Source organism: Poecile atricapillus, chromosome 1, assembly GCF_030490865.1.
Source record: "Poecile atricapillus isolate bPoeAtr1 chromosome 1, bPoeAtr1.hap1, whole genome shotgun sequence".
In the NCBI taxonomy this organism is placed as follows: Eukaryota; Metazoa; Chordata; class Aves; order Passeriformes; family Paridae; genus Poecile; species Poecile atricapillus.
This window is the reverse complement of record NC_081249.1, coordinates 86,171,178-86,235,412: the sequence shown is the minus strand read 5'-3', so window position 1 is coordinate 86,235,412 and position 64,235 is coordinate 86,171,178. Positions and strand designations below refer to the sequence as shown.

Sequence of the window (64,235 nt, the reverse complement as noted above, 5' to 3'; positions counted from 1 at the left end):
AGGGCACATCAGCAGCCCCTTGTCAGGTTTCTACAACCATGAGAGCAACAACCCCAGGTGAAACTCATGATGATCAGGCTTTAGGGGATATCAGTGTTTAAACATATTAAGGGCAGAATTCTAAATCAAAATAAAAACCTGGCCATTCTTGCCTTAATTAGATTCAACATTGCTGAACACAGTGCTGGAGGCAATTACCTCCAGCAAGGGTGGTGATTTTTATCTGGAGTGGAAACATTCCCATGTAGGGAGGCTCTAGGTAAAGAACATCTCTTTACAACCTCTGATTTCAAATGAAACCCTGGTGCTATTCTGCCTGAATCCATGCCCAGCTTGGCCGTCTCTGCTTAGAGAGCCATATTTTAATTGTATATATATACTGTCTGGTAATACCAATATATGAGAAGGCAGCTTGAAGCTTCAAGCTCCCGAAGCTTGAAGCTGGAAGTCAGCAAATTAGAGAGAGCAGGAAGAGTCTTGTTTTATTCATTAAGGTGTGACAGTAGTTTTAAGTCTCATACATGGATCCTGGAAAGGAACATATATGCATATGAACTGTGAAGGTAGGGTTCATGTCCATGTGAAGACTAAAACTCTACTGCTCTTGCATTAAATACATTTTTCCTTGGCTTGGCGAATGAGGAGTGACTGATGTGATTCCTGCAATCGCTTGCACTCGCCCAGATATGAGGCTGTGGGACCTCTCCTGATAGAGACCTCAGGCTGACAGCTCTAATCTGTGGCTGTGACTGGAGCAATGCCTCTTCAGTTAAGGTCCCCAGAGGAAGGGACAAGGGCTGAAGTATCTCACTGGCCAACTCACCCAGAGTGGCAGTCCCAGATCACCAAGGTCAAAACTGTCACACAGACACACTGTGGCAGTGGGAGCTGTACCAAAAGCACAGGGGTGTTTGTGCCTGTTTCCCTCTGGGGAGTGAGATGAGCCAGTGAGGGCTGGCATGTTGCTCCCTCCCTACAGCTGCCTTGCGCTAGCACAGCTCAACTCCTTTGAAACCTCTGATGACAGGGATCCTACAGCCTCCTCTGCCTGCCCACTCCAAAGCTAGGCTTGGAAAGTATTTCCCAATAGCTCAATTAGATACAAGCCTTGTCCATCCTTTGGGTTTTTTACCTTGTAAGAAGCTGAATGTGAAGAGGAATTTCTTCATCCTTTTTTTTCTAAATTATTGATGACACTAAACTGGATTTTTTTTTTCTCAGTCTTCACAGTTGAAATAGAAACTTTTTCCTCTATCTCTTTTTCCTCTATCTCTTTTTGGCTTTAATGTCTTCTTTTTGGCAAAGAAATCTAACAATGAAAAGACATTCAATGGCTGTGTGTATCATCAGCCATTAAAACACCATATGCAAAGATGAAGTAATCTGGATGCTTTAAGATGGATTTATATCCTTGGGCAGTATGATTTCCCAGCCTCATACATGGTGATTGGTCTTCCTGTGCTCTATGACTACTGCTGGGTCACTTTTTTCTCTCTTTTTCCCTTTTAAAATAGAGATGTGCATGTGAGACAGTGTTGTCCCCCAAGGAAACCTTTGAGCAAGATCAGGGGCTCTCAAAAGATGCAACACCTGGTTCAGGCATCCCAAACCCTTCCCAACGACCCCATGCAGCAGAAATTATCTCCTTCCACAGCCCAGATTCCCTGAGGTCCACTATAAGCACTGTGGCAAGTCCTGGGCATTTAGGTTGCAAATACTTGCCCAGGTGAAACAAGAGCCTCCATTGAGAATAAAAGGTAAAGCTAATAATTTTGTCTTTGCTCTTCCTCACCAAACACCTTACAGAATTGTTTGCTAATTAACACAACTGGAAAGTAAGAAAAATGAGCTGAGTTGCTGAAAAATAAGGAGGATTTCAGATTGTAAGGAGGACTGCTGGCTGTTGTCTCCAATTGCTAGCCTGTATATTAATTATTTTCCTGCTGATTCAGAGGGAAGATAGCCAAGCTGTGAATCAGCCCTACCTCTTCTTGGAACACCTATCATTTCCCTAGATCTCCTCTCCAAATCCCAGCCAGGTCTGGCAGTGCTTTGTAAATGAGATCAGTAATTGCAGCACAAAACATAGAGTTGCAGAGTCAGGAGAGAATTGAGTAACTCTGCTTTCTTCCACATTGCAAGGAAAATGCTAACTGTGAGCTGGATATAATTTTGTCCAGAAGATGGATTGATATTTACTTTTTTGCAGGATCAGAGGGCTCCTGATTTCTTTGCCATTTCATTCAATAGACTGTGCAACACTGACTCCTTTAAAAAAAAACCACTGAGAATCCAAAACATAAAAAAAGACCAAATTCCCAGCTCCTGACCACTGTCCAGCAGCCAAGACATGCCTCCTTGTGTGAAAGTAGATATGACACAGATTTAATGAGGCAACCGTTTCTTGGCAGCACCATAGCTCTCCTCAGAAACTGTACTGTTATTCTTTTACTTGACTAATGCAGTGGTGTTGTGAAAAAAAAAATGGGAGAAAGCTATTTGGTAGACAAGTAAATAAGGTTTGAAAAAAAAAAAACAAACCAAAACCCATAGGTAAATCAGCAGGGTTTGCTGAAGTTTAGGCAGGCCTTGGACATATCATAGTTTTGGGGGTTGTGGAGGAGCGTTTCTGGGAACGCTCTGAAAACTTAGGGTACATTGTCACCATGTCTGCAATGCCTGAGGCTCCACTGGTGATACAGAGCATCTAAAATTAGAATCACAGAATGGTTTGGCTGTAAGGGACCTTCAAGATCATCTAGTTCCAACCTTGCTGCCATGGGCAGGGATACCTCCCATCACAGCAGGCTGCTCAGAGGCCCGTCCAACCTGCCTTGAACACTTCCAGGGATGGGATATCCACTGCTTCTCTGGGCAAATATTATTATCATATTCTCCTCAAGCCTGAAACATTCCCATTCTATAAAACTTTGTAAAAGAAGGAAATCAATGTATATAAGATGCCATTGGTTTAATTAGCATCCAGATTACTTGTGTCTGAGGGGACTGTCTGCTGGTAAGCACCAGTCTCATCAGCTGTGCTGGATAATTGCTGCTTTTCCCAGTGCATTTTAAGAAAGCATATCCGGAGCTTTTAAAATTATGCTTGAGTTCGTTTCTCAGACTGGCAGCAGTGAAAAACTACTGGTGTCAAAGACCTCTGAAAAAAGTACATTTGGGAACATCTCCTTCTCCTACACAGTCTTTTTGGCTACAGTACAATATTTTTCCCCTAAAACATAAAGCTTGGAGGAGACGAAGCGGCAGAAGTCAATCACCAGACACTGCAAGAAGTGAGGATGATTTCTGTGCAAACATTGAGTACCCAAGTCAAGGCTCTTGTGAACTCCCAAGCACAGCATCTCAGTTACAGTTCAGGGCTTAGATGAGGATGTTAAGAAGTGCCTTGCTTCTGGGGTACTCACAAAGAATTACATCACTATTGTTTTTCCCCCCACAGCCTATCTTTCCAGCCTGTCTGTACTGCAGCAAATAAATCTTGACTTGCTGGTGGTTTTATGCTTGCCTTGTGTTTGAGGCTCAGCCCGGATGAAGGTGAGGTGTGGAGGTGACCTCTCCAATTAATACCCAAGCAATTTCCCCTGAGCTCTGTAATCAGAGACACCTGGGAGCAGATTTTGGAGCTGGTTTCCTCCCCAACTGCAGGAGTCAGCACAAGTGCTAGTGTTGGCTGCACACTGATGTTAGGTCAAGGTTAGGCTGATAAACAATACAGAGAAGGAAGTACCCTACAAGCCTCCAGGACATGTCCTAGAGGTGCTCCTTGCTGAAGAAGAAAAGGTGGTAGAATGGAAATATCTGCCTTGGAAGTGGTGGGTGCCAAGGTGTCACAGGTGTCAAGTTCCCATGGGGTGATAGTGATGAAAACATGAGGGCATGGTTCCTGGTGCAGGGGAAAAAAGGGGCTGTTGGAGCACATGGCCACTGTGGCAAAGTATCCTCTGCCCCTCCAAAATATCCATTTCCTTGAGAAGCAGTGGGTGTGAGTGGCCAGTCCGTGGGTCCTGGAGTATGTTGGAGGCAGCTTGATGCCTTAAGTTTCAGCTTTCATATTTTTCAGAATCTGTGCTGCCTAGGTGTGTAGTTTTGAGCTTCATACTAAGTGCCAGTGAGCTCTCTTCACAGAGTAGGTAGACAAAAACAATTCCTTTTCCAGCTTGATACCAAGGACAATCATTACAAGTTTCAGGTGCCAAAGCATAAACAGTGGTGGACTTCAGAGAGAAAACAAGAAAGATGGGATTTCATAACCTGAAGCTGTGATTGGACAATTAACCCAAATATGCAGATGGACCAAAACTTATAAAAATGTGAGACCTCGTGACTGGTCTTCCATTTTGTGACTATTTTAGGTCCATCCTGGGTGTAGCCCTGGCCAGGCTTTTGTACTGCCCAAGGGGAAATGAATAGAATAGAATTAGAATTAGAATTAGAATTAGAATAGAATAGAATAGAATAGAATAGAATAGAATAGAATAGAATAGAATAGAATAGAATAGAATAGAATAGAATAGAATAGAATAGAATATTTGTATTTATGCTTATGCTTTAAGGCCTTTCAATAAATACTTACTTTATTCTTAACTCTGTCTAGCCTCTGTTCTAGGTCAGCCTTCTCAAGGCATCAGGCTCAGTAAGAAATACATTGCACAAAATTAATAAATTCCTGGGGAAATTTGTCCTTTCAGATCCACTGCCTACTCATCTTACTGTCTTGTCTTGCAGGGAATCATCTGAGTCATATTTGTCTTCTTCTGGGAGTTTTGCTCTACATTAGTGATAGCAAGGACTTGGTCAAGGTGTTCCCATGAGGTCCAACGTTTGCCTGCCCCTCCTCCCCAGGTGTGGCCACTCCAAAAGCCAAGAAGGGCAGTTCAAAAGTAACATCTGAGGATCACTGCCTGGAAGAACATAGTCTTCTGCCACAGGAACCAGGCAGTGCTTTGATGTATCTACACCTTATAAATGGGCAATATTGCTAGACAACTGGGAAACAAGGAGAAACTCAAAACACAGCAGGGTTTTCCAAAATTTCCTTAGGAAAAGCAAATTCTGCCTTTCTATGAGTCCTTCAGAAACAAGCCACTGGTTTTGCACAGAGAACATGTCTGGTAGGACAGGGAAGTTTTATCAAGCAAAACTAGGTCTCGGTTATATCAGTGTAAATCTGAAGTAATTCAAGTGATCCCAGGGATGATTAAGGCTTGTGAAGCCAAGATCTTATTTGATCTTATATCACAACAAGGTACTTATTTACAAAAAGAGTTTTGTGGCAGAGCCTTGATATGCAGCTCTGCCTTGCCCAACTCAGGAGCTGCTGGAATTTGGAGTTTCTATGTCTCTCTGCTGGGAGGTGAAGGCAGAGATGCTGGCAGAAGGGGAAAAAAACCTTCCTTTTCTTTTTTTTTCTTTTTTTTTTTTTTATTTTAAGAATAAGATCAGCAGGAAAATTGCCTGAAAAATGCTTGTCAGGACTGTTTGGTGTCAGCATTTGTTAGGGTGGCTTCTGACCTGTCATAAACAAAGAAGAGTTGAGAGGACAGCAGTGCCATTTGCTCCTTTCATTCCTGTCCACTCTAGGGAATGTAGAATTGCTGGCAACCTGCTTGTTTTCCAAACAATCTTGCTTCTCATTGTGGAAAACCCTGTGTAAAAACCAAGGTCATTGACTGAACTTCTGTAATGCTGTCAGGCAGAAGTGCACTCCTGCCAAAGCAGCTGAGCCCTGGTCCCCTCCAGCAGGGTGGTCACAGCTGAATGATGACCAAAGTCCTGGAGGATTTGTGGCCAGGAATTGTAAAATGGTTTGTGTTGGCAGGGAACTAAATGGCCATTTAGTTCCAAACCCCCTTCCATGGACAGAACACTTGCCACTAGACCAGGCTGCTCCAGACCCTCAACCAGCCTGGCTTTGAACACTTCCAGCGATAGGGCAGCCTCAGCTTCTCTGGGAAACCCATGCCAGTGCCTCAACATCCTCACAGGAATTAATTTCTTTCTAATATCTAAACCTTCCCTGTCACTTTGAAGCCATTTCCCCTTGCCCTATCACTCCATGCCCTTGTCAAACTTCCCTCTCCAGCTGTCTTGTAGCTGCTTTAGGCACTGGAAGGTGCTCTAAGGTCTCCCTGGAGCCTTTTCTTCTCCAGGCTGAACAACCCTTCCTCTCTCAGCCTGTCTCTGTAACAGAGGTCCTACCCATCCCGGGGTGTGTTCAAGGGCAGGTTGGATGGGGCTTGGAGTAATCTGGTCTAGCAAAAGATGTTCCTATCCTTGTCAGGAGGGCTGTTATTAGGTGATCTTTAAGGTCCCTTCCAACCCAAACCATTCTGTGGTTCTGTGAGAACTCATGTAGGAGACCGGAGTAAGAAAGTTGTTAGAGTAAGTCCAGCTCTCTTCTGATTATGCAGAGCTGAGCAAAAGGCTGCTCACATGGCCATGGGACTGGGGACCTCAGCCCCATTTCCCATGCTTGTGTCACCTGGTGTCACCCCTATGGAGAAGGATTCAAAGAGGATTCAGGATAGAGAAGACTAAATGCTTAAGCAGCCAGGTGCTGCCAGAGTTTGGTTTGTGATACCTGAGTTATCTTCTATAGATACAATCCCAGATAACCTTTTCTCTCCTGATTTACTGTGCTAGATTTTCAGGGAAAGGCCAGTCTCAGCATCTCTCAGGGCCACAGCTCCCACCCTGATCTCAGGTGCAGCATCAACCCTTTCCTCCAGTACAAACCCCACTGCCATGATTTCATCCCTCTAATCAAGGACCTTCTTGCTGTTTGCCTTCCATGTTGCTTTACTAGCAGACAGCCCATTAGAGAGCTGCTTGATTTGTCACTGTGCAGAAGTGAGAGCTGATAAAGACAATTAATTAATGGTATGGATTTCCCAGAAGAGCTCTCAATTAGCGCGAGCTGTTTGCCAACCGGCCGGGGTGCAGATCACAGTGTGTGTGCACCCCGAACCACACCCGATGTATTCAGGGAGGCAGAGGGTGGGTTCCATCAGGCCTTATGGTTTCCACCTTGCATTATATGCAGAAACTGGGGAAAAAGGGGTCTCTTCATGATGAACAGTTACAATACGGATCTTTGGGTAGAGATGTCGTTGCTGCCAATAAAGACTTGGCTGCCGTGTACATGCTGCTCTCCTGGAGATGGTCATGTAACAAACTACAAAGTGAGGATCTTCTGGCTGCCAGAGACCTCAGGTTATTCCTACCCAGTTTATGAGCTGAATTTCCTACTTAAACTGGTCATAGACTTACTTGAGTTGGAAAAGTGCTCTAAGGTCATTGAGCCCAGCCACTAATCCAGCATTGCCAGTACACCACTAAATCATGTCCCTGGCAGTGCATGGCAGAGGAGAATGGAAAGGGAGGAGAGGCCTGACCCTAGGCAGTCTTAAACTAGGAGGGAAAGGGTATTACAAGGTCTCATAGTAGCAAGAAGATGCTGATGAAGTTCAAATGGGAAATGAAATACAAGTATTAGCAGAACAGATATGCAGCTTCTGAACTGTCTGCCAAGAGAGGTGGCAAAGTCTCAGGCCTGTCTGCATGAATGACCAGAGTTATCCCCAGGTATCTCAGGTGCCCTCTGAGACCTGCCCCCCGCTAAGCACCTCCCCAGCCTCTGGCAAAGGTTTTTGTAGAAAGAACATTGCTGAGTTCAGCCCTGAGACAGGCTTTGAAAGGGGAAAGTCCCCCACCCATGCTTTGTGGGGCTCCACAGGGTCATGCTGTACATCACAACATTGCCTTTCAATAGCCTCAGCTTCTCCATCGTGGTCAAGGGCAGCAATTTGGCTTCTCATCCAAGAGCTGCTTTGGCTAAAAATACGAGGAGTTGCTACAGTTGCCTTTTGGTTACAACTGCTGGTCCTTTGGTCACTATGACCCCCATAAATGAAAGAGCTAATTAAGGCCCATCTCCTCCCTCTGATGATTGACTATGACCTTGAGTGACCTTGCTGAATTTAACTTTCTCCACCAGCTATTTTCGACAGCGAATAATTTAACATCCTTGTGACCCCAGCCTTGCGTCTCTCCTGCCAACTGGCTCTGCAGTTTAAATGAACAGCAATAAATAAATACATATCTGCAGAGGGACCTAAATGACTCCCATTACTGGAGCATCTGAAGGCCTGCTTAAATAAATCAAGTGAGTAGGAGATTATGCTGCAATCATGTGGAGAGGGAAAGGAGAGAATACATTACTGGTATTCCAGAGCCTGCAACTCAGGGGTGAAAAACTTTGCAGGATTCAGAACAATGAGGTTTAATTCAAGTGCAGGTGGACAACCAGAGGCTCATTCTGTGATATCTTCAAAGAGGAGCAGCAGATTGCAATCTGCTGGGATCACCAGTGCTCAGAACTCCCACTAGGCAGCTCCTGCCTTGGGGATGGGGCTGTTGGAGGTCACTCCCTGTATATCCATGGCATGAAAGTGAGGATGCAGGCACTAACCACCCACCTGCAGTCATCCTCTCCCTGTTCTCACCCAAACATGCCCTCAGGAGGGGAAAGCTGTCCTTGTAGGAGCTGGGATGGCAGGATTGAGCAGTTCTTCAACTCCCACTACTTTGGGCAGGTAGATACTTCTAACCATTTTGGGATTAAATCTCACCTTGGGGATCCCCTGCATGAGAAGGAATAACAAATATTCCTGGGAGGAAGGAAAACCCCTCTAAGTCATCTGCTTTGCAATCCCAGAGTGAACCATGATATTCTATTTGTTGGAGGAATCACTGGCTGCAGCTTTCCTCATCCATTTTGCCATTTACCTTATTCCTACTTATTTTTGGGGCCTAGTTTTAAAACATTGTTGTTTCTTCGTTTCTTCCTTTCCCCTGCCCAGCCTTCATGTCAGCCCTGTCAGTGTGGCTTCATTTGCATGACACTGAGGAGACGTGAAGTGTTGTTATAAATCATATTTACATAATTTTCCTTCCCCCATTGAGGCTAAAATCGAAAATGCAACTAAGTTAATCTGGAAGATCTGGGCCTGCCACGAGTGCAGGCTGGGGCTCTACATCCCTGTGGGGCAAAGGAATGTCTGGGGACCCAGTTGCTGCTTAAATGTAGTGGAAGAGCTTTTCCCTAATGTTTTACAGCTTTTCCCTAGCGTTCCAGCCTGCTAACAAAATGAAAGCCAGGCTCCTGCTGTTGATTTGTCTCAAGGGTGAGTCCTTTTTCTCTTCTCATTTTTCCTCTTTTTAATCCTTTCATCCAGCTGTGCACAGCATCACTCATCACCCCTGTGGGTGACAAACTCCACCCTGTGTCCCTCTGTCCCCATGTCCCCAGCAGTGAGATCCTCCCCCTCAGCAGCTTTGGGGTCAAATTGGTGGAACAGCTCAGGAAATTACTTTTTATTAAAGGAAGACCACAGTAGCTAACTGGGTAAGAGGTGCCTCTACTGGTGAGAGGAAGGATGGATGATCACATTAATTAATTTATATCGATGGAGCGTCTCTCAATTAAAACACATCACAAACCAAAAGAGGCTCTATGCTCTCCCTGTCCTCCCAGGGGGCAGCAGCAGCACCATCCATCCCTGCCCTACTCTGCCTGGCAGCTGGCTTTAAGGCTGTTTAGGGGATTCTGGGCTTGGAGACCTTTTTGGGGTCTACTCTTCCCCCTTAAAAATCTTCAGAGACTGAGGGTTTGTCTTTTATTTTGGTCTTTGCCTTTTGCTGCCGGAGTTTCCCACCGTGGAGGGGTGACAGTTCAGCACTGCACATAGACAGGCTTGAGACCTAAATATAGCAAGGGTTAGGGTTATTTTCTTGCGTGATTTTGATGAGGGGAGAGAAAAGAGGTGTATGAAACATCTGGTTTTGAGCAGCCCTGAGATCTGTGGAGGAGAGGGGAAAACAAGCAAAGAGAAGGAAAATGTTAAAAAACAGCTTTTGCTGCCAAACAAAGCCTTCGTGGAACTACAGATTTTTGGCTTTCCTATTCATTTAACTAATAAATGAATTAAAATAATTGTAGCACAAATATTGCATGAATTGAATAAGTAATGAAGTTACAAAACTAACAGGAAAATACCTTAACATGGAAAGTTCAGGAGGGTTTCAGGTAATGAGAAACTGGAAGAAGGTCTGGTCCTAGAGGAGGTGAATCACTCATGTGATTCGTGGTGACCACGTACAGCTGCAGGTGACACCTCGATGGGAACAGAAGCCTGTGCCAGGCCAATGCTGCTCTGGGCACAGCCTCCTTTCTAATTTTATCACCAAAATTTCACTGCATTACCGCTAATGTGGCAAGCAGATGTCCTCAAGCATTCACGATGTCGCTGGCAGGCAGCAGCTAACCCTCAGCCCTGCTTTTTGTTGTTCAGAAGAGTCTGATCACCCATGATTTTAAATGTGAGAAGTTTATTCTTGTAGCTTCCGAATGTTTTCTTTAATTGTTCTTCCCTTGCCATCTATTTTTGGCTGAAATTATGATCAACCATGAACACTACCAATTAAACTTGTGTGTCAAGTCAGCACATCGGATCAGAGCTGCCCTGACAGAAGGTCTGTAAAACCTCACTGGTTCCTTCCCACTGGTGCTTTTGTGTGGCTCTTCTTTGGTATTCCCCTCTTAAATGTCTTTTTGTAAGCTGGGACAGCTTTCCACCAGTCTGGACACCTTGGCCCCATCACCAGCCCCCCGATGCCTGTTGCACCTCGACCTCCATGGATGTGCAGGCGGGCCAAGTGCATGCCCAGCCTTTGATCCCCCCCTTCCCAGTGCCTCAGCTTCCCTCTAACAAAAGAGAAAAGGGGATTCACTTTGGTCTTGGGCTGGAAAACACATCTCCTCAACCTCTGTGATCATGCCTTGTGCTATTCCTTACGGGGGATGTGTCCTTTGCACTCAAATCCTGCAACCTCTGATGACTCTTCCCTGTAACCTGTTGGGTTACATCCCAACACCTCCCAGTTCCCTAGAGTCTAGGTGGCCCAGCTGGTGGTGGTGCATGGTGCTCCAGTTCCCAGTGCCAGGGGAAGGTCCCAGGCAGTGACAGTGGCACCTTGTCCTATTATTCAGTGCCAGAGCAATGCTGGGCCAAGTGCCAGTGCCTGGAAGGTCCCAGTGGCTAGCGCCAGTGTCCAGGGATGTGGGTGCTGCTGGTGTCAGGGTAGCCCCATTTCCCCATTCCTGTTCCCTACCCGGATCGGTGCCAGGTGCTGTTCCCACTGATGGGCCCATTTTCTGGGTGATCCCAGGTCTTGGTGCCCGTGCATGATGGACCTGGATCCCGGTTCCCAGCAGGGCTCCCAATACACCAGACTGGTCCCCAGCTCCTGGACCAGCGCCAGCTGGCGCCGTTCCCATTTCCCACTACCGGCTGGTGCCGGTCCCCATTCCCAGTAGTGACCACAGTTCCCAGCAGTGGGGAGTGCCGGTTTCCGGCGCCGGTTCCCATTCCTTGTGAGAGCTCCCGGTGCCGGTTCGCTGTCCAGTCCCCGATCCCATTATCCGATCCCAGTGCCGGTTCCCATTCCCGCTCCTCGTTGCCGGTGCCGTTCGCGGCAGCGGAGGCCGGTTCCGCCGCGCGTCCCGGCTGCCGGTGCCGGTTCGGTGCCGGTTCGGACCCGGCGCGGTGCCGGGCGCAGGCGCGCTCCCGGCCCGCCCGTCGGGGCGGTGCTTGCGGGAGGCGAAGCGCTGCGGGCAGCGGCGCGCCCGGAGCGGCGGCACCGGCACCGGGCAGCGGCACCAGCCCCGGGCAGGTAAGGCGAGCGCCGGCCCCGGGAGAGGGTGGCTCGTCCCTGCAGCCCCGCCGCTGCTCCCTCCGCGGGGGGACGGCTCCGCGCCCCGCCCGGGGGTCCCGCCGCGTCCTCGGGGGATGCTCGGCGGCACCTGTGGCTTTGGGAACCGGGTAGCGGCTGCATTCCGGGGTGGGGGGCTGTGTGTGTTTGTATGTGAGCGCGGAGGTGCGTCAAGGGTTCCTGGGGAGAAAAAGCCCGAAGAAGGCACCCTCCTCCTCCTCCCCCCCTGCGCGGAGCAAGCTGCTGCCCTTGCCTTCAACAAGCGCTGGTGTGAGCGCTGGTGTTTGCGGGTGCTGGAAGTCGGGGTACTCGGCGTGGTGCATAGGAAAGTTGCATCCCGGGTGGTTAAAACCCCACAGCTGGCCCGGTTCAGCTTGTGGAACCAGGCTGGACAGAAACTTTAAGCACCGAGGCCTCGGCGCTGGCTAGAGAGCAGGATTTCTGCGCTGAGAAAAAATCCTGAGGTTTCAGTATTGTTCTTTGTTCCGTTTTTTTATTTTTTTGAGACAAACGCAGGGGCTCTTAGAAAGTCTCCTGGAAAGTTAAGGCGAGAGAGAGCTCCTGCTCTAAAGAAGGGCTGATTTGCTGCTGGGCTGCAGGAGACTTATGGCTTTTGGGGTTTTTAAGCAGAGCTTGAATCTGTATTTCCCAAATCCCATCCTGTTCTCCCTTCCCTGAAAAATGTTATTTTGAGCTTAAGACACCAGCTTGGTGCTTTCTAGCAGAGGGTGTCCCATTGGCTATGGCTCTGGTCTTCTATCCCTCACCTCCCACACTGGTAGCTGCAGGTGAGCGTGGGCTGCACGCCTGGCTCTGCAGATCCACCCTGTGTCATGCTTGGGTATATTACCAGTTATTTATCACCAGTTACCATTTCTGCCTGGATGCTGTGGTGGGGAGCACAGCCACGGCAAATGGAGCTGGAAGCAGAGCAGCAAGCTCAGCGTGTCGAGGAGAATGCTCTTAAATCCTCAGCTGCTTCCTTCTGCATCCAGCAAGGACCATGCTGCAGGCTGTCCCCAGGGCACCTCTTATCTCCATCTCATCTCATATCTTTGAGGATCCTCCTGCCAGGGTCAGCCTGGGTTCCAAGCATGCTGAACTGGTGTTATACTGGAGGGAAGGCAGTGTGGGGTCCCTGGAGCTGCATCTCTCACCCACATGGGTAGTGGGTAGCCCAAGGTGCAGGGAGCCTGGCTGGCCCTGCTGCTCAGGGCAGCAGTGGATTGAGGAGGAACAAATCTTGGGTTACAGGTGAGAGCAGCTATCACCTGTTGGCAGCATCCTTGGGGCAGCAAGGACTAGGACAGGGGAAAAGCAGCAGAGTTAGGCATGGATGGAAGTGCAGAGCCTGATCCAAGTGCTCACCACTTAGCTCCTGCTCGGTGCAACATATTGCTACAGGCACATGTGTCCTGATGGGATCTATTTCCCCTACCCTTCCCAGGAACATCAGCTGCCTCCTACTTATTTAAGTAGTTCTTTCATATGAATCACCTGGGGCTCAGCTCCATCCCATGACCCAGGCAGTGGGGTTGCAAAACCCAAGAGGGGAGTGAGAAGGGATGCTCTTTCAGAAACCCTTTCTCTACTCTTGGGGTAGAGTAGTGGGGTGTGAGGTCTAAGCCCCTCCTGCAATGGGTGTGTGTGCACAGGTGCTGCTGTGTGCAAGGGGGCTGGCTCGCTCAGTGGCTGGTGCTTGCCAGCAGCCATGTGCCAGAACTGGTTGGGAAAAACTTTCTACTTGGCACCAGAATTAAGGATCAAGTCAAAAAAGAAAAGTGAGCGAAAGGAAAAGCAGGTTTTGAGGAAGCCAGCAGGGCCTGCTCTAGCAGGCCCTGCTAAGAGTAGAAGTCAAGTGCCTTTTTCACGTTGTTAGAACATCACGGTGACATGCAGAAGGAATAATGCCATCTGCAAAGCAGTGACACATGAAATAGGGGCAAAGTGACATGACCAAGGCACTCAGGAGGTTTGTGGCAGACTCAAGTCCACCCTGCTCCCTGACATCAGCACCCCAGTCCTTGTATAAAATGACTCAGGTGTGGCTTTGATATGGCCACAAGCCCAGGAAAATCCCTGCCCAGCTGCTGTGCCCACCATGAATGGCATTTTCTGTTCAAGGGAGCTTTCACCTGGTGATGGACAGCTACTGTGGGTATTCTCAAGCCTCTGAGGTGGAGGGAGATAGAAACCCAGAACTGTTACTGAAGAGGACTGACCTGTAGCTGTGCTCTCATTTTTAGGGAAAGGAGATGCTCCAGGTCTCCTTTTCCTGGATGTGCCAGCAGTTTACATGGCGCATATGGGAGTTTGTCAGTGGAGAGGATTTCTGCAGAGGGGGGCTGGGGGAGATGACACTGCTGGACAGATTAAGCCCACACAGCACAGCTTAAATCTGCTTAAAGCCTTTAAGGGAGGATCTGAGCTCATTCTCATTTTTCATGCTGAGATTCGCCTGCGATACCAAGCTGAGAGGTGGATGAGGTGCTCAGCCAGAGGGGAACACCTGAGCTCGAGGAGGGGCTCCAGGCTATGGGGATGTCCCCTAAGTTGTATACCAGCTTGTGCAGTGGGGCACACTATGTCTGGACTTTGTGCTGTGTTCAGAGATTGAATCATATTGGGGTAGCTGAGGCTGGGGGTTCAGGGCTGTTTTGGTCCTGGATGCCCCTGGGAGCATTGCAAAAAGGCAAAGGGAAACAGGCAAAGGGTGTTTGTGGGACATGGGTATGGAAGAGTTAACGTGGAGGGACCAGGCTCTTCGATCTGGTGCTTGAGAGGGATTAACTCAGCCGGGAGCAGGTGCAGGGAAAAGGGCTCTGAAGCTGCTCAGAGGGATGGAGAGCTATTATACGAGGCTATAAAAGCCCAGCGAAACAAAGGCAGAGAGGGGATGTGCTTGCTGACTCCAAATACATCCGAGGGGTGAGCTCCAGACAGGCAGAGGAGCGATTTAAACTGGGGGCAGTGTTGGTGCTGGGGTGTGAATTCATTCAGTTTAGCTTAGGAGGCTTATCTAGAGGCTCTGCAACTGTGCCCCATCAGAGGAGAGTGGGAGAGTGTGAATTAGAGCACATCACCTCTCTTGCAAGGTGCTTGGCTGTGATATAAGGAGGTCTTAGCATTTGTCAGTGTAGGAGGCCGGGACCCTGTGGTCCAGACACCCTGTCCTGTTGTCTCCTTTGGGAAGGGCTGTGGTAGCCAAGCAGGTCTCACCATCTTCCTGATGTGTGGGACCAGAGCAGAGCAGCCATGTAGCAGATGAAGCCCAGCTGAGATAATTTTTTGTCTTTGATTATGCCTCAAAAAAATGAATCCATCTCTCCCTTTCCTGCGCGGATTAATAACAAAGCATCCATGCTATAAAGAAGGCTTTGGCTCTGATTCCAAGAGGAGATTTAGACAGCATTCGTGCTGGGGTATGATGATACGAAGAACGGGTGCATCCTCTAAATCTGCTCACGCTTGTGCATTAATTATTGGATATTTTTGGCTGTCCAGAGATGCCAAGATTCTTCTCCTAATGCTTTCTCCAAGCAGGGCAGCATCAGGTTAATACAGAGAGGAGAAGGATGCAGCTGTGCCTTGAAGGCTGGGATCAGGCGCTCTCTCTCTCTCCCCTCACTAATCTCCAGAGGTGTCAAGTCCTTTCTCTGCAGATGTCCAGAGGTGATGCCCCTTCCAGAGAAGCCTCCTCAGCCCACGCAGAGGTGTTTGCTGTCCTCTGCTCATGCTGGCATGGTGCAGGGCACACTTGGGCACCATTTATGTACCTATGTCTCCATGCCTTCGCCTTCAGTGCTCTTCTGAGGTGCTGTGGGGCACAAAGCCTTGACAGTGGGCTTGTGCTGTCCTGCTCCGGGCCAGACAGTGCTCCTGCATCTCCCAGCCCCGAGGGCAGTGTCATGGGTGGGGAATGGGGGGCGGTGATTACTCTGGCTCTGCTCACTTCCAGTTGATTACCCAGGGAGAAAGGGTCAGGCTCTGGGCACTGCAGAAAATGGACACAGATCCAGTGGCTTCATGAAAGCTATGTTTTTCACCAGTCAAGCATCTGTCTGGCTGCATTAACCCTTTACCTGCTCTCAGCTCTCCCTTTCACACCATGGAGACTTTTCATCTGTACCTTATTCCTACCAAATTGGCTTATACTGTAGGAGGCACCCCTTTGACAGAGGGGTGACTTCTTTAGGTCATGGAAGGAAATAGGAATGGTTGCCATTGAGTTTTTCACCTGCTCTGGGAGCAAATCCTTTCTGCTCCACGCTCTGTGGACAAGGAGACTTCACCGTTTTTGCTTTTCTGCATGATACATTGGTTTTTCAGCCAATATTGCAGATTCTCATGCTTTGGGGATCTTCCTGGACTGGAGATGTGACAGATGATACCCCTGCAAAGCCGTGCTGGGAGCCCGCGGGGTTTGCAGCATCTAGGTCAGAGACTGGCTCCTTTGGGCCTGGTCCAGCCCTTCAGAGGGGCTGGACTGAACTCCTCAGCCCCTGCCTGCAGCTTTTGTGTCCCAATTCAATAACACTTTGATGCATTTTGCCTTAAAATACTCCTCTGGCAGAGAAGAGATCTCCCCGCCCCTTGGCTTGCCCTTGTTCAGGAAGAACCAGTTTTAGTCCTTCCACCATCCATCTGAGCATCAGCTCTGCTCCCTCCTGTCCTGTGACTTCCATCCATTGGCAACGAAGGTTAAAGGGAGAGGGGACTATAAAGCATCCCAACCACCTTAAGTCTGCCCCATGCTGGGAGGCTGGAAACCTTAATGGGAAGCTCTGAAATGATTTGTGGGAGAGGGCTCCTTCTCCGTACCATGCAGGGTAAGTCTCAGCTTATCGCGGCCCCCAGCAGAAGGCAGATGTCTTGGAAAGGCACCAGAAGAGGCCATGAGGACAGTCAGAGGGCTGGACCACCTCCATCCACTATGAAAACAGGCTGAGGGAGTTGGAATTATTCAGCCTTCTCTCATCCAGGCTTCAAGGAGACCTTAGAGCACATTCTAGAACATAAAGGGGCTGCAAAAGAGCTGAGACTTTTCAAGGGCATGGAGAGATAGGACAAGGGGGAATGGCTTCAAAGTGGCAGAGGGTGGGTTTAGGTTAGATGGTAGGAAGAAATTCTTTCCTGTGAGGGCAGTGAGGCACTGGCACAGGTTGCTCATAAAAGCTTTGGGTGCCCCATCCCTGGCAGCGTTCAATGCCAGGTTGGATGGGGCTTTGAGCAACCTGGTCTACTGAAAGATGTCTTGTGGCAGAGGGGTTGCAACTAGATAATCTGTAAGGTCTTTTCCAACCCAAACCATTCAATGGTTCTATGATTGTATGACATTCTCTCCTTGCCTAGCTGCAGCTCATCCTTACATGAGGGAGACTGCAGCCCTAGTTGATTCCTTCAAGGTTTATCTTGGAACCTGGACATAGGTTGCAGCAGACCAGGGCAGGGCCATGCTTTTACCTTCAGGATTCTACACAGAATTAGCTGCAGCATGACAGGCAGGTCTCTGAGCTCCGGGTGAAAAGGGCAAAGCTCCAGCTCTGCTCCTGCATTACCTTCCCTTAAACCATGATGCACTGTGTTTTTGTGACTGTTGCTGGAGAGGTTTTGCTACATCTCCACATAATCCATACAGGGATTTCTCTGGCTGACAAAAGGCATGCCTCCCTTGCAGTGAGCACCCTCCATCCCAGTTTTCATCACATTTCCACTGGTTTGAGCTGCCCTGACTCCATGCTGCAGGATGCAAGGTGACTCTGATTGACTCCATTCCTTCACAGCCCCTCCTGGGCTGTTCCACCATTTCCTCCAGTCCTTTAGAGAGATGAAGGATGCATGTCTGTTTGTCTCTCAGGGTTTGGGGTTCATTTGTTTTATTTTTTCTGAGGCACACCCTGGTAATCAGAAGCTTCCTATGAAATATTTGCAGGTTCCTTGCTCCCAAATCCTTGAAGAGCTGGTTCTACCAGTCGTCTGAGCATGTGTAAATACTGTGAGGATTGCTTAGGGGTGATTAAGGGAGGTGATTTCTCTGCTGAGCAAAGGGAAGCCTTGATTTGATAAAAGGTGCAGACTCTACTTTTTCAGAGCCAGACCACCACAGCTGCATGAGTGCAGGATGGGGATGGTGGCTGCTGGCTGCTTGCCCAGCAAGTGTTGCCTTTGGATCCTGTCAGGTCTTCATGCAGGGGAGTGGTGATTTATTGCATCTAACACGGGGCTGTGTCAGGTTTCTGTCCCCTGCAGGGGAGTGAAACTCCCACTTGTGTCACTGGGTACATCTCATACCTACTCTGCAATTCGCTGCTCCAGCTCAGAGCTGCTGCCACATGAGAGTGTCTAAAGAGACACAGAGCAAGGACTTGTGGCAGGGTAATGTCTGGGGAAGGAGGAGAGGGCTTAATCCTGATCCCAGAGCGCTGTGCTCAGCCCACATTCTCCTGCCTGCTGCTCAGTGTGGGTTAGCCACATGCTCTGAGCCACCTCCTGAAGACAAGCCAGGCCATGCAGGGAATCCAGGCAGACATCAGAGCAGTGATAGGCATTCTTGTCTGGGTGAGAGCAGGGTGATGGGTCTGGCTGCCAGCCCTGGTAGCAGGAGCAAGCACCAGCCACGCTGGGCTGCAGCGAAGCAAAAGGTCTTCATAAGGGGAGGAATCCCCATCTGAAAAGTGAGAGGTTGTACGTGTCCATGGCAGAAGGTGTTGGACTTTTCGTGACCTTTAAGATCCCTTCTCACCCAAACCATTCCATTACTCTGTGATCTGGGACACTGAGTGGAGAAAACATTGTGACCTGTATCCATCTCCCTGGAGGAGGAGGAAAGAAATGTCCAGTCCCTGCCTGGAGAAAGCAGCAGCCTTTTACTCCAAGGGTTGTATGTTAAACTCTTACTTCTGTGTTTAGAGAAGGCCAGCACTGCTGAAATGAAGGAATAATGGCGGGGGGAAGCTGGCTGGAGGTTGGAGGAGTTGCCGCATCCAAAGCAGAAACAGCTTGAAGAGCTCAAATTAAGGCAGTGGGAACTTGTGTTCAGACCTTTCAGCTTGTAAGAACTGAGTGGATCCAGTAACAAAGATTTCTAATAAATCTCAGATTAGAGGAGGTCCAGTCTGCCTAAGAGAGGTCTGTTCAAAAGCGCTATCTGTTGCTGCAAGCCTTTAAATATGACTTTTGTGCTCATGATGCTTTAGAATAGTCACAGAAAGAAAAATTCATTTAAGACAGAGAGGGAAACAGAGGTAAAATCAAATTTAAAAATAGCAGATCTTGCTGCTCAATCCTGAAATTTTTCAGACAAGGAGAATGTTCTGATCAGTCAGTACCCAAATGTGGTCTGATATTTGCTGTTGTGGCTTTGGGATTTATAGGATATGGGTTTTGGGGAGTGACTGGCAAGGGGGTTGAGGGGCTATCAAAAGAGAAAACTGAACAAGGAGGAGCCAAGTCAGAAGTGGATCAGAGTGCTTTTATTCAGGTTTGGGTCAGGCAAAGAAAAAATCCTAAAATTGTTTATTAGCAAAAGTTGGGAATCTGGCAGAGGTTTGAGACCTGACCTGAGGCCAGCAGCTGTAGGGCTGGGGCAAGGCCTGTGGTGTGGAGCCTGTTGTCAGAAGCAGTGGGGTGCCCCCATCAGCTGGAGTTGCAGGAGATGATCGTGTCCTGCTTGAAGCAGAGCAGGTCAAGGAATACATTTCTGCAATGGCCTCTCTCAAGAGGAGACCTGAAGGACTTGGTAGTACCTCCAGGCCTCTGTTAGGACAGAGTTTTGGGCTCTGTCTGCAGCAAGGGGTGAAGGTCATGGAGAGAGAAGAAACCCATTGCCTTGGGGATGGTGTTGTTATAGAATCACAGAATGGTTTGGGTTGGGAGGGTCTTTGAAGGTCATCTCATTCCAGCGCTCTGCCATCAGCAGGGACACGTCCCACTAGACCAACTTGCTCAAATCCCCATCCATCCTAACCATGAACACTTCCAGACAGAGCGTGTTGTGATCAGGGCTGAAGCTGCAGGAAGGGTGCTCTGGATCAGCCAGAAGGACAAACATCACAGCTAGGCTGGGAGGGATGATCTTGAAGGATCCAGCTGCCTCTCCTCACTCTCCTACAGAGTAGCTGCAGCCCCGTTATCTCTTCTGCTCCTCCCGAATGCGTCTCTGTGCGTCGTTTGAAGTTCAATTGCTTTAATCATCCCAGAGGCTGCGGAAGCTATTGAAGGCAGAGCATTTGCATGGAGACGTGCTGCATTTTATCTGCACTAATGATGAGTTTTCTGAATGAATTTTCCAGTTCCTCAACCTCTTAAATAAGCACCTCTGTGACCTGTAATGCCCAAGAGAAGGACTCACATGGGTACACCAAGCAGTACCCTGTGACTCTTCTGTCTTTCCCTCTGTCCACCTCATAAAGGTACAGGCCTGCCCTTAGACCATAATATTTTAGCCCACCTGGCAGGAAAACCAGTGTGAGCATATTGATGTGGCACGAGGCTTCCAGTGGAGGCAGTGTGACTGGGTTTAAAAGGAGCTGGTATAGCTGTTCAATTAAAAACACTGAATAAATTATAAAAATACATTCTCAGTCCAATCCTGCAAAGATAACTCTCTCTCCCTCTCCCTCTCCCCTGCCATGTGGCTGGATGACCATAGGTGCAGGTAGTACGATTCTGTATGTGAGAGTCTGGTCTTCCTAGGTTGTATTTTTCCAGTGCCTGAAAACCTGCTCTGCATGATCAGTGTCATGTGCTGAAGAAGGTTCCTGCCTTCTCCCGCACAAGGGTGTTTTTTTGGAGGCTGCACTGGCTGCTGAGTGAGCTTGGGAGTGCTTTGGTGTTGCTGGCACTCTGTGCTGCTCCTTACAATTATTAACCAGGGTCAGGGTGTGCTGAGGCATGAGGGGTTAGTGAAGTCATGGCTGTCTCCAGGGACTTGGCATTGGCAAAGCCCATTAATTCACCTTTTGTTACTTGTCCTGCAACTCCTGCTGATCTCCAAGGGTTATTAACCCTGCTGTGGCCTGGGAAACAAGCCTAACACATTGCTGGTGTTTCACACAATCAATGATGCTGGACGAGGGCCCAAAACTTAGCTTCTGTGTTCTCCCCAAACCGTGAGTGGATTGGGGTGAGCTGGACCCTGAGTGCTGAATATATTCATCAGGTCTCTGCTTTCCCTAGAACAAGGCTGGCTGTCTGGTGGCATGTTACTGCCTTGCTCTTCACGCTGCTTTTGGGTCTGTACTTCTGCCACCACCTTTTGCTGTTTGTTCCATCCCTCTCCCTGCTATTCCTGCATCCCTCCAGCCTCCTGCATTTTCTGATCCAGTGGGAGATGCTGCCACCAGCTTTGCTTTGAGCTTGTTACTCCTCCTGTGTCAGGATGCCTTTAGACGTGTGTCCTGGTCCCATCTGATCTTAGAGTCTGTGCTGGGGGAAGGGCCAGTCTGGCTGGTGCCACAAGCTCAACTTGTGTGCAAAGCTCTGGCCAGGCAGAGCTGGAGCCAGCACAGGGTTATGAGAGTGTTCCCAGAGTGGGGCTGCCTTTTCTTCCGCAGCTCCAACATCTGACTGTGTTTGCAAATGGTGACTCATAGCTGCAAGGAATGAGGAACTCCCAGTCAAAGGCCTCTGTCCCAGTGTGAGTCATCCAAGCAGAAAGGGAGCTCCTGCTCAGCACACCCCGCTGGCTTCCGAAGGAGATGGGCATTCAAGGATGCCCGGACCCTCCTGTTAACCCTGGCCTTACATGGAAGAAAATATCCCAATCCTGCACATACATACATACATGCAGACCTGCTGGCTGGCTACATCTCTCCCTGTGCTGTCATCTTGCTCTTAAGCAATAAAGGAGTAATGTTCTGGTGGAAAAAAATCCAGAGGAAATAAAGCAAGAATGATAAATATCACTGTGCACTGCCGGAAACAGCCTCCAAATGTGACATCTTATCTCCAGTTTATTTTGTGCAGATGCTGACAGCCAGGCGTGTTCTGGTGATATGGAGTCACTTGCAGTAGCTTTCTGCCAGGATGTGTGACCCCACCCTTTCCCTGGCCTGGGTGCAAATGCACTTTTTAATGGGAGATTGATCTGGATTCATACAACTGTAGAATGGTTTGGGTTGGAAGTACAGTAAAGACCATTTCATTCCAACCCCCCACCATGGGCAGGGACACCTTCCACTAGACCAGGTTGCTCAAAGTCCCATCCAGCCTGGCCTAGGACACTTCCAGGGATGGGATATGCCCAGCTTCTCTGGGCAGCCTGTGCCAGTGTCTCACCACCCTCACAGGAAAGGTTTTCTTCCTGATATCAAATCTAAACCTGCTCCCGTTCAGTTTAAAGCCATTCCAGATTGTCCTATCACTACATGCCCTTGTCAAAAGGACATTTTTTTTGAGTTTATTTTCAGTAATAGCCAGCTGTTAGACAGCAACTTCCTTTGCAGGTCTTGGAGTGCTTTGCAGAAGGGAGCAGGATCTCTGCAGAGGGAGAGTGATGCTTTTTCTTGCTCCATGGAGGAGGAGGATTCATCAGGGAGCATTTGCTGTACTTGTATGTTTGCAAAAAGCTAGAGGGCTTACTCGCTTAAAACAAACAGCCCTTAGCCCCATCAGGATGTTTTTTGGGGCTAAATCCACTGCACTGAATTTCTGAGGGGGAGCAGCTAGTCCCTGTGGTTGCTCATGCAAGATTAACCCTCAGGCTGAAAGGTGCCATGTTAAGGTGTCCTGGTTTGGATGCCATCTGTGCTGTAGAAAATCACTGATTAAAATCAGAGCTTGATATAAACATAATTAAGAGTAAAAATTATTATTTCTCCTTTAGCCTAGCAGAGCTTTTAGCTCTTAAATGAGAACAGAGATATGACCTGATGAAGAAAAGAGATTAAGGCCAGAAGGGGACATTCAGTGCTCTGTTCTTCAACAGTCTTGTTTCAGCAAGTACCCACTGTAAATGTTCAGTAATTTGCATTTTGGCTAAAGCAGCAGCTCTGTAAAGATGTCCAACTGTGCTCAAAAACATCTGGACACAAGCTACCTGTAACTTCCCATGGGAATTAGCTTCCCTGGTTAACCACAGTCAATTTGAGAAGAAATGATGTCTTGTTTTCTAATTTCCATCAGTGCGGTTTCATCTTCCCCTCCTCGTGGACATTGCTAATGCAGGATGCTGCACCGTGCTTCTGGCTCTGGGCCGTGCCATTTGGGGTCCAAAGCAAAGCTATGGTGAATGCACAGCTGGGAGTGGGAAAGGGCTTTGGGAATGGCACAGGCACTGGCACAGGTTGCCCACAGGAGCTGTATGAGGAGGGTTGGAACTAAAGGATCTTGAAGGTCCCTTCCAACCCAAACCATTCTATGACTAAGATGACTTGAGGCTTTTTTCTTCATGGTTGGCATAGAGTTGTTGGCCAAGAGGTGTGTAGTGCTTATCTTGTGTTCAGTGTAAACAGTGAGTAACAATTCAACTCCTTCTTCTTCCCTGGGTCCTGAAGAAACAGTGTGTAAAGCTCTCCTTGCATCAACAGGGTTTCCTCTGCTTAGCTGGACTTTTGTGTTGGTAGGTGGTGAAAGAATAACCCTGGTACTGCCACATGTCTGTCAATAGAAACACCCAAGGACTGTGTTTAATTATTTAAATAGCATATTTAGAAAAAGCCTGCCTGCTGTTCTGAGCACCCCACTGCTGAGCCCCGTAACATTGCACCTGGTTGAAGAGTGAGCAATCACATGCCTGGTTCCTGCTCCATCTTCTCCTTGGCTGATCCTGTGCTTTTGCAATGTGATATTGAAGCCCTCTCCTGTTTAGTGGGAACAGAGCTGAAGGGCAGCAGATCCTGTGCTTTAGAACAAAGTGTTTTGTCTGACCTGGAGGCAGACTGCTGTAGGATCTACAAGCAAGGAGGCTTTGCTTCTGGCCAGGCTGCAGCCTTGCGATAACACAAGCTTGGTGAGCCCATGCCAGCCACCTGGGAAGCCTCTGAGCTGGAAGTCAAGGAGAGAAAGATGTTTGGAGGGGAGGAAGGAAGAGCCTTTCAGCAGGTATTTGGTCTTGGCCAACACAAACGCTTTCAATCCTTCTCCCTGTTGCACTTCTTATAGCTGTGTGTCCTACCAGCTGGCAGGAGCTGGAGCATCTGAATGATGCTGGAGGTGAAAAGGGGAGCCCACAACACCCCTGAGTCATAAGTCTGGCTCAGTCTTCCAGCAAAGTAGTTTCTTGTTTAACTCCTTCATGGCAGGACTGAGGTTGGAATCAGACCACTGTTCGTAAAAATTCATGCTAAGAGTGGTGAGTGCAGATTCCTCTCCCTGCCCACATGCAAACAAATGCATATGCAATGATACATAAAAATAATATGTAGGGTTGTTACTTCAAATCAGGCATGAAAACACCCAGTTCCTGTGCTCCTGGAGCATCTGAGCTTGGTCCAAGAAGGCAAAGAGTAATTAGACAGCCTTTGGGCATTTTAATGTGGCAGAGGTGAAGTTCAGCCTGGTAAGCATGAAATGCTGCAAATTAGAGAGAGTAATGAATTTTAACACTGCCCTAAGAACATTCCTTCTGCCCCTTCCTTTTAATTATTTTGCAAGGTGTTTTTTTTTTTAATTTGTTTGTTTTTCTAAATGATCCTGAACAGTATCCCTTCCCCTTCTGCTTGCCATTTCCTTTGCAACTCAAATCCATCTACACACTGTCATGTGAGAGTAGCCCTGCAGCGAGGACAGATGGCTGGCAAGGTGACAGTCACTGTAGGGTGGGATAGGAGGGCAAAAATTCAGGAGAATTTGGGCATCAGAAAGGCTGGAACTCCTTGGCTGAGATGACTGCGGTCCCGTTCTCACCGGGATGGACATTGCCCAGGGTGTCTTGTCAAAGTCAGTGTTGCAGGCATCATTGGAAAGCACAGCTCCAAGCTGCAGGGTGTAGCAGTAATTTTATGAATGAGCAGCCAAGTGCCAGCCCTTGGCCACGGTACAGGCTGCAGAGCAGCACCCAGCATCTCCTACATTAAACCCAAAACTCCTGCCTTTAACTTGAGCATGGCTTTTAGAAAGGCACCAGACCTCCCTCTTCCCCTCCTTTCCAGACTCCCTTTCTAATCTTGCTGGTTCTTTCTGCACAACTTCCTGTGGAAATATCCTTTCGTGTCTCAGCCCAGTTCATGCACCAGTCCAAGCAATTCATCTTGCATATCAGCTAACAGCATCTCCCTCCTCTCTCAGCCTGGTGTATTCCTGCAGAAGGCAGTTGCCAGCCATCCCTTCCCAGCACTACTGCTTTCCCTGTGTAGCAATGAGTGTTACCACTGTGAAAGCCTTGGCCTGATTGTCACTCAAAAGGAGCTTGTTCAGTGCCAGGATGTCCCCATGACCTCCCTGGGTACATCTCCCTTATTTTTCACCACCTTCCTCTGCTGGAGATCTGAAGGTTAGTGCCTTCCCTGGCCCTCATAGCAGGGTGGATTGGAGTACTGGGTGCATCCCCTGGCTGCTCAATGAGGCTGTCAGCCTTTCCAAAAGGAGTAAATTTGGTGAATTATTTGGGAGTTTATATCAGGCTATTTATTTTTAAGGCTTTTCTGAGGGCAGGTGAAGCACTTGGGCCTCTTTGTAGCATCTGGTACTGACAGGAGGGAGAAAATCCCCAGGAGCTGCTTTCACAACTCCTCCTCAGTAGCACAGACCTGTGGAGCAGCCAGCAAGGGGATTATTTTGGGTTCACTTAAGCTCTGAGTGATGAGCACTTGTGCTGCTAATCAAGCTGATAAATGTTGTCAATTAAAACCTGTGCTTTGCTATTTAGCTTTCCATAAGTGAAGTGTTTTTGTCTCTCCCAGAGGAGAGAAGGCTGGCTGGGTGGGCAATGCTCCTGGAGCATCAGAATGGGCATTAGTTTAGCTCTCAGACACCTACTTTCCTTCAGCTAATCCTAGTGGTTCATTAACAAGGGAGGTGACAATGCTACTTAAATTGATGCCAACCATAAGTGATCATATAGTCCTTGGGACTTTGGATGTTTACAAATTAGCTGTTTCCAGTCAGGCATTATTGCAACTTCATTATTCCACCACATGTTATGATACCACAACAAGCATGTGGTTTCTATATGTCTCACTAGGAGGGATGAGAGGTCAGCATGCTGGAAGCATCCACACACTCGATGGGGCACTCTTAGTTTTACCATGCTGGAGACCAAAGCTGGGATTATGTCACTTAGGGATGTGCTTTAGTGGTGGACTTGGAAGGGCTGGGTTAGTGATTGGCACAGGTGATCTTAGAGGTCTTTTCCAACCTGAATGATTCCATGCTTCCATGGTTATGTGTCACACATGTTCCCATTTCTTCAGGAATCCACACTAGATGTTTCCAGACTGAGGTCACTAATGAAGTTTTTGGAAAAGAACATCCCATTTTGGGGAGAGATAAGGATTGAACGTGGCTGTTATAAATAATTACAGAGAAACTTTAGGGAAGGAGTTTTGAAAAAAGTCTGTGATTAGGCACTGTGGAATTATGCAGAGCATCCATTTTCCTTGTTCCTGAGCAAAGGGGTTGGTACCCAGTGACCAAAAGGCAGGGGTGATGGAGCAGTGATGGAGAGGTGCTGATCTCTCTCTGGGAGGCATTTGACCATTGGTTTCCTGCTGTTGTCGGGATTGTTAAATTCACATCTCTGCCCTGGAAGCAAGACACTTGTCAGGAAAGAATAATTAATCCAGAAACATGTGGTGCTCTGCCAGGAGACCTTTTTTTTTAATTAAAACCTGATCTTATAAAGTCTGCTGAGAAATTGGTGTCTCTGACAAAATCATGAAATGCACACGATTTTGCGAGCTGAGGCTCTGTGGTGGGGATGCTGTGGGTAGGGCTCAGCCCTAAACCCATCTTGCAGGGGATGTCTTCCTCCTTTGCCTCTGAGGGCTGTGTTTTTCCCAAATGAGTTACAAATTTGTTAAGAAGGAGGACACCAGTTATTATCCACTGCTATGCCTGGTCTGGTGTTGTTTGGCCAGCTTGGGAGAGTAAATGGGAGTCCCAGCCCCGGGGGATCAGCAAGGTGCACTCGAGCTCTGAGGTGGTTGTCTTCAGCCACGGTGTCTTGGTGCTGCCACTCAGATGCTGCAGAGGAGGACTGGGTGTCGCTGTCCAGACCGTGCCCCATCTCATTCCTGCTCTGCCTCTCCTCCAGAGCCGGTGGTGAAGGATGTTCTCCTCAGTGAAGCCGTACGAGAACCAGCGCTACGCCTCTCTGAAGAAGGAGTGCCAGCGGCGGAAGCAGCTCTTCGAGGATCCGCTTTTCCCTGCCAACGACGACTCGCTCTTCTACAAGTCAAGGATCCAGGGCATCCAGTGGAAGCGACCCAAAGTAAGTGCACCCATCCCTTTGCCCCTCAACACTGCTTTCTACCATCTCTGCTCTCAGGCGTTCCTGAGAATGCAGTGCGCCCTTCACCAAGGCTGTCAACATCTCCTCTCCGCAACAGCATTATTTACCCAGACCTGAGATTGTGGGCCTCTAGGGTGCCAGGAACCCCTGCTGCACTCAGGTCCAGGCTCTTCTGCATCCAGTGAGGTCCAAGAGAAAAGGAGGCTTTTCTGTCACTCAGTTTCCCCATGCATAAACCAGAGAGATGGTTTGCAGCTGGCTTGGTATTGTGTACTCCTGTAAGGCTGGCAGAGTGTTATCTCTGAATCACAGAATGGTCTGAGTTGGAAGGAAGGGACCTTAAAGATCTAGTTCCAACCCTCCTGCCAAGGGCAGGGGCACCTTCCACTAGAATATTCTCGGTATTCAAGTGGTGTTGGTCCAATTGGAAAGGGAAAACAAGTTTTGGGTAGGTGAGGTGGTTTGGGGATCTTTGGGGAAGAGGGTGGTTGTACCTATCCTTCCTCTTCTGTGCAAAAACCACGTCCTCTGCCTCTTCTCCGTGCTGCTGTGTCTGTTACGAAGGCAGGTTGTGGGAGGCTGGGGATAGCATTGCCTGTCCGCAGTGTTGCCAGTCCTTCTTCTGCTGCCCTCAGTGCCAGCCCAAGGACATCAGGACCTGAGGGCACTATGGAGTATTTGTATGTCCTGTTACGGCTGTCTGCTTGGAGTTGACCATGAGAGCAGTGCTCTGACTGCCATGGATCACAGGGAGTCCCATGTAGCAGTGATAATTGTGGTTGGGGAGCAGCAGTGTCCCAGCATCTCACACATCTGGGTTTCTTTCCTTCGCTGTGGGGAGCAGCAGCCCTCTCTACCCAGCCTGTGCTTTTCCACATGTGGCTTGGTGGCATTTGGGCGTGGTAGTGTTGCCCGAGCTGCCGTCATCGTCTTCGCCCCCGCTGACAGCCCAGAAAATCAGCTGGCCTTCCACGAGACAGTGCTGTGTCTGTCTGGGTAAGGGCAGTCTGGAGGGGGTGGACAAAAGGATTTGTGTGAAGGGAGAGATGGAGCTGAACTGACTCTTGTTGTGTGGCCAGAGGGGTTGAGCCCCCAGCATCCCACTGGGCTCCTTGTGGGAGGAGGCCTCGCTTCCCTCTGCTCTGCCTTTGTGTCTTCCACCCCAGCTCTGCCTAGACACTGGATTTGTGCAAAGCCCTGTGTGTGTTTTAGTTTATTCCCCTTGTCTGCTGGAAGGAAAAGAGGCTTTGTGCACAGCTGCCTTCTGAAGACAGGGCCAACCATGGTTTGGTCTCACTCTGGGGGCAAACACACCTTGCACATGCCATTTATAGAGCAGACAGGTGATAGCTGAGACTTTCTAAACAACCTTCTCTGGGACTAAAAGGCAGGGATGTATTTGAGACCCCCTGACTGGTTTGCAGTCAGGTCTCGCACATTACTTCAGCCATATGTCTAGAGATGGAGGGTTGGATCCCTTTGTAGGGGGACAAAGATTGCTTGTGTTCTGCTGGGCATCTCGGAGCTTTTCTCCATCTGCTTTTCTGGCTTTCATCTCACTTGCAGCCCTCGGTGTTCAGGCAGGTATTATCCTCTTGCTGTCTTGCTCTTTAGAGGATGAGGCCTTTCTAAGAAAGCTTTCTGAACCTCACCTGTAAGGTGTCATGCTCACCTAGTCCAAACCTATCTCTGCTGAAGCAGAGAGTGAATTCAAACTTTTTTCCAGTCACCCAGCTCTTCAGTTTCATAGGATCAGAGAACTGTTTGGCTAGGAGGGGACCCTTAAAACAGTTAGCATAGGATGTTGAACCAGGGCTCTTTCTGACGTGGGCTGTCAGTGGGAATGGAGGCTGGAAGTGGGTCCCATGTGCCAGCAAGGTCCTGTGGCTTAATAGAGGTGGTCCTTGTTTTGCTGCCTCTGCACCAGATAAAGGGAACTTTGCCAGCAGTTTGGGTGCCAGAAGGAGTGCATGCTGAGCAGTAGCAGACTCATGATGCCACTGTCTGGTAGGATTGCTTGATCAGACCTACTCAGCTGCCTTGACCACAAAATCACCATTAAAAAAAGAATCTGAGCTCACACCTGCCCTGTTTGCTGCTGAAGTTTTGAGAAACCTCTTTGTCAAAAGCATTTCTTTGTGTTCTTTCTCTCAGTTCTTAATTTCAGAAAAAGTAACTAAATTTCATAGGGAGAATTGCTTTGTGCCAGCAGACAATGCAAAATGACATTTTTAGTTGCTGGACCTGATTCTGCCTGAATTCTTACTGGTCTTCTGAGGGAGAGAGTCCAGGAAAAATCCCAGCATCTTCTGTAAGAAAGCAATCACTATCAACTTCTCCAAGTTAATGCAGGATTCAGTAGAGTCGAAAATGTCCATGAAGTTTAAATCAACTGTTCTGCTTGTGTGCTATTGAATGGCACGGTGCAGTTATTAAACCACAGCATCTTGTTTCTATTACGACCAGCAAATCTTCTTTTAAGCAATCACAGTTAAACCTCATTCAGGAAAAAGCAAGTAGTGATACTCCCAGCTTTTGGCAGATGCTGTTTTGGGGATTTCCTTACCAAGAAATGGAGTCCCCAGTCCCAGGGATACTGTCTGCAGGGAGGGGATGTTGTGTACACACTTTCATCTCTCAGGGCCGTGATCATGGGTTGTTTTGGAGAGTTCCAGCTAAAACTGTGATAAAATATAAGAGCTCATCATGTCTCTAGCTTTGCAGTGAGAACAGAGTGGGTGGAGAATGGAAATAAAAGCTGTCCGCTGTTAAAAACAACCACTTGTTTTCTCAGAAAAGTTGTCACTTGTGATCTGTGGAAAGAAATCAGATGTAGGAGATAAATTCTGCCCTGAGAAGCTGTAGCTGCCCTATCCCTGGACGTGTTCAAGGCCAGGTTGGATGGGCTTTGAGCAATGTGGTCTAATGGAAGGTGTCCCTGGCCACACCAGGGCGATCAAAACTAGGTGATCTTAAGGGTCCTTCCCAACCCAAACTGTTCTGTGATTTTTCAGGTAGAGCACTTGCATGTGAAAAGTAACCACAGTGAACTCACTGGGTTACTGGGAATGTGCTTTGCCAGAGGCAGGATCTTCTTTCCATATACTTCCATTGTGCTAGTATGGACCTAACAGTCTATCCTCTGTGTGTGCACCTCTGCCTTCCCAATTATTCTTCCAGCATCCTCTCTGTTCCTCCATGCACTCCCAAAGCTTGAGGCTGCTTTGGCAAAAAAACCCAACAAAACAACAGAACTCCCAATCTCTGCAGTGCTTTCCCTTTTGCTTGAGGCTTTTCTGGGCAGAGGGGAAAAGGAGAGGCTGAGGAACAGCTCTGGTCCCTTCCCTGGTCAGGTTGTTTTGTTTCAACTTCCTCCTGCATCCGGCACTGCAGCCTTTCCTGGAACGGGCTCAGCTTTATTATTTCCAGCAGGGTGTCCTCCCTCCCTCCCTGCTTTCCTTGGCCTCCAGCCCTGCTCTGGATGCCAAATCTTTGCAGAGGGAGCAGCTGTTTGAGCCCTCTAATCGTGTTTTGGCTTTGGTGGTTGTTTGCTGGACGCCTTTGTGATGCAGCCCAGCGAAGCCAGAAAGCCAATTACTGGAGTGCTTCAGAGGGAGGGAAACCACAGCATCAGCCTGAGCAGGGAAGGGGGTCCTGAAGAGCCCCCTTTAGTGAATCCACTTAAAAACAAAGCTGGCTGCTCATTGCCTAGCCAAAGTAGATTTTGGAGATCACTCAGGCAACATCAGCAGTTCCTTTTGGCAGCAGCACTCGGCTGTTGCATTAGAAATTAAAACAGAACTTTTAAGCTTAGCCCGAATCCCAACACCTTGCTTGAAACTTCTTTCCCTTCTGCTCTGTATGCTGCTGTGCACAGGAGAGGGAGATCTGTATCCAGACAAGTAGTACCACTCCCAGTGGAAATCTCAGCCTGATCCTCAAGCTCTGAGTTCTGCCCTCCCCTTTTGGGACAGGAATGCTGGCAATGCACCTTGGAAGTGGGAGGTTTGGGCTGTGCATTGGGTGAGCTGGTCTGGATGTTTGGGAGGTGGGTAAATAAGAAGGGGTGGCACAAAGATGAGTAGAAGGGGATGGATGAGGTGCAGGATGGATACCAAAAATAAGGGGAGATTTGTGGCGTCTGCTGTGTCTGTTGATCCCCTGTGGAGGAAACGATGATGATCTAAGGTAGAAGAGACTCATCTACCATGGGGGAAAAGAGTTCATCTGCTCTAATCATCACTGTCCCAAGCTCTCTTCTTGGGTACAGAGTGCTTCCAGTGATGCCACGGGATTGCTACAGGTTTTGATTAGGGTCTGTCTTTAATACCGCTGGGCCTTACCCAGGGCTTGTTTTCTCTATGCAGCAAGAGGGCCACTTGGTTCAGGTTCAGCCCACCGCGCAATGACCTGCTGCTGGGATGGGTCACCATCCAGGACAAATTTTGGCACCACGGCACCTGTGGGAAGCCAATGAAGCCTGGTGAGAGGCTTACATCATGCACAGGTGTGATGTTGAACTATATGAGCTGCATGCTCTGGTCCTTCAGCTCTTCCCAGGGAGCAAGGTTGAGCTTGGAGATGGTTTTTTCCTCCCTGTTCTGGGAGGCAGGTGGGCTGCTGTGTGCTGAGTGTATTCCTGCCTACAGCAGGAATTGCAGGAGAAATTCACAGTCATCCCTAAGATGCTGAGTGGCTGAGACATGAGATCCCAAAGACGCTGGGAGGGGCCCAGGTGGGATCTCTGTGCTGAGCTGTGCCAAATGTGCTGTAACAGGGAGCTGTGACAAAGACAAGGATTTCCAAGCCAGCTGTTGTCACAGTGACTGTGTGGCTCGAGGTGATGTGTGGCTGTTGTTGAACCTGAGCTGCATGTGAGTTCAAGCCTAGATGGTTGCAACCACCAGAGAAACTTCTTGGATGAAGTCTGCCCTCCCAGTCTTCAGGGAATAGAGCTTTTCCCTCCATGCCTCTTTCTCAGTATTTTTATCTCTCTCCAGCATTTACTTGCAAGTGCTGAATTATCTCTGCAGGAATTAATTGTCAGGGGAGATTGTCCCTGATTAAAGAGCATAAAGGTAGATTCTTGCTAAATGGGAATATTATTTTGTCTGGATGAAGGCAATGTCATTTGGAGGGGAAAGCCTGAGAGAGTAGTTGAAGGGAAGAGAGACAGGCCAGGTGTTTTGGGAAAGGTTGTGGAAGCAGGAGATCTTAGGGCACTAGGATTGTGGCATTTTCAGCCCTACTGTGGCACTGGTGAGAGATGCTCTCAGTCACAGACCTGAGGTTTTTTTTCCCAGACCGACAAGAGAAACCTTGTTTTAGACACCAAGAAAATAGGATTTTTCAATAGCCATTCCCTGCCTTCCTGGTATGTATCCACTGTGACTTGTACATGGGGTTATTGTCCATTTACAGAATCATAAAGTGGTTTGGGTTGGAAAGGGTCCTAAATGTCCTCTGGTTCCTTGGGCAGGGACATCTTCCACTAGACCAGGGTGCTCAGAGCCCCATCCAGCCTGGCCTTTGAACACTTCCAGTGATGGGGCATCCACAGCTTCTCTGGACAACCTGGTCCAGTGTCTCACAGGGAAGAATTTCTTCCTAATATCCAATCTAAATCTACCCTATTTCACCTTAAAGCCATTCTCCCTTGTCCTGTGATGCAGGATACATTATGTCCATTGTCTCCTGAACTGGATGTTGTTGTCTTTGGAGGAGGTGTTGCAGGATGGGAAAGCATCTCTTAGCTCCACTTTTCTGCACATTATTAAGCACTTAGCTCTTCTCTCTTGCTGAGTGAGGATTATACAATCAATCCCCTTGGGGGTTTCCTGGAAGGGGAAAGGAGTCAATGTACTAATTCACTAAAAGCAGGACCAGCACTTCCCTGCCCACAAGCTTCTGCATTAAAAGGTCTTTTCCCCAGTGTGTAGTGCAGGCTGAGAAGCTGGCAAAAACACAAGAGTGAAGATAATGGTGAAGACAGAGGTTAGGTTCTTGTAGTTCTTTACTCTCCAGAGCTCACCAAGAGTTTAGCAGGGAGGCATTCCAATGGCAATTGGGTATAAAAAAACTTCTGGTGTCCTACTTGGAAGTGTTTCTTGCAGAAAGACTCAAATACTAACTTCTGTGCTCCAGGGGTGTCTTTACTGAGCTTCTTGCAGTCTTGTCCTGTCTCTCTCAGTTTTGGTCTCACCCAAAGAATGCTCGGGGTTGGTGTTGACGCTGGGGCTCCTCTGTGGTACTGGATCGACTGGAGGATCGTCTCCTCTGAACAAACTCAAAAGACTCTGTCTGGGGTCCATCACAGGGGTTAAAATCCTTCCAGACCTTTGCATTTCTTGGCTTAAGAATTTATGAGCCACTTGCCTGTTAATTTATCTGCTGTTTTCAGTAAAACTGGAGCTGATTGCCAGTCTAGCTGTTCCTTGCCAGGAAAGGATTTGATCATCATTTAATGCAATCTCTGAATTGACCTTGTTTTTACATTTTTAAGCCATTCATAGGCTACCCCATCCCTCAAGGATGAACAAGAGATTCATTGTTATTATTTGTACTTATTTTAAAAGGTCTCTACTCCCATTAGATGTGATGCTGACCCTGGCTGCATTCCAGCAGGTCTCGCCAGATCCTCCCAGGGCCATGGCCTCATGGTGCCAGGCAAACACACTCTCCTCCTTAGCCCCAAGTGAGGACTGGAATTGATAAGCTGCTTGGCACTAGTGCAGTCTTTGATAAGAAATTTCCAGCCAGTCTGCTCTGTCCTCATCATCAGAAGGACATGGCCTTAAAAGCAAAAGTGACGGTAAAATCCCTGGATTAGATTCATTGCGTGCTTCTTAGTGCCACTGCGTGTTGGTGACAAGAAATTATTGTATTGGTAATGAGGAAGAGCAGAACAATAGCAGAGAAAGGAGTCCTGTGCATCTGCTGCCTCTGAGCTCCATGGGAGGGAATGTGCAAATCCTCCCAGACTGGGCTCTGGGGTCCTGGGGGGACACATTCAACCTGCAGAGCAATTACAGTGCTGCTTATCATAGAACCACAGACTGGTTTGGTTTCAAGATCACCCAGCTCCAACCACTCTGCCATGGGAGAGACACCTCCCACTAGATCTGTTTCTCAGTGTTAAGGAAACTTCCCTGTCCAGCCATCCAGGAGCTGCTCTGGCAGGTCACACTCCCCCCACTAGAGCTGGGTTGTAGCGGGCAGCTCCAGGGAGACAGTGGCTGCCCCACTTGACTCCCTACACTCACAGACCAGCTTTCCTTACCATGACCCCAGCTTTCCCACAACAGAGTCTCAGACACCTGGATCATTAAAATTATTTCATCTTGGTGCAGTGATGGAAAAATGGCCCAAGCTGGTGCCTCTGAGGAGGGACCCCAAACAAAGGAAACCTGAGGTATTTATCCTCTCACAGTCCGAGCATGAGGAAGCCTGGAGGGTCTCCCAGTGTCCAGTCATGGATGGGACACAGGTGCCCTTTGTTCTTTGGTCAGCAGTTCACAAGACAAGACAGCCTCTTGTCTCAGGCTTGGGCTCCCTCTCCCCAGAGCTCAAACTGCAGCTGCTCACTGAGATACCTGCACTGAATGTGTTCCTCAACACTCAAAGCCCTCTCCAACCTGTCCTGGGGATGGGACATCCACAGCTTGTCTGGGAAACCTGCGCCAGTGCCTCAACACTCTTACAGGAAAGGATTTATTTCTGTTATCTAACTTAAACCTGATTTTATTCAGTTTAAAGCCATTCAAGCCATTCCTCCTTGTCCTGTTATTTCATGCACTTGTAAAAAGTCCCTATCCAGCTCTCTTGGAGCCCCTTTAGACACTGGAAGGAGCACTAAGGTCTCCTTGGATCCTTCTTGTCTGCAAACTGCACACTTTTTCAGCCTGTCTTCCTAGCAGAGCTGCTTCAGCCTCCGAGTATCTTTGTGGTCTCCTCTGGACTTGCTCCAGCAAGCAAGGTCCATGTCCTCCCTATGGGGAAGGTCCCAGAGATGGATGCATGCTCTGAATCAGCCAAGGCTTTTAATCTTGGGGCAAGCTGGGAGTTTCTGCACTGCCTGTGAGCTCTAATCTTTGAGCCCTCAGAGAGGATGGGATTTGGGGGTGATTTGCCTGCGGTGACTTGCCTGTGTTAAAGGCAGGCATTCCTGCTGGAGCAAGTGTCTTTCACTGAAGCCCTTGAAAAGACTTGATCAGCCCTTGATCAGACTTGATCTGCTGCCTCTTGCAGAAGGAAAATAAAATATGAAGAGTGTGAGTGTGTAACTGTGTGAGTTTGTGAGTGTGTGTTAGTGGAAATATAAAACAACGCTTCTTTGATATTTCTGTATCTTTGTGAAGAAGCCACTGCTCAGTGATGCATTCCTCCCAGTCCCCATCCAAGATGGAAAAGGATGAACAAACCATCTTAATGGAGGGTGGTCGTGGATGGTTAAATTTTGACTGTGGTCTGATGCAAATGCAAGAACTGTCAGAGTTACGTAAGAATTAATGTCCCTTCTCCCAGTTAGCAGAAGCTCATGACTCCACATCTCTAGAGGGTGGCTTTCTCATAAAATAGGATTCTGTTTGTAAAGCTACACCCAGTGTATGAATAACCAGAATAGGCGTGGGCTGAAAGTAGTTTCTTTAAATGGCTTAAACTCATGATAACCTCATTTTTCATCATCATTGCATAGTCAGGGATTAATTTAGATTGTGGTGAGGTCAAGTCCGGTTTTTGAATGGAGGTGCTATGAATGGGACACAATCTCAAACCAAAGGGTATTTCCTTGCCCTGGGACAAGGAAATGGAGAGAGTATGGCTCAAGGGGGTGTGGGAGGTGTCCCCACAAAAAAGCAGTTCAGAGATTTTGATCTGAGATCTGCACAATTGAGTGTGGATGTAGTTTTCAGCTTCCAGTTCTTCTTTTCTCGTCAATAACTTGACTCTTAGGTTAATTAAAAACAAACAAACTCTGCACAATTTAGATTTCTTAATACTGTTTTAGAAGATTGGCTTTCAGTGGGATACAGGATTTGGCATTCAGGCAGGGCAGCTGCTGAATTGGAGGCATAAACTGTATGGCTGAGCTCGTGGCCACATCAGCTTGTTCCAGGTTTTCACATTAGCTCTGTGAAGAATGGCTGAGTTTGGACCATTCCTCCTGAAATACTATGGTTTTTCACAACAGGACGTACTTGGGCAGTCTCCTCCTTTTCCACCAGCATGGCCCCACCTCTGCATCCTCCAGGGTGGGGACTGATGGCCCAAAAGTGGTGCAAGATGTGGAGCATCCTCAGGGCTCCTGCCTGTGGTCTGTGGTCCCTCACTTGTATGAGGTCACTGCATGATCCTCCAGGTTTGGGGCTTGATGCACAGAGTTTCAAGCCAAAGCAGTTCCTCTGCTTGAGGTTAAACCCCACAACTAAAAGTGTTGGAGCAACTGAGAGCATGGTGTGCCTGCCATGTGAGAGGACAGACTTGGGAGTGTGGGTGTATTTTAAGCTCACAATACTGCCAAACCAGGGTGGGTTCACCCTGCAAGTCCTTCCCAAGGGAAGCTGGTCAAATGAGATCTGTAGAAGAGCTCAAGACTGGGATATGATGGGTGGGGGAAGCTGGGCAAAGGTGGCCAGCAGCACTGTACTGAGTCACAGGTGTATCTGTCAGAGGGTGTTAAACTGCCTTGGGAGCTTATTTTTTTCCTCTTCCTCCACCTCTCTTGTGTAGCTCCCTAGAGCCCATGCTTACATGGACCGGGATTTAGGGAAGGAGATCCAGGTGGAGCCATCTGAGAGCTGCATTTGCTCGGTGTACTCTCCACAGCTGAAGACTGTAGTTGTGTGCAGCTGTAAGGGTCCAGCTGGCTCAGGGGATGCAGCATGAAAGGGAGCCAGGTGACATCGTTTCTGTAAAGGAAGGATGGTTCCCCTGGTGACTGGGCTGTGCTGGGACTGGAAACCCAGAGGGACTGCTTCTGCCTCTTGATGGGATGACCTGTGGCACTTAATCTCATTGCTTTGAGCATCCCATCCCCCGGTTTGTCAGTGAGCCATGTGAAGACTTTCCTGCTTTGGCAGGGACTTCTGCAGACCTCAGGGCTGTTGGTATCCAGGGAGTATTTTATTTTCTTAGTGGCTTTGCCTCCAGACAAAAGCACTTGCTGTGGGAGAGATGGCCTGGGGAGGGCTGTGTCTGGATGTGTGGTGAGGCTGAAAGCCAGGCTGTGCCAGCCTCTGCATCAGTCTTGGCTGGCTAGAGACTGAAGAAGTCCTGGGTGGAGTAGTGGTGAGACTTCCCAAGAGTGCATCCCTGGAAAGGGCATGTGGGAGGAATGACAGGTCTGGGGTCTCTGTACTTTTGTGCCATTCTCCTTCCAATCCCTCTCCATCTGCTCCTGGGAAAGTGCAGTATTCTCACAGCCATCTCTCCACCTCTCATTTCTTTGTCCTTTTTTGTACTTTGGATACCCAGAAGGTAAAACTGCAGAGGGACCTGTCAAGGTCCTGCAAATTGACCTTTAGATCTTGTTTGCCTCTGTCTCTGCTCTTCCTGTTGCCAAAACAAACACTGCCCTCACTCTTCCTGGTGCCAGAACAAGCACCACTGCATGATTCTGTGGTACACAAACTGAGTTGAGGAGTTGTGGGGAGCGTGTTTTTGATGCCTCCCTTCACAAGCAAGTGCTGTGTGCTCTGGGTGGAGTTACGAGTGCCCTCTGCATGGTGTAAGAGCTGATAACAATACAAATATGTACACACTGAGATATTGGGAGTGGATTAGCATTAGGGATGCCTGGCTGAGGCACTACAAACCCCCACAAACAGTTCTGTAGGGTGTAGATATTCCCAACCAAGCCTACCCTTCCATGTGTGTGAAACTGATCTGCCGAGTAGGTATTTTTTAGTAGAGCCTGTAGTGACAGGACAAGGGATAATGGTTGTAAATGAAAAAGGATGAATTAAAAGTTGATATAACAGCACAATTTTTTATAGTAAGGGTGGTGAGACTCTGGCACAGGTTGCCCAGTGAAGCTGTGGCTGCCACGTCACTGAAACTGCTCAAGGCCAGGTTGGATGGGGCTTGAGCAACCTGATCTAGTGGAAGGTGTCCCTGCTCATGGTGGGGGGTTAGAGAGAGATGATCTTTAAGGTCCCTTCCAACACAAACCACTCCATGATTCTATGATCCTATATTAATGCATCTGAAAGCACAGACCCCTGGTATTCTAAATTCACCCCATTTCCCTTTCCTCTGTCACCCTGGTGCAAATTTTATTAATTCCCCTTTCTGCAAAATCTCATCGCAGTTGCAAGTACCTGCAGCAGGGCAGCACAGGGACCTTTGTGTCTGCTGTGTCACTGCTGCTCACCATGCTTGAGTTCCTCTTGCTCTCTTGTCTGTGTGAGTGACATTTAAGACAGGATCCTTTCGGTTCCCAGTTACCCAGAAGGGAGGGGAGGAAGCACATCCATGCTAATAGATTATTTTGCTGATTTTGCAAGTCTGACTGAAGGCATTGTTCTGAAACAGCTAGGCTCTGCAATGAAATTAGACTAGTCTGTTCCTTACAAAATCTTGTTAGCAAAAAATGGTCCTGGCATGCAGCAGATGTTGCGTCTCCCTTGGTTATTCTTCCTCCTGATGTAGCTTTTTCCTTCTCCACATCTGGTTTGATGTGATCCAGATACCAGTGAATCTAAATCTCAGAAACCTGTACCGACAAACATTGATGGTAAAACACTCATCAATTATAAAGCAAATTAGAGACTGATTTTCTCCTTACAGCCCTGGGTGGAATTGGACAGGCTGGAGAAGGTGAGGAAGATATTTTCTGCTTTAAATGCATTTGGAAGAAAATTGTGTGCATTTTGGGAAGGTGTCCCAAAAGAGAAAGCAGAGGGAAAGACAGCATGTTTTTGAGTGGGAAGCAAAAAAGTACAAGGTAATTCCTCTGATTGCATCTTTTTTCTTTTTCTTTTTTTTTTTTTTTTTCCCTTAATGAACTTCAAAAACCCAAAGCCAGCGGGAGCAAACTGTCCCAATCTGGGCTCTCCTAAGCCAGGCCTCTGCAATCAGCCCCTTATCAACGGGGACCTGCTCTGGTTCTGATTTCCACCTTTATCCCACATCCATTGGAGGATGGAGGATATGAATCACCAGAACTTTGAATCACTATTTTGGCCTGCTCTGTGTTATCAGTCTGAATCTTTCCACAGAGCCATCCACACAGGCTTTCTCTGAATTGTGTTTTGTTGCCTGGAGCTCAGCAGGCATTTCAGCAGACAATTTTAGGGAGGGCAGATCATTTTTGATGGTGCTTAGGGTCCTTGGAATAACCATCTCCTGAAGTGAAGATGAACAGTGAACATGTAGGTGCAGCACTTGGGAACATGATCTAGGGATGAAGATGGAAACGTTGGATTAATGGTTGGACTTGGTGATCTTAAGGGCTTTTCCAGCCTCAATGATTCTGTGATTCTTGAGATCCTCTGAGACAGCAGGTTCTCCTTGGGGGTGGAGAGACATGTGTGACTCCCTTGGCCAGGATAGAGTTAAGAACCACACATTAAAGCCATAGCTTCCCTGCAGCCGTAGCTTTCGGCTTCCCCTTCCTGTTCCTCCCTGTTCTCCATCTGTGTCCAGACTAGGAGGAACCAGGACCCAGGATCTGGCTGTGACCAATGAAGGACGGGATGGACTTCCTGTGTGCTGAAGCCTCAAGTGTCAAGAGGCAGTTTGGGCTGGTTCTGTGGTGGCTGAAGCCTGAACCCAGGAGGCCCCAGGGTGTGTGTGGGTGTAGATGTTGGTGTGCTGCCCTCCTCTCTCAGGGTCGTGGGTGTGGGAGGATGACGTGGTGTTTGCTGCCTGCATAAATGGTATTGCTCACCTGGATTCTGTCTGCTGCATGGTAGGGAGGGGAGGAAACCAAGGTCATGACCATCTCTGATCAGGGCATCTCTGCTTCTCTCCTCCCTTTGCACTCACAAATCCCAGGGCCTGTAATTCCATCTGGCCGCAGAACAAGCTCCTTATCACTTCCAGCTTTTCCTTCAGAGGAAAAGGAGCACTAAATGTTCCAAAGCTTTTCTTGGCTTTTTGACCTAGTTTCCACTGGTATCTTGTTCATCAGCCACCTCTGCACGTGGGCATGGTGCTCCATGGCTCTGAGGATGCTTTGCATCACACACCAGGGCCCCACCGTGCTCCTTGCAGTCCTGAGGCATTGCAGCCTGGCTGAAGCAGTGCCTTAGTCCTCGGCTCCCACCTCAGTACAGCCAGAGAATACAGGGAATGCCATCCCAGTGGATTGAGGCCACACAGTCTAGACTGGGTACAAAACATATGAGTGGAAACTCAGTAGCTTCAATAGGGACTAAAGAATCCAAGTAATTTAATATTGGTGAGCTCCAGTCTAAGGAATATGGCAAACCTTCCCAGGGGGCTTTGCTGGGGAAACTGACCCATGGAGGAGACTCATCCCAATAGAATCAGTTCCACAGCATTAGAACAAGGAGGCAGTGCTGCCTTCCCCTTTACAAGGATTTTATATTAAGAAAAATTTCTTCACTGAAAGGGTGCTCAAGCATTGGAACAGACTGCTCAGAGAAGAGGTGGAATCACCATCCCCAGAAATATTGAAGAAAAGTATAGATGTGGTGCTGAGAGACATGGTTTAGTGGTGGATTTGGCAGTGCTGGATTAATGGCTGGATTCCATGATCTTACAGGTCTTCTTGATGATTCTGTGATTCTTCACTCTGGAGAAGAGAAGGCTCAGGGGAATCTTAACAATGTCCATGAATACCAGATAGGCAGGAATGAAGGAGACACAGCCAGACTTCTCAGTGGTGCCCAGTGACAGTACAAGAGACAGTGTGTGCAAACTGAACATCAGGAAATTCCATTTAAGCATGAGAAAAGACTTTATACTGTGAGGGTGGTCCAAAAACTGGTACAGGCTTCCCAGAGAGGTTGCAAAGTCTCCATTCCTAGAAATATCCAAAACCTGACTGAACACAATCCTGAGCAACCTGCTGTAGCTGACCCTGCTTTGATTAGGGGGCGTGGACTGGATGATATCCAGAAATTCCTTATTGCCACCTTGATTTGGTGATTTTGAGACCACTGGGACCAGGCTCAGTCCCAGGGCTTGAGCATGGTGTGTGGGCCTTCTGCAGGGAAGCGTGGTAGCCGCGCTCTGCGCTTCAGGGCAGACCTTACTGCAGCTTCTAAGTACTTGAAAGGGGCTTATAAGGATGGGGACAAACTTTTTACCAGGGCCTGTTGCCATAGGACTAGGAGTAGTGGTTTTAAACTGAAGGAGAGTTGATTTAGACTACCTATAAGAAAGAAGTTTTTGAAAATGAAGGTGGTCAGACGCTGGCACACCTTGCCCAGAGAGGTGATCGATGTTCCAGCCCCAGGAAACATTCAAGGTCAGGGTGGACTGGGCTCTGAGCAACCTGATCCAGCTGATGATCTCCGCATTTGTTGCAGGGACTTGGACTGGATGGCTTTTAAAAGCTCCCTTCCAACCTAATCCATTTTGTGGCTCTGTGTTTCTCATGATTTCGTGTTCTCACCTGTCTGTGTATATCAAACAAACCCCTTTATTGTAATCTGCAGATCCCCTCAAGGGCAGAAGGGGCAGCTGTGGTCCTCAGATGGGATAAAGAAGGAGAGCCTCTGCTCCCCAGAGCAGGATCACGAAGAGCTGATCCTACAGACACCCCTACCAGCAGACACATCCCCACTGCTGGGTGCTTCCCTGGTGCTATGAAAGAGGAGCTGAACCCCGCTGCTGTTCTCCCATCCCTGTATGCACTCAGCAGTGCTGAGGCACAGGTGGCTCCTGCCTTTGCAGGTGTCAGCCTGCCTCCCCCTAGCGCTCATCCCAACATCCTGCAGAACCAGCATTAGGGGATTAGTCCTTTTCCTTGGGCCTGATCCTGGCCCAAGTTTGTGTCAGGTTAATTTTGATGTATTTGGTGCTGGCTGGGCCAGGTGGGAATAGCAGGAAGTGCTTATGGTTCCTTTTCCTCCCTGTGATGGAGCCCTAGGCAACCTAATCTAATGGGTGGGGTCTCTGCCTAGAGTGCAGGGTTTTGGAGCTAGATGATCTTTACAGTCCCTTCCAACCCAAACCCTTCCAGGAATCTATGAGTAGAGGCAATACAAGTCCTCATATGCAAAGTCAGGATGAGGGGGCATATTCTTCTGGGTACAACCAGCCTGAAAAACTGTGAGGTGTGGGGGAAGGATAATCTGCTTTTCCTTTTTCCTTTTCAAATTAAATGTAATAACAAAGGGGAAAGGTTCTTTCAGCTCCTTGTCTGTCCTGTCTGCTCCCAGGCTCCAGCTGGATGTGAACTTACAAACTGAATTGAGCAGGAGAAAATACATTTTTAAAAAAGCAGTGTGTCACCTGAAGCTTGCTCAACACCCTCTGTTATTTAAATGCTTTCTTGGCCAGGCTCTAAGTGGGAGTGAGAAACAAGGGGGGCAGCCTGGCAGGAGCCAGGCAGAGAAAAGCTGATGATCTTGGTACATGGGTGGAGGGATGAGCTTACCTCCCAGCTACCTCCTACCCAAGTTTCTCCATTCATGGTATCTGTGCACAATCCACCACCCTGGTTTTAGTGGCAGAATGAATATTTAATCCTTCTGGCCCAACTACAAAACTTTTGCTTCACTGAATTTTTTTTATCTACTGTGCTATGATGTGGAAGAGCAGATCCCTCACCCTTTGTAAAACAGTTGTGGAGTAGAGGCATCTGAAAGAGGAGACTTAGAAGGGCTGTAATGGTGTGAAAGCATGCTATTTTTGACAGGGATGATTATAACAAAGCTGCACTGGTGCTGGGTCAGAATAGGGAGTAGGTCTTGTGATGCTGCCCATGTCCTGGTGAGAGCAGAAGGCAGGACAGGGTCCTTTTGCCACCAGCGTGATGAGCAAGGCCAGCAGAAAGCTGCAGGTCAGGTTTACATGGGGAAGAGTACATGAGGAAGAGAGGAAGTGACTTTCCTTTGCCAAGAAGCCCTGCTCCTGCTATCCCTATCTGCTCACTGACCCAGTGTGTCTGTTCTTCCCCTGTCCCACAGGAAATCTGCAATGATCCACGTCTCTTTGTGGATGGGATCAGCTCCCATGACTTACACCAGGGCCAGGTCGGGAACTGCTGGTTCGTGGCTGCCTGCTCCTCCCTGGCATCCCGGGAGTCTCTGTGGCAGAAGGTAAGTGGTTCCCCATGCCAGGGGAGAGCCTGTCAACACCTTGGCTTTGTGTTGTGTTTGTCCAGGTCAAAAACTGGTTCTCAGGGATGCCTGATGTCCTGAAAAGCTGATAATGAGCAAAAAGTCTCCCTTAAAAGACTGACTTGCAAAGGGCATTAGGCATCATGACTGCAGTCACCACACTCCAGCCAAACCTTTGGCCAGTTTCTCCTTAACCAAGTTAATCAAATCCCATCCTGTTTTTCACATCCCAAATTTCAGATCCCTTTGAATTCCAAAATAATGTAAAAATTAACAAGAAGAATCAGGATGCTCAGCTGCAGCATTTGGCCCTGTTTCCCTAGTCCCCATGGTTTCCCTTCTCTTTCGCCATTTACTGTGTTCCCACCTTGGCAGTGAGACACCAGTACTGGGACAGGTAGGTTGATTTCAGGGTGTTGGCATCTCTCCCAAGTTCCTGCTTGCCCAAAGCATCCATCCCTGGCATGTCCCATGGCTGGATGGCACCATGTAGCAGTGCTCCTTCAAGTGGGGGGTCCGAAGGGAATGTACTGTGGGCCAGAAAGCCTCCAAGGAGCTGCACCAGAGCAAGGGGCTGCAGACCTGGGGAGCAAGCAGAGAGGTACAGAGGGAAGGAGGTGCTCAGTGCCACATCCTTGGGAAGTCTGTGCCCATCTCCACCATGGCCTCAGCTGTGCAAGATGTCAGCCCTGTGAAAACCAAGGCAGGGGGACTTCAGACTCTGTTGCAGCTGTGCATCTTCACAGGGCAAGAGACCAACAAGTGAGCAACTTTTCCCAGACTTTAATGTAAAAGGCAGCCAGTGTGTGCAGGCAGCACCACCAGCTTCACCCACAACCTCCTACAGCCACGGGCCTGAGACAGTTTCCTCCGCACCACAGCTTTACATCTGCTCTGTGTGCTGTGGTTCTTCCAGTCTCTGCTTCCTGTGGTGAGCATGAACACCAAGCTCAGGGATTTCTTGCAGCATCCCCACTTTTTGTTAAAATCGAGGTTTTTCTTGATTGAATAGGATAGATGGTGTTTCCCTCTAGATAAGCAATAAGGCTTCCTGCCATGGCTGCTGTGGTGACTGCTGTGGCTCTTGTTACAAGGGTGACATGGGGTTGTTTAGCTTGTTCCTCACCAACATCCCCCAGTGGTGAGTGGTCAAGTTGTCATCCTTCTTCAACATTCACTTCCAGCTCTGCCCTGGGAAATGCCAACCAAACAGAGGCTGGGTCCCTTTGGACACTTCATTATTTCAGTTTGCCAGGCATTGCTTTTCCTCCCATGGCAATTTGGCTGTGGGTGTTTGTGACTTCTCATTTTCCATTGATTTAACTCTCAGAGGCTTTCTTTTACCTGCCTCTGTTGGATCTTTATTTATCAATAACAGGACAGGGCTGCAGATAGGCACTACTTGAGCTTTTTATTCAGTATTAGCTTTATCGGTACAAGGTGAGACACAAAAGATGTTGAAAGCTTGTGTTATGACAACAACAGCCAAATTTTCTTGGTTACAATGCCTTTTTGAAAACTTTCTAGCTAATAGCATAATGTTAAAAGCTTGTAAGTGTTTGCTTATGATCTGGCTCCGTAACACCCTTTCTGTGACCCTTCAGACATGTCTAATTTTTATGAAAAGAAATTAATACATAAAAATGGAGAGCAAAGCCATGCCAGCATGCTGTTGCTGACTTGCTGCTGTAGGAGCAGTGTGGTGTCTGACTCCTACCAGCTGTTCCATCCAGAAAAGGACACAATGGTCATGTTAGTTTGCAATTCCTTGACTTAGAGTCAATTTGTCCCTTGGGACCCTCATGTCCTTTTCTGGATGGCACAGCCTGATGAAGGCCACCAAAATGGTCAGGAGGAAAGTGGGTTTGTGCATCCATGAGGAGAGAAGGTAAAAGGGGAGCTCATTCCTGTGTGCAGCTACTTAACTATAGAATCATAGAATGGTTTGACTTGGAAGGAACCTTTAAAGATCATCTAGTTCCATCCCTTCTGCCATGGGCAGAAACATCTGCCACTGGACCTTGTTGCTCAGAGCCCCATCCAGCCTGGGTAGGGGAGTGTGGACAAGATGGAGCCAGGATCTTGCAGGGATGCACAGAGGACAAAGGACAGCAGCACAAGCTGCAGCTTATCTTCAGCATGAGCCCAGTCAGACACTGGAACAGGGCCCAGAGAGGCTGTGGGACCTCTGTTCATGGAGATACTCAAAGATGGACTGGATGAAGCCCAGAGAAACATGATTTAACTCTGAAGTAAGTCCTGCTTTGAGCAGTAGTTGAGTGAGTTGAATGACTCCTCCAGAGTCTCATTCCGGCCTGAATTAGCCATGAACCTACACTCAGAGAAAGACACTGCCACTCATCCCTGCCAAGGTGGCATCCCTGGCTTTGTTTTGGAATAATGAGCCATGGTTGCCAGCGAGGTTGCCAGGGAGGCTGACATCAGACATCCCTTCCCTATAGAGTATCGTGCACAGCAGCACCAACAGTTCTGAATCTGCAAATGAGTTGGGAGGGCACTCGGGGAAAGCCCCAGAGGTGTTTTGCATCACTGGCCCAGGTTGCCTAGCACTGCTGGGACTGCAGAGAGGGGACGCCAGCTCCAGGGGCCTGTCTGATCTTTCCCCCTGCGTGTCCTGCTAGAGAGCCACACACTGCTGAGGACGGAGCAGAGGAGCAGCCAAGCTGATGGCAGCTGAGGCAGGGATGCTTGAGCTGCCCTTCACCTGCGATGAGCAGCTCACCCAGCGCATGCGGCTGCGGTTCCAGAGCCTGCAGCAAAACAACGCAAGGCCCCAGGATGGCGAGAAGCTGCTGCGTCCCAATGAGCACATCTACCGAGTCGATTTCATCCAGCAGCACAAACTGCGCTTCCTCCGCTGGGACGTGCAGCTGGAGAGACCTGGGAAGGTCATGGTGACTGGCACCTCCCAGCACTGGACCCCTGATCTCACCCACCTGATGAACCGGCAGCTGCTGGAGCCGGTGGGCATCTTCTGGAAGAGGCTAGGGGCTGAGGAGGTGGAGTGCAATGAGGCAGATGCCCAGGAATTTGGGGAGCGGATAGCAGAATTAGCCCAGATCCGCAAGGTGATGTATTTTCTCCTCACTTTCACTGGTGGCCTCGAACCAGCTCAGCTGAAAGGCTCCATTGTTTTTAAAGCTTGATCCCCTCTTGCTCAGCTTTTCTCGCTCCAGCTACGCTTCTTTCAGTTCAGTTCTTTGTTCCATTTTTACATCTGGTTTTTGGGTTGGTTTTTTATTTTAGAGGCAGCACTGTGGTAAAGCAGAGAACAGCTCAGTGCTTCTGGAGCCCCTTAGCCCTCTGAAATATTCCCCAGATGTGCTGCCCTCTGTCTAAATGCTGGGGAGAAGGGGACCATGAACTTGCCGCTGGATTTGCCCGGAGTATAAGACTGTGTCCTTGTAAATTCATCAGTGATTCACACAGAGTCTTACTGGCTTGGAAATACAAGGCTGCCCTAAGTCCTCTCACTGTAGCAACTGCACACCAAAAACCCACTGGAAAAATAAGTAATTGCCATACCAGAAAACAGCAGGGACCCCTGGAGGGAGCCCTGCTTTCCAGTTTCCATCCTAGCCGTTAAAAAGGGAGGGCTTGTTTGTGATGGAGTTCCTCTCCTTGCAAGGTGCTGAGTGCTTGCAGGCTCTGGTGACTTGTGCTGCTGCTGCTTGGAGTCTCTGAAGAGCAGTCCCATGGAGAATCCACCTTGCTGTGAAGCTGAAGTACAAACACTTGGACTCACTGTATTCTGCAGATACTGTAAACCCACTGGACTAATGGGGAGCTTGGGCCAGCCTTTTCTGACCACTGCCACCATTTCTTGCTGGGGGGAGGGTGGAATTTGTTGGTCCAAGATGGGTTGGAGCAGGTGTGTGTGTTTTGGCAGAGCCAGCAGCTCAGAGCAGCCTGGGCCAGCAAGGAGTCCTCTGCAGCAGAGCTAAGTTGTGCTTTGTTCTGTCCTTAAAGCACACATGAAAATATTTACTCTGAAGTGTCTATAGAGAGCCTTGAGGCTGCAGAGCACTTTGCAAGCCACAGAGCAGGACCCTGCTGTTTCTATCCTTAAAAAAGCAGTGTGTTCTGCCCTCTAAAACACAGGGAAGGGTGTCTGGGTGACCATGGGAGGAGAAGGGAATGGTACATTTATAAGTATTGGAACAGGGGAGAGTTTTGTGCCCAGTTTGTCCCATGACTGAAAGTAAACTGTTACGTTTGGATGTTTTCTCTTCCTCCACCAGAAAGTGGAGGGTACTTCACTGAAACTTCTTGAGACACACAGATAGAAAAGTCCCTTGAAAGAGCTAAGTATTATTACAGTTGGTTCATTGCTCAGATTGCACTCGAATTTGTGTGAGTACTCCTCGAGGTGCAACCTGACACCTTCCCAAGATGAGTAAGGAGAAAGCAGTGATGGGAAAGCCAGGGCAAGGTGACTTTGTACCTGGGGCCTGTGGACTTATGCAGACCAGACCCAAAAAGAGTTCATCCTCTTCTCCAAAATGTCCAGAGATGCAGACCCTATGCCTTCCCCAGCCCAACAATAGTGTATAAAATGATATGCACAAGTTATGTCAGGCAGAGAGGAGAAAGAAGGCAGAAGACCAGATACTGGCTGGAGAGATGGTGGGAGCTCTGAGTCTTGCTCAAAACCAAAGCCCAGCAACCACCAAATCCTACAGCCATGCCAGAGAAGTTGAAGTCTTTGTTTAGATCCCAAGAAGTGCTGGACTCGGTGAGTAGAGAGAAAAGTGGATGCATCCCTGCTTGACCAAACACACCTCTAGGGTCCTAGCAGACTTTCCTATAGAAGACCCCTCTTTGTACATCTCAGAGCAGAGTTCCTGACTACAGACTGCTTTAGACCAAATAACAGGAGCCACTGGCAACATCCAGAGGGGTTTTTGCATGCTAAGTCTCACAATATGGCATTGCTACGTTGCTAGGGTAGAGCTCTTGCTGCAGATATCTCACTGGGTATTGGTGTACCACAGTAAATAAAAGCCTAGACAATGGGTTCCCCCTGAAGGACTGAGGCTGTTTGTGTCTTCTTCATGCTCCCTTTGGAAGCTGCCCTAGTCCTGCATGCAGTAAAGCACCAAATTTCAACTCAATATTGGTATTCTTGAACCCCGTTCAACTTCCTGTAAAATGTAAGATGAGCATTTAGTTTCTTCTCTCTTGGTGTGAAAGACTTCATGGAGTATTGAGTGGGTCTTTTGTGGTCAAGAGCGTCTTGAAGCTGGGCATAGAAGGGGAAATGATTTTCAGGTGGATCCTTGTCTCCTTCAGAACTGGGGAGGGAGGTGAGGGGACCAGTGTGATCTCTCTCTGCTGCAGGGAAGTTGAACCTCTTTTTACCAGTCACTGAAACTATCCCTACACAGTTCCAGCATCCCATGGAGACTTTCAGATACTCCACCCTGTCCCATCTCCCAGAGGAATTCCATCCCAGTTTGTACCACAGTTCAGCAGATTGGTACAGCTGCATGCCTCTCTCCTTATCCTGAACTGGCAAGTTCCCAGCAGGCTTGGAGAACTTGGCATGTACCAATTTCTCCTTATCAGTGACGTTTTCTCCAGGACCACAGATACCTTTTCTCTTAATTAGCCACTCTTAAGAAAATTGAAAAAAGCCCTAAATAAGTGTAGGGAGGTGAACCTGGTATTTCTGAGCTCCAAATTTACCTGTCTCTGAACCCTTTCACTGTAAATTTGTCACACTAAATGGTGTTGCAGCTCCAGATTTCGTGAGCCCCGAAGGAAAAAGCAGCACATCTGGGTGAAGGAGAAGAGCATGGTTTCCACTGCCCCAGTGTCACACAGCCGAGTGCAGGACTTGTTGGGATCCTGAGATGGGTGGTCCATGGGATACTCTCCAGCAGGGAGCACCTGTGGAGATCAGACTCCTCTCATTTCCTTGTGGGTCAGTGTAGAAATATGACCACTCCTTGCTCCTGGACCCTGCTCTGGATGAAAGCTGACCATTTTTGCTGCCTTCAGTGGTGGAGGGTGCTCCCAGAGCTGTCCCCAGGTGAAGAACTGGAGGAGGATGGTGGGGACCTGTATGTCTCACCACCAGTGACAGTAGGAGCAAGTCTCAGACCCAGCCAGCTGGAAGCTGTCACTACCGGCTCTGGCTGACGAGCTGCCTCTAATCAATGCTGGGATCATTTCTAAGCCCACATTAATAGCGAGTTGATTATCACGATGGTCCTCTGTGACAATTCATTAGGATGAGCTCCAGTCAGGAGGGAATCAATGGGCACTGATGGAGGGCTGGCTGACCTTTCCTGGCAGTCTCCAGAGAGGACTCTGGGACATAGCTGTTAGCACTTCTATAAAACACCAAACCCTCCAAATGTTGCTCTTTTTCATGGCTTTGTCTGCTCTGCTTCTATTGATCCAGATGACTCAAGAGTGCCTGTGAGCTTGCAGGGCTGATGCCATCATTAATATTGCAGTGTAGGAGCAATAAGAGCCCTGGGCTGGATCATTGCTGGTAGCTAAGGAGTCCAGGGGTTCTTCAGAGGGAATTCTCTCTGCACAATTCCTGCTTTGTGACAGCAGACAAAAAAAAACAAAACCAAAACCCAGCTCTGTCAGCTGGACAATGGACAATGACCCAAAGCACAGTACAGGTGGTTTCACCATGTCCTGTGACTTCTTGAAGAGGCTCTTTCCAAGCAATGTAGTTGTGTCCTCTCCTATCCCACCCCAAAGCACTCAGCTCTCCACAGGAAAGTGATTATTTGGTGTATTGGAACACAATGCGTGCCTGCATGGACACCTTGGGGGTTTTCTATCACTGAGCTCATGATCCTTTGGGAGCAGGTAAGTGAGTAGCAGGGGTGTGGCCAGGCAGTCACATTACTGCTGCTGTGTGAGTCAGAACTTGTCAGCCAACAACTGCAGTAACTACACGTGGCCTCACAGCCTGCCCCAGCCATGCTGTAAAACCACATTGCCTCCACCCTCAACAAATCTAAACTGTGCTGGGGTAGTTCCTTGCTGTGTGCCTCTTTGTCCTGGCTCTAAACAAGATGCAGATCCCCCTACATGTAGCATCTGTGCCTAGCTGTGCTCATTTCTGTCCCAGCTGTTGGGTGAATTTTCTATCCAAAGCGGAGCTGGTGGTGCCTGCAGCCATGACAGGCTGTGGATTTTTGCAGTTCCCCTTTGCCTGTGCCTGTCCTGCTGGCAGTGACACCAAACCTGTGCTTCCCCAGAGGCTTCTCAGCAGCCTCTCAGCTGTGCTATGGTTTCTTTCAACTCAGACCTTCTTTTCCATCTTTCATCCAATCACCTCCCTGTGCTTGCCTGAGTGAATGTGGTAGCTCTTGACAGGGAAGAATGGTAACCTTGAGGGAATGGGGATCCTTGCTTTTCCCACTTTTAGTAGGTTCATGCAGAGTATCTGCTGCCTGTTAATTGGCACCAGGTAGGGGAATACCACACTTGCTCTTGGGCTAGTCAGGGCGCACCAGAACCAAGTAGGAGAATCAAAGAAGGTGCCCTTTTTCAGTGGTACCCTGCTGACACTAAAAAAACAAAAACCGTGGTCATAAAAATAACCATCCCTGGTTAGACAAAGAACTCATCTGCTCCAATAGCCTATCTACAGAAGTAGATGGCAGCAGATGTCCAGGGTAGGGTTATAAGAAAGAGGACAAAGGTCTTTAACTCCACCTTCCAAGGGACACTGAAGTCTAAGGTACTCCAGTACATGTTAATCTAGTCTGCATTGGCAGAACCAGGTTGAAAATCTGGCCCCAGCAGACTGTAAGGAAGTCCATCCCCCTCACAGTCTTCCTTGTCTTTGATATTGTCTGCATTAGTTCCAGGATGAGAGTCAATCCTGGGAAAAAAAAAAAATAATTTGAACTTATGTGCCTCTTCTTTTGCAGGTCATCCCAGACTGGAAGGAGCAGGAGTGGAACCCTGAGAAACCTGAGAGCTATGTGGGGATCTTCCACTTCCAGTTCTGGCGTTTTGGTCAGTGGCTGGATGTGGTGATCGATGACCGCCTGCCCACACTCCACAATCAGCTCATCTACTGCCACTCCAACTCCAGGAATGAGTTCTGGTGTGCCTTGGTGGAGAAAGCTTATGCCAAGTAGGTACCCAGGCAGGTGTAGGATAAAGTGGGACCTTGGGCACTCTGTTTTTCCCCTCTGTTCATTCACCAGCTGGTTTGCAGCAGTGGAAACAACATCTTTCCTGCAGAAGAGTAGTACATAACTAAAACAGAAAAACACAAAGAAAAAAACCCTACACTAGCCCTAATTTACCCTCAAAGCAAAATACCTTTCAATGTTTCTTTAAATTACACCTATTCTAGAGATTTCAAATTCCTTTTACTTTGGTCCTATGACAGCAAGAGTGCAGCAAGGAATGAGAGTCCTATTTTTTCACCCTAATTTGCTGTCCTCTCTCACTTGAAGTTCAACTACACATCTCCATTCTTGAGGCTGCCCCAAGAATCGCCCCCAATCCCTTAAAAGGTCAGGCTAGTGTTGTGCCATCACTGTCACCCTCTTTCAGGTTGTCAGGCTGTTATGAGGCCCTGGATGGAGGCAACACAGCTGATGCCCTGGTGGATTTCACCGGTGGGGTCTCTGAACCTATCGACCTGACCGAAGGGGACTACATCGCTGATGAAGCCAAGCGAAACCTCCTCTTTGAGCGCGTGTTGAAGGTGCACAACAGGGGAGGCCTCATCAGCTGCTCCATCAAGGTAAGCGACATTACCAGTGTGGTCACGGTCCCACGGGAATTGGTGCTTTAGGATGCAGTTGTCTTACACAGTCATAAACTTCTAAATTAGATGAAATAAATTGTGGCCAAGGGTTCTGACTTCTTGATGATAGCAAAAGGAGTGAATCCTGAGTGTCAACCCTCTTTATTTCTTGTTGCTATGTCCAAGAGTGCAGATTCATCCCTTTAAATGCTATGAGGGGATCCACTTCAGAGAAGGTGTTTTGGTGTCTGCATCTGAGTATCTTTATAAATGTTAGTTGCCAAACCTTCCAGTATAACCATTAGGATGAGCTTTATCAGTTGCCAGTATGGGAGTTCAGAGACTTCATGAAGCATGTGAAGAAAAGGAGGGATCCAGCACATAAAATGGCATCTGAGACATGCCAGCTGGCTCTCTCCCTGACTGTTGATGCTCTGTTGATGTTTCTGCTTAAAGAAACCTGCAGGGAAATCTGAGTTGCTTTCTTTCCCAGCCCCTGCAGAGGTGGTCATGTCCCCCTGGTCTGAGCACTGTCTGTGTCCCCCTGCCAGGCCACATCAGCAGCTGACATGGAGGCTCGCCTGGCCTGCGGACTGGTGAAGGGCCACGCGTACGCGGTGACGGACGTGCGGAAGGTCCGTCTGGGCCATGGCCTTCTATCTTTCTTCAAGTCAGAGAAGCTGGACATGATCCGCATGCGCAACCCGTGGGGCGAGCGGGAGTGGAACGGCCCTTGGAGTGACACGTGAGTTGGGATGGACAGCTTGTTTCAGTGGGAACTTCTTCCCTGTGAGGGTGGTGAGGGACTGGCACAGTTCCTCAGAGAAGCTGTGGATGCCCTATCCCTGGAAGTGTTCAAGGCGAAGTTGGATGGGGCTTTGAGCGACCTGGTCTAGTGGAAGGTTCCCCTACTCATAGCAGAGGAGTCAGAATGAGATTATATTTAAGGTCCTTTCCAACCCAAACCATTCTGTGATTCTGTAATTCCATGTTCATTCATACTGGTGAGGGATGTTCATAGGTCACCTTTGTGCTCCCAGTCTTATTCCAGCAAAATGAGCACCCAACACAACCAGCCTCTGCCACCACCGACTGCTGTGATGGCTGTGGATGAGATGAGATGAGGCACCAAAGGCTGGTGCAACCAAAGCCTTTTTGACCAGAGTCAATTTTGTTATCTTTATGGATAGGGCTGTGATTATATGGCCAAACAAAACCTTGCCAGACTGGATTCAGTTCCACTGGTCAGGGGGGAAGTTGAAGTTCCAAGCCGTGCTGCACTTCCCCCATGTTTGTCAGATGACCTAAACGGAGCAGCATGGGGTCTGGCTTTGTACAGTCCTTGTGCCTTGAACTCTTGTGTGTCTCTTACCTCTGTGTAATGATGCTGTTCTCTTCCCACAGCTCTGAGGAGTGGCAGAAAGTGAGTAAAAGTGAGAGAGAGAAGATGGGAATGACAGTGGAAGATGATGGAGAGTTCTGGTGAGTCCCTCCTGGGTTTGTCACAGGCACATTATCCTCCCACCCCATGTAGCATGTACATCTTCTCCATGTGTACAGCTATCCAGAGAAAACAGGCTTCCAAGCCATAGGATCTCTAGTGAAGTTCCCTCCTTTAGCCCATGGGTGTTAGCTTTTGATGGCCATGACTCTGGAGTTGCAAGGTGTGCTCTGCATCACTTGGGGGCCAAACCATTTCACCAGGGTACTGAGAACATGTCATAAATGTTCTGAACTTCACAGCCTCAGGAGGAATATTTCAGTACATTTACCCTTGTGTGGAGAAAGGGGCACTGTGCTGCTTCTCCCTCTCCAAAACAGAGAGATCTGTTTAAACTCAATAAGTATTTACTGCAGGCATAGAGAAAGGTATCTCCATCTCTTTTGTAGATATTTGATGAACAAGTTTTGTTATTCATCAGCCACCAGAGACAACCCACACTCTAACAGGCGATTAAGAAAATCCCTGCAGTGTACCTTTGCAGGGAGAGAAGCAGCATAACCCAGTTCTGCCCTTTTCTGACTCAGGATGACCTTTGAAGATTTCTGCAAATACTTCACGGACATCATCAAGTGCCGTCTGATCAACACCTCCTACCTGAGCATCCACAAGACCTGGGAGGAGGCAGTGCTACACGGGGCATGGACCAGAAGCAGTGACCCCTTGAAAAACCGCTCTGGAGGCTGCATCAACCACAAGGACACTTTTCTGCAGAACCCTCAAGTGAGTAATGGAGCAGAGGGCCTTCTGGAGCCTTCACGTGTGCTTTCAAGTGTTTAACTCTCCTACAGGGACCTAGAAGGCTGAAATGGCTTCCAGACCTCTAACAGATTATTTGAGCTTATGGCAATTCTCTGGCACAAGATGACCAGCATTGAGGCCAACTCTATTAACATTATCCCTCTTATCAAGGAGACGGCATCCAAGTGCTTAGTGTAGAGCATCTTGGAACGAGACAAAAACAAACTGTGCCACAGGGTAGAATTGTTGGTTGGTTCCAGTCAAACAGGGCCAGGAGTCATTTCCAACAATCTGGACATCTGAATGACCGGATTCCAGTTTTTCTGCCCAAACTTTGACGCTGTTAAATTTACCAGGACAGGTGTAGCCCATAGAGCTATTTCCTTCTAGCTTGAAGTTCCTCTCCTGGAACAAACTTTTTTAGAGAAAAGGAGGCTCGGGGGACCTTATGGTTCTCTGCAACACCCTGAAAGGGGATCATATCCAGGTGGGAGTTGTCTCTTCTCCCAGGTAACAAGTGGTAGGACAAGAGAAAAAACCCTCAAGTTGTGCCAGGGAAGGTTTAGATTGAACATTAGGGAAAACAACTTTACTGGAAGGGTGAAGACATTAGGAGGGGCTGCCCAGAGCAGTGGTACAGTCACCATTTCTGAAGGCATTCAAAAGGCATGTGGATGTGGCCCTTGGGGACATGGTTTAGCAGTGGACTTGGCAGTGCTAGGTTAAGGGTTGGACTGGATGATATTAGAGGTCTTTTCTAACATAAATCATTCTACAGTTGTCTTGTCCTGCTCTGAACTGGGATTCTCATGATCACAAGCCAGGTCCTTTTGAGTCCTTCATCTAACAAGCAGTTGAAGGATGGCCTGGTCCATTGCAGGAGTAGTCATCAAGGATGTGGTAGAGTTGTTTCCAGCTTCCAGCTCTCTATTAGCCTTTTGAAGTCAGGCTGTCCCTGCATGGAGATGGATTGGGAGAAGCTGATGTTAGATCTGCTAAATCCACCCCCACCCAAGCCCAGGGATCCTGTATTAATAAATATTTCCCTTACCTTCCTTTCTTTGCTTCTAGTATGTGTTTGATGTGAAGAAGGCAGAAGATGAAGTGCTGATTTCCATCCAGCAGAAGCCCAAAAGAACCAGCCGCAAAGAGGGCAAAGGAGAGAACTTGGCCATAGGCTTTGATATCCATAAGGTAGTCTGGGGTTCCTGCATGTTGGCCTGAATGCCACTGTAAATTTGTTGGTTGTGGAGTAGTACATCAGTCCTGCATGGCCATATTGTTCATTTAAGCATTATCTGGGTGCTTCTGGGGTGCCTCCAGCACAGCCTGCCCTCCTCAAGAGAGGAAGAGGGATATCAAAGGGGACAGCATGGACAACAGGTTGCCCAGAAAAGCTGTGGATGCCCCATCCCTGGAAATCTTCAAGGCCAGGCTGGATATGGCTTTGAGTAACCTGTTCTAGTGTCCCTGCCCATGACAGGGAATTGAAACCAGATAATCTTGAAGTTCCCTTCCAACTGGAACTATTCTATGATTCCATGCAGTTCTTGCTAAAAGCAATGATCAGTCTTTTCTCTCCAAATGTTGAAATCTGTTAGACTAATCCTTATGTGTTGTTTTCTGGGTCTGCAGTGTTAAGCTGGGATGCAAGAGACGTATCCCTGAGTCAAGAGTTGGGAAAGATACAAACACACTTCTTTTCCACCCAGCACAGTTGGGACTGTTTTGCTGGTTCTCTTAACTCCAGGTGTCCTGGCACTGTAGACTCAACTCTTGCAGTCTTTCCCCCCCTGCCCCCTGGTGGATACCAGTACCTTTTCAGCCAGTGACAATCCACTGACCATCCCACTGTGGTCTCTGCCCAGGTGGAGTTGAATAGGAACTACCGAATGCACACCCTGCAGCAGAAGGTGGCCAGCTCCATCTACATCAACTCCCGCAGCGTCTTTCTGAGGACAGACCTGAAGGAAGGCCGCTACGTCATCATCCCCACCACTTTTGACCCTGGTCATGAAGGCGAGTTCCTTCTCAGGATTTTCACAGATGTGCCTTCAGATTGCCGGTAAGGAGCACGAGCAGGGATGGGGAGGAATTGGCTCTTTGGAGACAGCCCTTTTGATTTGTGGTTTTCCTGAGTGGTCATAGCCTTGCCTGCTCTTTGGCTTTCTGTTAAGGGTGGTCAAGAGACAGGACATCTTTACAGGTCTCCCCACAGACATGCAGAGAAGCTCCCACTCTGCTTCTAAGCATAACATGGGAGAGTATCCCAAACCCAGGTTGAGGAGCTTGGAGTGGGGAACAGAGTCTGACAGTGGACAGTGCATAGTCACAAAATCACAGAATATTCTGAGTTGGAAGGGATCCACAAGGATCATTCAAAGATCATTGAGTCCAGCTCTTAAAGGAATTGCCTGTACAGCTCCTCATCGTGCCGGAGCAAACTCTTTGGGATAAGACTGGGCACCTCTCAAAGGCCACGTGTTTTTCCTTGCAGAGAGCTGACACTGGATGAGCCACCACACACCTGCTGGAGTGGGATGTGTGGCTACCCACAAGTAGTATCCCAGATCCATGTCCTTGCTGCAGCTGGGCTCAAGAATCAGGACTCCCAAGGAGGTACTGGTCTTTCCCTGCCTGTCGTCTGGCCCTGGAGGAGTTGGGAGGTGGTTTATGAAGTGGGACATGGCTGGAATTTATATCCTCAGATATATCTGCTTCGGACACCAGAGGAAGAGAAAGTCCATGGAGAACTAAACTCACTTCTTGCAGTGGACATGATCTAGGAGCTGTTATATTTAGGCTGTTATCTGAGACCCTCACAAAAGTTTCCCAAAGCCCTTAGCAGAGGTCCTGTAACAACTCAAGCTTTCCTCACAGGTATGAATAGCTGTAAAAGTCAGGAATTGTATTTAAAACCTTTTTGTAAGAATGACAGAGAAAGAGCCTGATGTGTGGTATTCATCGCTGGAGGCTGGATAAATGTCTTATCAGCAGAGGATATGCCAAATTTAGCTCAGTTTAGGATGATGTGGATCTAGATCAATTCTGACATCCATCACTTTTCCTGCATGGAAGACAGCAGCAGGACCTGAGGGCAAGAGCCCCATGTTCTGTCTGCCTCTGGACCAAGAAGCCCAGTGGTAGTGATGGCTTGTGCTAGGAGATTGCTGAAGTTGGGATGAAAGGTCTAGAGGTTGCGATTAGAGAAGCAAATGTCTTTCCACCATGGAAATAGGAAATCTCCCCCATTTCCTGAGTCAAGGATGTATGGTATTTGTGGAAAGATTTAGCCCGACACTTTCACTTTCAAGCTGAATTTTAAATAAAGAAATTGAAAAATTAAAAAATCTAAATAAAATCCAATTAAAATTACAGGGGTTTTTTTCCACCCAATAATTATTATCAGGGCTGCCTATCACTATATCCCTAAAAGTAACAGGCGGGATCTTTTCTAAGCAAAGACTAGTCAAATGTGCTTATTTATCACATGCCACAAAGGGAGTCCTTATACCCTATCTGGTGTTTGGGCAGGGAATTTAACCCCTAGACAAGTGTTTTTTTCTTGTGTTATTCACAACAGGTCAATGCACCTGTAGCAATGCAGGAAAATCTGTAGCCAAAGGTCTCTGAACTGTTCACAGAAACAAGGAGGTTTATCTTTCCCTCAGAAAAGAAGATGTGTGGATTCTGGAGTCATAAAACACAAAAACTCCTTGGGAATTGCTTTCTTCCAGCTGTTTTCCAGCTGTTCAGCTCCCACCACCATCAGTGAGTTTGGTGTTTTCCAGTGCAGTGGCATCTCTCATGCATCCCAGGCCAGGCCTTATATACTAATTCGGAAATAGTGATTTACAGATAGGAATTTGGCTGTGGTTGATGGAATCTGAGGATTTATTGGGACATCCCAAAAGACAAGGTAATTTGGAAAAACAGCTGTGCAATCCAGCAGCTGTGTCTCACCAGGGGAGCCAGGTCCTTGCAAACAGAAAGCTAGCAAAGAGGTGGTCTGGCAAGCCCTGGCCCTCATAAGGGGCTTGTTTATTCATCCTCATTTCCACTGGACAAGAAAACTCATCCAACTGATCTGTGTTTCCATCATAGCCACTAAAGGTCATGGTAAGAAAATGTATTCTGGCAGTTAAATTTCCATAGCAATAGCTCTTTCTCTACTGAAATTCCCAAAACAAGCACTTGTTTGGCAAGATGAAAGTATTCACTAAGGAGGGACTCTTTCCTTTTCCTGGAAGCTCAGGTCCCCTCCAGCTGTGGGCTGGTTGTATGTGAACTTGGTAATTTTATCCTCCATCTTGTGTTTCCTTGTGTGAGCCTCTTTCTCTTCTCCATGGTTTTATTTCTGCCTGCCTCTAGGAGAGCAAATGCTGAAAGGAGGGTTGAGTAGGATGATGTCCTCCATGGAACATGTACTGCAATAGTCAGAAGGGTTTGGGGTGATGAAGGAGTGTTCCTGTAGAATATGGAGACAAGAGAGGCAGCCCTTTCATAGAATCATAGAATTGTTTCAGTTGGAAAAGCCTTCTAAGATCATTGAGTCCAACCCTTAACACTGCAAAGTCCACCATTAAATCATGTTCCCAAGTGCCACATCTACACATCTTTTAATTTCCTCCAGGGATGGTGACTGTGCCACTGCCCTGGACAGCCTGTTCCAGTGCTTGATAACCCTTTAGATGAATTAGTTTTTCCTAATATCCAGTCTAAACCTGCCATGGTGCAATTTGAGGCCCTTTCTTCTCATCCTGTTGCTTGTTTCCTGGGAGAAGGGACTAACCCCTACCTCATTACATCCTCCATTCAGGGAGTTGTAGAGAGTGACAGGTCCCCCCAAGCCTTCTTTCCTTCAGGCTGACCCCCCCAGCTCATTCAGCCTGCTCCTTAACAGATTTGTGCTCCATCCAGACCATTCCCCAGCTTCCTAGCAGTCCTTGAGCACCTGCTGCCCAGAAACAATGTCACCTAATAGAATTCAACCTGAACCAAACAGCTGAGCTCCATGGACGTCATCTGGGGTGTGACAAACCCTTTGGCAGATATCCATCTCTTCTGGTGGGCTATGGAGGCCAAATACTCCATGACACCCCTGGAAAAGAACTCTAAGGAATTACAGCTCTAAGAAGTTACAACAAACTAAAAATTCCCTTTTCTCTCCGCAGGAGCTGACCCTTACGTGATCATCAAGTGTGAAGGACAAAAGGTTCGTTCTCCGGTGAAGAAGAACACGGTATCACCAGAATTCGATGTGAAAGGGCTCTTCTACCGCAAGAAGCCAGCACAGCCCATCATTGTTCAGGTACCTGGCAGGCAAGCAGTGGGCTGAAGGATGGAGACCTTCTCTCACTTGGACTCCCTGCCCTCTCCTCACACTGTCCACAGCAGATCTGTTCCCCAGGCTGAGCATCACTGGTTAATGCAGCTCAACCTCTCACCACCATGGTGATACCTGGTAAAGGCATGTCCTTCACCCCTCTCACTACCAGAGTGACACCCCCAGACCTCACCACTTCCCTGGCTCCAGCTCAGGGCATGTCCCCAGTGACCCCTTCGCTCTAGGTCATGAAAGTTGGCCACATCCCTGAAGGAGCTGCCCTCATCCCTGTTTTGTTTCTGCAGATCTGGAACCACAACTTGATAAGTGACGAGTTCTTGGGCCAAGTGGTGCTCACGGGGGATCCCAGCGACCGGCAGTCGGTGCACACGCTGCACCTCCAGGACAAGGGGAACAGGAGGTCAAACGACCTCCCTGGAACCATTGCTGTGATGCTGCTCAGCAGTAACATCCTCACTAATGTCTGAGTACTCAAGGATGACTCTTCTGGTGCCACATATGTGAATATGAACATGCACACGTACATAAATATATATAGAGACACACAGAACCTACCTACCATCTGCAAAGTGTATATGAGCCATGCATGCATTCCACTCCAAGGAGCCAATTTTGTGTTTTCAATGTTAAAAAATGGTGCCTTTTTTGGGGAACCGCAATGATCCTTCTGCTGGCGTCCTCTGCAGCCCCCCTGGCTGCCACGTGCGCTGTGGGACCACTGTGAGCACACTGTGTGTCCTGACAGCCAGAGCACGATGCCCTGGGGCTGTTTGTTTACACAGGCTGGCACACACACGTGCCACCACGCACACATGTGGCTACCACGGTCCCACCAGCTGCTTCAGCGCATCTGCAGTGTGTCTGCTTGAGTTAAGAGTAGTGTGCATGGAGTTGTCTCCCTTGAAATTGCCATGTAATCGCTTATCTGTGGAGGCACCACAGCAAAGGAGAAGTGGAAAAACAGATCAGGGCCTGTTGGATGTTTTTTGGGTATGGATTTCCATGCTGCAACTGCAAGGAAATGCCCAAATCCACAGGGGCAACAAGGACAAAGGCTCCATCATTTTGGGGACAAGCTTTCTCCACCCAAGTCTTGCTCAGCCCCATGCAACTCTGAAAAATAGGAAGATGTTAACAGCTGTGGTGGGATAATTGTTCTCTGGGGCTGAATTTCTGAATCAGTCTGGACCTGGCTCCTGTGGGTGCCTCCTGAACTGCCGTGGTGCCTCCTGTCTCCGTGTCTCCATGCCATCCCCATCCCAAGAGCTCACCCCAGGAGCTGGGGTGGGTTGTCTGCTGGAGCAGTTCAGTATTTAGGTAAGAGAAGATTTGTTCCTCTGAAGGCCAAAATGTCAAGTTCAAGGAACGAGGAGCTTCGCTCCCTGGGGTCCATCAGTACTGCTGCCTACAGTGCATCATTTCTCAGTGCCTCGCTTTCTCAAATTCTTTTTAAAAATAGTGGGATTTTAGCTTGTACTAGAGGAGCACTGCTCCCAGTGCAGCCTGAAAATGCTGGGAATTTTTAATTCATACCAGTGTCCATCTCTCACCTTTAATTTCCAGTCTTTTGTTGTGGAGGATGAGTTGCACAGTCCTAGAGCCAGTCTCACAAGCACAACCCAAATGCATCCTTGGGGACGTGTCTAGGGCTATGGTCTGCTCCCAATTTCCATGAAAACTGTGTTAATCTTCCTTATTCCACTGGGTGGCAGAATCTGGCTTCTTATAAACCATCTGGGATAAACCAAACAACAATCCGTTGTCTGGCCTTCCAGCAGCTGGCTAGGACAAGTTTCAAACCATTTTTTTTCTCCTGTTGTTTGGGTTTTTTTATTCATGTGCCTTTAAAGTGGTGCAAGTTAAGGGATTTTTCTGTCAGATTTTATAAGCAAATATTTTGCAGTCACCTGCATGCAAGTGGAAATTAATACATATGATAAAATCTTCGAATCTTGGTAAATTTTGACCTGAGTGGAGTCCTTTTCCTGCAACAAAAGTGAACAGGAAAGCCTTCTTTTGCTATAGCAAAGGGTTTCTGCTTGTCCTACTAAATATCTGTGTTGGTCCTGCAAGTATGTTTGGGCTTTTTTAAAGCTAAAGGTCTGCTAAGTCTGAAACATGGTAAAGTGTTCCCCAAAGTACCTGCTAGCTCAGTGCTTGGTGCAACCAGAATCAGACAGTGCAACTGCACTGATTTTTCAAGGCTGCTTTTCCTATTTCCTCGTCTCCACAGTCCTGCAGTTATGAGTTTGCTTTTTTACCAAATTTGCTTATGTTCTTAGGTCTTGTTTCTCAGGACTTAAAGCAGTGGTCCCCATGATGCTCTTTCCAGATCTCAATTACTCCTGGCTTGCACTGAGCACCCCCCAACTCCAGGTGCCGTCACTGGGACCAAATTTGGTTCTGTGTCTTGCAGAATTGACTTAAATGTTCCTAGTTAGGTAAAGCAACTTTTTGATCCCAAGGCCAAAGCAAATCCTTGAATTTAGGAAGATCAATTCAGAGATAATTTTATCCTAATTTGGTTTATGAGACTTATCACTGAAAATAAATGGAAGCAGGATTGTGGGGTTAGAAGGTATAATTTGGGTCTCAGGAGAAGATTTTACAGGCTTATGTTCAGAGTGATATGTGAGAGGGATGCCCAGAGATACCTCACCTGGCAGGGGGATGAGCTATTTGGCATCACAGGAATGTGACAGGAGTTTTGCACCATCATCAGCAGATGGAGGTGTCCAGACTGCCTGCATTAGTCTTGTTTTCTCGGGAAATCAGGCTGTGGATAGCATCAGCACAGGAGAGACATCTGTCCAGGAGTGCCCTGTCATGTGCCAAATGGCTCCGTGATCCCCCAAGGAGCAGTGCCAAAGCTCATCAAGGAGTTGTGGTGCCCTGGTACCCATGGGCTGCCTCCTTCCTCCCTACAGAGAATCAAGCCATAAAGAGAGGAAAGGCAGCTTTTTAATAGCTTCTTAGAAAAAAAATAAATCACTCTACTTCAGGACCAAATTGTCTTAATATCAGTAATATTTGTCCTTTTTTTTTTAAAGAAAAAAAGAAAGTTTTGGAAAAGCTTGAGCAGGAGCCTTCTTCCCCTACATTTCCAATGGAAGAACAAAAATTACCTTTCTTACTCTTCTTTTTCTCTTATTTGTAGAGCAGATGAGGGAGGGAATTATTGAAATGCCATTCCTATTGTAGATGCCTTTTGTCTTTGAATGAAGTAAACAGAAATATTCAGGGGGGTTGGGGATTTTTTAAAAAATTTTTTTTGAGAGGAGGGCAGGTCTGAAAAGCATTTTCCAGTCCCTCATGAGTGGGGTAGGACATGTGTCTGATTTATTTCACATTTCTTTTGTTAATCATTTCAACGGTTGCAAGCAGCCTGGCATTATACTCTGTGGAACCCATTTCTTTTTGACATCTGCCTGTTAAAACAGGCTGTGACTTGTCGTCATCTTCAAAGGCAGTGACGTGTCGTGCTGCACAAGATCAGAGAGTGGTCCAAACAGAAAGCCAACATTGTACAGCTGTAAACCTCCTATAAATAAATAAATTGTGTATATTTTATTCAGACTCCTTGCTTTTGAATTGCTGTGTTCTTCCAGAATGCTTTTGATGGGCACAAGGTGGCTCTGCAGGGCCTTTTGAATTTGCTCGACTCACCAAACTCCATTCAAATTCTTTTTTCTGTAGACTTTGAGACTGAGGCAAGGTGATCTGCATGAGTCTTTCACACAAGGTTATACTCACATTCACTAGGAAAATCCACGGTGGGAATGAGTAACCTCCTCTGACCATAAACCTTTGTATCCTATGCCCCAGACTCACCACAGTGCAGGGAGCTTGTTTTTGTGAGCTTCACTTGACTTGGAAAAGAGCTCTGTAGATCGCTGAAAAAAGGACTGAGAGTGGGGGGGAAGAGTTTATGGGCAAAGTAGAAGTAGGAATTGGATTTTGGGTGGCTTTCCCTCAGAAAACAAACCTGCACAATGCACATGGGGAGCGTTTGAAGAGCCTGGCTCTGCCCTTGGGAATCTCCAGTCTTGCTGCTGTAGCACACAGACCCAAAGCTTTGGCACTGGGATCTTGCTTCCATCTCAGCTTCCCTCCACCAGCTGCCTGTGCTCAAAGGCTTTGCAGCATGAAGGATCTGTATGCTCCTGCAGGCCACCTTTAAGAGCCTGGAGCAGACACCTGGAAAAAGCCCCTTTATTGTGGAGTGGACGTGTCTTCCCAGACTCTTCAACTTCTGGGATCATCTTCTGGGACAAGATGTGTCTCCAAATAATACCTAGAGAATGAGCATCCTACTCTTCTGCCTCCACCACTGAAACAGCTTGCAAGGACCTTTCTTAGGGGGAGACCTCACAAACACCTCAGTCCCCCAAACATCCTGATCCTCTCCTGGAGGATATCCTGAGCAGTAGACCTGGCTGGGCACT

General features: G+C 48.2%; 2 protein-coding genes across 2 annotated transcripts; both read left to right on the top strand.

Moving 5' to 3' along the window:
* The first annotated feature begins 11,533 nt into the window (after positions 1-11,533).
* On the top strand, positions 11,534-63,359 carry CAPN5 (calpain 5). The gene is made up of 13 exons (XM_058859663.1): positions 11,534-11,754; positions 26,987-27,163; positions 43,288-43,419; positions 51,369-51,577; positions 52,006-52,198; positions 52,753-52,946; positions 53,606-53,683; positions 54,230-54,425; positions 55,515-55,637; positions 56,312-56,508; positions 56,941-57,062; positions 59,618-59,754; positions 60,075-63,359. The coding sequence occupies exons 2-13, from the start codon at positions 27,002-27,004 to the stop codon at positions 60,255-60,257; spliced, it is 1,926 nt and encodes a 641-aa protein (XP_058715646.1). The 5' UTR covers positions 11,534-11,754; positions 26,987-27,001; the 3' UTR covers positions 60,258-63,359.
* On the top strand, positions 43,295-46,782 carry OMP (olfactory marker protein). Its single transcript, XM_058859734.1, has 2 exons — positions 43,295-43,419; positions 46,083-46,782. Exon 2 carries the CDS (start codon positions 46,128-46,130, stop codon positions 46,605-46,607), a length of 480 nt encoding a protein of 159 aa, XP_058715717.1. The 5' UTR covers positions 43,295-43,419; positions 46,083-46,127; the 3' UTR covers positions 46,608-46,782.
* Positions 63,360-64,235: the final 876 nt, after the last annotated feature.

What these genes read in the sequence shown, in the direction of transcription:
- CAPN5 (XM_058859663.1), top strand. Translation starts at nt 27,002, where the DNA reads ATGTTCTCCTCAGTGAAGCCGTACGAGAACCAGCGCTACGCCTCTCTG. An exon ending in CTTTTCTGCAGAACCCTCAA is followed by an intron (nt 54,426 to 55,514) that starts GTGAGTAATGGA and finishes CTTTGCTTCTAG; the next exon opens with TATGTGTTTGATGTGAAGAA. An exon ending in GAATCAGGACTCCCAAGGAG is followed by an intron (nt 57,063 to 59,617) that starts GTACTGGTCTTT and finishes TTCTCTCCGCAG; the next exon opens with GAGCTGACCCTTACGTGATC.
- OMP (XM_058859734.1), top strand. Translation starts at nt 46,128, where the DNA reads ATGGCAGCTGAGGCAGGGATGCTTGAGCTGCCCTTCACCTGCGATGAG.